We start from the raw sequence: 72,089 nt of genomic DNA on the forward strand, positions 1-72,089 counted from the left end.
CTTTCTAAACTCTAAGAAAGCAAGAAGTCTGAGAATTAGATTTAGGGTTAGGATTCTGGTTAGGGTTAAGGATGAAGTTTAGTGTTAGGGTGAGGGCTTAGGGTTAGGGCTTAGGGTTAGGGTTAAAGGTTACTCTTAGGTTTAACGGTTACACTTTGGTTTAGGGTTGAGGTTTACGGTTAGGGTTAAGATGAGGGGTTAGGGTTAGGTACAGGGTTAGGGTTAAGTGTTAGGTTTAGGGTTGAAGATTAGGATTAGGGTTAGGATTAAAGGTTAGTGTGAGACTTAACGCTTAGGGTTAAGGTTAAGAGTTATGGTTTAGGGTTAGGGTTAGGGTTAGTTTTAGGGTTAGAGTTATGTGCTATGGTTTGTGTTAGAGGTTAGGGTTAGGTTTACTGGTCACGGTGAGGGTTACGTTTAGGGGTTAGCATTAGGGTTAGGGTTTTTTTTTTTTTTTTCATATGTAAGGTGTCATTTATTTTTTTTTTTAATTTTTTTTTATTTAATTTTACAGAATCAAAGAGTCTAACAGTATAGCTTGTTAGATACAGTATGTCCTCATAATGTATACATTATTTCTTGTACAATGATATGAAATAATATGGGAAATATTCATGATAAGTTATTAAGTGAACAGTGCAAGTTAAAAACAATAGTTTCATATTTTTTCCCCACCCCCCCTTTCCCGAGTCAGCACCTTCAAGTGTTACCACTCCCCAAACGGTGCGCAATGCACTCATTGTGTAGGCATACCCCCATCCCCTCCCCCACCCCCCACCTCAGTCTGATGTCCAATTGGTGTCGTTCCCAGATTTGTATTTAGGTGATGATCAAGGAAACCAATTTTCTGGTGAGTACATGTGATGCTTGTTTTTCCATTCTTGGGATACTTCACTTAATATAATGGGTTCCAACTCTCTCCAGCAGAACCATAGAGATGTTGTATCTTCATCATTCCTTATAGCTGAGTAGTATTCCATGGTATACATATACCACAGTTTACTAATCCAATCATGTATTGATGGGCATTTGGGTTGTTTCCACATCTTTGCTATTGTGAATTGTGCTGCTATAAACATTTGGGTACACGTGCCTTTGTTACAGAATGACCTTTTTTCCTTTGGGTATATGCCCAGTAATGGGATTGCTGGGTCAAATGGCAGGTCTACTTGAATCTGTTTAAGATACCTCCATAATGCTTTCCACAGAGGTTGCACTAGTTTGCAGTCCCACCAGCAGTGTATTAGTGTTCCTGTCTCTCCACACCCACGCCAACATGTGTTGTTTTGGGTTTTTTTGATAAAGGCCATTCTCACTGGGGTTAATTGATATCTCATTGTGGTTTTGATTTGCATTTCCCTAATGATTAGAGATGTTGAACACTTTTTCATATGTTTGTTAGCCATTTTTATATCTTCTTTTGAAAAATTTCTATTCATGTCCTTTGCCCACTTTTTGATAGGGTTGCTTGATTTTTTCTTGCTGATTTTCCTGAGTTCTAAATAGATTCTTGTTATCAGTCCTTTATCTGATGTGTAGTATGCAAAAATTTTTTCCCATTCTGTAGGTGGTCTGTTTATTCTCTGGACTGTTTCTTTGGCTGTGCAGAAGCTTTTTAATTTAATCATGTCCCATTCATTTATTTTTGTTGCTGCTGTGATTGCCTTGGGGGTCTTCTTCATAAATTCTTTGCCTAGGCCAATGTCTGTAAGAGTCTTTCCTACATTTTCTTCTAGAGTTCTGATTGTATCACGCCTAAGGTTTAATTCTGTTATCCACCGTGATTTGATTTTTGTGAGAGGTGAAAGCTGTGGGTCCTGTTTCAGTCTTCTACAAGTGGCTAACCAATTCTCCCAGCACCATTTGTTGAATAGGGATTCTTGTCCCCAGAGTATATTCTTTCCCGCTTTGTCGAAAATTAGGTGACTATATGAGGATGGTTCTATATTTGGATTTTCTGTTGTGTTCCACTGGTCTGTGTCCCTGCACTTGTGCCAATACCAGGCTGTTTTAAGAACCACGGCCTTGTAGTATAGTTTGAGGTCTGGCAAATTAATACCTCCCATTTTGTTTTTGTTGCTTAAAATTGCTTTTGCTATACGGGGTCTTCTTTGATTCCATACAAAGTGTATAATTATTTTCTCTATGTCTGTAAAGAATGATGTTGGTAATTTAATAGGGATTGCATTGAATCTGTAGATCACTTTGGGTAGTATAGAAATTTTAACAATGTTGATTCTTCCGATCCACGAGCATGGTATATTTTTCCATCTATTTGCAAGTTCTGCTATTTCTTTTCTCAGTGTTTCATAGTTTTCCTTATAGAGGTCCTTTACCTCTTTAGTTAGATATATACCTAGATATTTTATTTTCTTTGTTGCTATTTTGAAGGGTATTGAGTCTTTAATTTGGTTTTCCGATTGACTGTTATTGGCATATATAAATGCCTCTGATTTGTGTATATTAATTTTGTAGCCTGAGACTTTGCTGTATTCGTTAATCAATTCCAGGAGTCTCTTGGTTGAATCCTGGGGGTTTTCCAGATATAACATCATATCATCAGCAAAAAGTGAGAGTTTGATCTCTTCCTTCCCTATTTGGACTCCCTTGATTCTGCTCTCTTGCCTGATAGCTCTCGCAAGGACTTCCAATACTATGTTGAAAAGTAATGGAGACAATGGGCAGCCCTGTCTGGTTCCAGTTCTAAGTGGGAGTGCTTTCAGTTTTTCCCCATTCAGTATGATGTTGGCTGTGGGTTTGTCATATATGGCTTGTATCATTTTTAGGTAGGTTCCATCAATGCCTATTTTGTTAAGCGTTTTTATCATAAAAGGGTGTTGAATTTTGTCAAATGCTTTTTCTGCATCTAATGAGAGTATCATATGGTTTTTGTTTTTGCTTCTATTTATGTGGTGAATTACATTTATAGATTTACGTATGTTGAACCACCCCTGCATCTCGGGGATGAAGCCCACTTGGTCGTGGTGGATTACTTTTTTGATAAGTACTTGGATTCGATTTGCTAGTATTTTATTGAAAATTTTTGCGTCTATATTCATGAGGGAAATTGGTCTGTAGTTCTCTATTTTTGTTGTGTCCTTTCCAGGTTTTGGTATTAATGTTATATTGGCTTGGTAGAACGTGTTGGGGAGAATTCCATCCTTCTCAATATTGGAGAATAGTTTATGTAGGATGGGCACCAGTTCTTCTTTGTATGTATGGTAAAATTCAGGTGTGAACCCATCTGGACCAGGGCTTTTCTTTTTGGGAAGGTTTTTTATTGCTGTTTCGATTTCAGTTCTTGATATTGGTCTGTTCAGGTACTCTATTTCTTCCTGGTTGAGCCTGGGAAGACTATGTGTTTCTAAAAATTTGTCCATTTCCTCCACGTTCTCCAGTTTGTGTGCATAAAGATTTTTGTAGAATTCATAGATGATATCTTGTATCTCTGTAGCATCGGTTGTGATTTCTCCTTTCATGTTCCTAATGGAGGTTATTAGAGATTTTACTTTTGTGCTCTTGGTTAGTCTAGCCAGAGGTGTGTCTATTTTGTTTATCTTTTCAAAGAACCAACTTTTTGTTTTATTAATTTCCCTTATAGTTTCTTTGTTGTCCTTTTCATTTAGTTCTGATTTGATCTTAGTAATTTCTAGCCTTCTGCTGGGTTTGGGATCGTTCTGTTCTTCTTTCTCCAGTTCTTTGAGTCTATTCGTTAGGTTGTCTATTTGCATGTTTTCTGTCTTTTTGATATAGGCATTTATGGATATGAATTTTCCTCTCAGGACTGCTTTAGCTGCATCCCATAGATTTTGATAAGTTGTATCTCCATTGTCATTTAATTCAAAGAAATTTTTGATTTCCATCTTGATTTCTTCTTTTATAGAATAATTATTCAGGAGAAGGTTATTTAGCTTCCATGACTTTGAGTAAGAGTGAGGGTTTCTGTTTGTGATCATTGTTACTTTTATTCCGCTGTGATCTGAGAAGATGCATGGTATAATTTCTATTTTTTTGAATTTTTGAAGACATGATTTATGTCCTAGGACATGGTCAATCTTAGAGAATGTCCCGTGAACTGATGAGAAGAATGTATATTCTGTGGACTTTGGGTAGAATGTCCTATAGATGTCAGCCATGCCCATTTGTTCTAGCATTCTATTGAGGTCCATTATGTCTTTGTTTATTTTCTGTTTAGAGGATCTGTCCTGTACTGTCAGTGGGGTGTTAAAGTCTCCAGCTATTACAGTATTGTTATCTATCGTTTGGTTGAGATCTAGTAGGGTTTGCTTTATGAATCTAGGTGCACCTAGGTTGGGTGCATATATATTGAGTATAGTCATGGCTTCTTGATGAATTGTGCCTTTAATCAGTATGTAGTAGCCATCTTTGTCTTTTATTATTTTTGTTGGTTTGAAAGCTAAGTTATTGGAAATTAAGATTGCCACACCAGCTTTCTTTTGGTTACCATTTGCTTGAAATATCGATTTCCATCCTTTTATTTTCAGTCTAAATGCATCTTTGCAGGTTAGGTGAGTTTCTTGAAGACAGCAGATACTTGGATTGTATTTTTTTTATCCATTGGGCCAGTCTATGTCTCTTGAGCGGGGAGTTCAAGCCATTCACATTTATTGAGAAAACTGATAAGTGAGACAGTTTTTTGTTCAGCTTGTTGGGTAGAACTTCATTGTGATGTTTTCTCTCCTGGGCCATTGTGGTATCTGGAATTTGATCTTTAGCTCTTGAGTAGTTTTACATTCGTGGATCTTTCTTGTGCTGATCCATGTATAATTCTCTTTTGAGTACTTCTTGGAGGGCTGGTCTTGTCTTGGTGAATTCCCTCAACCTTTGTTTATCTGAGAATGTCTTGATTTCTCCTTCGTATAGAAAACTTAGCTTAGCTGGGTACAAGATTCTAGGCTGGGCATTATTCTGTTTCAGAAGCGTGAAAATGGGGCCCCAACCTCTTCTTGCTTGTAAGGTTTCAGCTGAGAAATCTGGCGTAATTCTGATGGGTTTTCCTTTGTAAGTTACTTGTTTCTTTCTCCTTACAGCTCGGAGAAGGGACTCTTTAGTGGATATTTTGGTCAGCCTGATGACTACGTGGCGTGGTGTTTTCCTATTTGCTATGAATCTCCCAGGGGTCCTTTGAGCTTCTTGAATCTGTATGTCTAGAGTATTGGCAAGGCCTGGAAAATTTTCCTCGATTATGTCTTCAAATAGCTTGTCCAACCCTTGCTTGTTATCTTCTTCACCCTCAGGAATGCCAATAACTCTCAAGTTAGGTTTCTTCACATAATCCCACATTTCTTGAAGACTCAGATCATTTCTCTTACTTTTTCGATCTATCTCTGTGACTGACTTATTTAGTTGGAAGGAGTTATCTTCAATTTCTGAGATTCTTTCCTCTGTTTGATCTACCCTGCTCTTGAGACTTTCCACAGTATTTTGTAGCTCTCTGAGTGAATTCTTCACTTCTAGGAGTTCAGTTTGGTTTTTCTTCAATATTTCAATTTCTTTAGTGAATTTTTCCTCCAAATCCTGTATTTTTTGTGTGTTTTCCTTGTGTTGTTTATCCATTGATTCTTGTATATTATTCAGCTTGTTTATAATCCATAATTGGAATTCTTCCTGTGACATGTTGGTGTTTTGAGTCTGGTTTGTGTCAAATGGTTGGGAGCTGGTATTTCTCTTTGGGGATGAGCTTTCCATTTGATTCTTTTTGCTCTCCGTGTTTTTTCGCTGGGCCCTTCCCATCTAGATTTGTCGTTGGATCTTTACTTATAGGTTTAGTCTGGTTAACAGGACTCTTCGTGCTCTATTCTTAGGCTGTGAAACAGTCTAGGTATGTTGCTTCTTTTGGCAAGAGGGGGAGACTGTTGTGTATTGTTCAGAGATTTTTCTGTTTCCGTTGGGGGACTGCTTCCGATGGGTCCAATCCTAGAGGATTGGAGTGATCCAGGACCGCTTTGGTGAGTTAGGACACTGTGTTGTGGTCTTTCGGAAGGCAGGCAGGGTCCACACTAATAGTAGACCGAAATTCTCTTTGTTTGTTTGTTTGTTTGTTTCCCTTTGGTTCTTCCTCTATAGGGGAGGTTTCTGACTCTATCTGCCGGCAAGATACTAGCTATGGGGAGAGGACCGTGACTTTGCTTGCTCAGCGCCCCAGTTGCTGTAGCTCCCATGGGCAAAAGTCTGTCTTGGCCCAGTGTCCCCAGGGATCAGGTTCCACACTCTCGCTTCTGGAGAAGTATTCAGTGTTTACACTTGGGCAGGGATCCTATATAAGGTCCGTGGACCAGGGGAGAGGGCCGTCCAGGGAGCCTCTTGGTACCCTATTGCTCCGCAGTGACTTGGCTGTGGGCCCTAGAGTGGCAATTGTGTGCCCGCAGATCTCCGGCCCTGGGGGTGACTGCTCAGGATCCGGTATGTACCAGAGCCAGGGACCTGGCCCGTTCCGAAGCTCACCGTGGGTCCCCAGTTAGAAGGCGAAAAGAGAGGAGAAAGTGAAGAGGGAAAAGAAAAAAAAAAAGAAAAAAGAAAAGGAAAGAAAGAAAAGAAAGAGGAGAAAACGAAAGAGAAAAGAAAAAAAAGAAGAAAAAGAAAGAAAGAAAAAAAAAAGAAAAGAAACGCAAAAAGCCAAACCAAAAAACACCAAAAACGCCAACAAAAATGAACAAAAACAAACTACATAGCACTTCACCACACCGCAAGGCAGAAAGATACACAAATCTGAAGTATATAATTCAGCGACTCAATGTTTTTTTGTTTGTTTGTTTGTTTTACGCCTTAGCACAGCTCCGCCCCTTCACTTCCGCTCGGCTGGGTCCGGAGCGGCCATTAGATGTTTTTGTTTTTACGCCTTAGCACAGCTCTGCCCCTTCACGCCCGCCCGGCTGGGTCCCGGGCGGTTTCGCAGTGGATTTCAAGATGACGTCTGTGCGCCCGCACAGCTCCGAGGGTGGTGGGGATCCAACCTCTGCGCTCAAAAAGGCGCGGCAGCCAGAGGCCCAGAGGGCAAAGGTGCCCGCCGAGGCTGTCCACCGCCGGAAAAAAAAAGAAAAAGAAAAGAAAAGGAAAGAAAAAAAAAGAAAAAACCCAAAAAAAACCAAAAACAAACACAAACACAAACAAACAAAACCCAGAAGAAATTTACCAAGAATAAAATATACAGTTCGGCGAGCCTATTCTTCTTGTTCGTGTGGTGTTTTTTTTTTTTTTTTTTTTTTTTTTTTGCCTTAGCGCAGCTCTGCCCCTTCACCCCGAGTGCGGCCCCGGCATATCCCGCACTCCTGGCGTTGGTTCAGAGACCAGCGGAGGGCGCCGGGCAGAGAGAGCTGCTCGGCACTTTATGGCTCCCGAGCGGTTTCGCCCTCACTTTCAAGATGGCGCCTGCAGAGCTCCGGGGGTGGAGGAGACTGGCTCCTCGGCAGGCAGAGACCACCACTGCCCGGGGGCTGGCGAGCAAGGACGCGCACCAGGGGGTCACCGGCTGGAGAACCGCCGAAAAAGGCAGCACGGGCAGAAAGAGCCGCTGGGCACTTCCCGGCTCCCGAGCGGTTTTGCCTTCGCTTTCAAGATGGCGCCTGCCGAGCTCCGGGGCTGGAGGGGACCGGCTCCCCGGCAGGCAGAGACCGCCACTGCCCAGGGGCCGGCCAGCAAGGACACGCACCGGGGGTGACCGGCCGGAGAACTGCCGAAAAAGGCAGCATGGGCAGAAAGAGCCGCTGGGCACTTTTTGGCTCCCGAGCCGTTTCGCTCTCGCTTTCAAGATGGCGCCTGCCAAGCTCCGGGGCTGGAGGGGACCGGCTCCCCGGCAGGCAGAGACCGCCACTGCCCAGGGGCTGGCCAGCAAGGACACGCACCGGGGGTGACCGGCTGGAGAACTGCTGAAAAAGGCAGCACAGGGTACAACGCTATTTGCTGTCCGGGAGTCTTTTGTGTTTTTCTGCCCTGGGGCAGATCCGTCCCTCCTCGCCAAGCGCTGTCTCAGCTGAGATCCCCCAGGTTCTAAGGTAATTTCTCAAAAAAGCCTCCTGTCTCCAATGCGCCACGTATCCCTCAGTGGTTCTGCGCTGGCCTGGGTCAGGGCTCTATTCAATTGGGAGCGGAGGGCTAGCCGCTTTCCCGAGAGGCTGCACCCGCCCCGGCTGGGGGCGGGTGTATCCGACCCGCACTCCGCTGGCTAGTGTCTGTCCCGCGTTCCCAATTTTCGTTCACCTCAGACCTCACTCGCTCTGTTTGTCCCACGCTGATTCTCCGTGGATTCACACTGCTGTTCCTGTGTGGGAGCGGTCTTCTAGCGTTGTGGCAGGTCCGGATCGATGCCTTCCTTCCCGGGAGTGCAGATTCAGGCCGTCACCACCACTCCGCCATCTTTGATCGCTCTTTTATTTTTTTTTTTATTTATTTATTTTTTTTTGAGACAGAGTTTCACTCTGTTGCCCAGTCTAGAGTGAGTGTCGTGGCGTTATCCTAGCTCACAGCAACCTCAAACTCCTCAGGTCAAGCGATCCTCCTGTCTCAGCCTCCCGAGTAGCTGGGACTACAGGCATGCACCACCATGCCCGGCTAATTTTTTCTATATATATATTTTTAGCTGTCCATATAATTTCTTTCTATTTTTAGTAGAGATGGGGTCTCGCTCATGCTCAGGCTGGTCTCGAACTCCTGAGCTCAAACGATCCGCCCACCTCGGCCTCCCAGAGTGCTAGGATTACAGGCGTGAGCCACCGCGCCCGGCCGAGGGTTAGGGTTAAGGGATAGGATTAGGGTTAAGTGTTGGGCTTAGGGTTAGGGTTTAGTGTTAGGGTTATCATTAAGGATTAGGGGTAGGGTCAGGGTTAAATGCTTGGGTGCGGGTAATGGTTAGCGTCAGGGTTAAGGTTCACGGATAGGGTTAGTGTTAAGGGTTACGGGTAGGTTTAGGGTTCAGGGTTAGAGTTAGCATTAGGGCTTAAGGTTAGGATTAGGCGGTAGGTTAGATTTAGGGTTAGATCTAGGCATTAGGGTAAGGGCTAGCGTTAGGGTTAAGAGATAGGGTTAGGTTTAATGCTTAGGATTAGGGTTAGGGTTTGGGGTTAAATAAGTGTTAGGGGTTAGGTTTAAGGATCAAAGGTTAGGGTTATTTGTAGCTGTAGTGTTAGGGTTAGGGATAAGGGATCCCATTAGCATTAAGGGTCTTCCTTACTGTAGGGTTAAGGGTAAGGCTTAGAGTTAAAGGTGAAGGTTAGGGTCAGTGTTAAGATTTAGGGTGAGGGTTAACGGTTAGGGTAAAGGTTAAGCGTTAGGGTTAGGGATTAGTGATTAGGGTTTTTGGTTAGTGTCAGGGTTAGCGGTTAGGAGTTAGGGTTTTATGAAGGGGTATGGTTAGAATTAGGATTGGGGTTAGAGTTAGGGTGAGCTATAGGGTTCAGGTTTAGGGGTTAGTTTTAGGGTAAAAGGATAGGATTAGGGTTACGGGTTGGGCTTAGGTTTAGAGTTAAAGTTTACTGCTAGGGTTAGGGTTAGGGTTCAGGGTTAGCTTTAGGGGTTCTGGTTAGGGTTAGGTGTTAGGTTAGTGTCAGGTTTAGGTCTAGTCGTGAGGGTAAGGTTTAGGGTTAGGTTTAAGAGCTAGGGTTAGGTTTAATGGTTAGGATTAGGATTAGGGTTAAGGGTTAGGGTAAGGCTTAGGGGTTAGGGTGAAGGGTTAGGTTTTTCGTTAGGTATAGCGTTGGGGTTAGAAGTAAGGGTTACTGTCAGTGTTAGGGTTGTAGGTAGGGTTACGGTTAGGGTTAGCGGTTTAGAATTAGGGTTAGGGATTAGGTGTCACAGTGATGACTAGGAGATAGGGTTAGAATTATGGGATAGGGGTAGTTCTCAGGAAATGGGTTATGCATTAACGTTAGGATAAGAGGTTAAAGTTAGGCGCACGGTGAGGTTTACGTGTTAAGGGGAGAAATAGGAACAGGGTTGGGTGTTATGTTCAGGGTTAGGGTTATCTGTTAAAGGTATTGTTTATGCTTAGCGCACGGGCCCTGTCTGCATTAGGCGGGCGGGGGGAGTTTAGGGGGCTGGGATTGTACCCGGGAACCCACTCTATCATACTCTGGGTATGGGCCCGTGGGTTTCATGCAGGACACAGTGGTACAGCCTCCTTTCACGCATGGCATGGGAGGATTGCAGGCTTTCTAAACTCTAAGAAAGCAAGAAGTCTGAGAATTAGACTTAGGGTTAGGATTATGGTTAGGGTTAAGGATGAAGTTTAGTGTTAGGGTGAGGGCTTAGGGTTAGGGCTTAGGGTTAGGGTTAATGGTTACTCTTAGGTTTAACGGTTACACATTGGTTCAGGGTTGAGGTTTACGGTTAGGGTTAAGATGAGGGGTTAGGGTTAGGTACAGGGTTAGGGTTAAGTGTTAGGTTTAGGGTTGAAGATTAGGATTAGGGTTAGGATTAAAGGTTAGCGTGAGAGTTAACGCTTAGGGTTAAGGTTAAGAGTCAGGGTTTAGGGTTAGGGTTAGGGTTAGGGTTAGTTTTAGGGTTAGAGTTATGTGCTATGGTTTTTGTTAGAGGTTAGGGTTAGGTTTACTGGTGACGGTTAGGGTTACGTTTAGGGGTTAGCATTAGGGTTAGGGTTAAGGGATATGATTAGGGTTAAGTGTTGGGCTTAGGGTTAGGGATTAGTGTTAGGGTTATCATTAAGGATTAGGGGTAGGGTCAGGGTTAAAAGCTTTGGTGCGGGTAATGGTTAGGGTCAGGGTTAAGGTTGACGGATAGGGTTAGTGTTAAGGGTTACGGGTAGGTTTAGGGTTCAGGGTTAGAGTTAGCATTAGGGCTTAAGGTTAGGATTAGGCGGTAGGTTAGATTTAGGGTTAGATCTGGGCGTTAGGGTAAGGGCTAGCGTTAGGGTTAAGAGATAGGGTTAGGTTTAATGCTTAGGATTAGGGTTAGGGTTTAGGGTTAAAGTAAGTGTTAGGGGTTAGGTTTAAGGATCAAAGGTTAGGGTTATTTTTTGCTGTAGTGTTAGGGTTAGGGATAAGGGATCCCATTAGCATTAAGGGTCTTCCTTACTGTAGGGTTAAGGGTTAGGCTTAGAGTTAAAGGTTAAGGTTAGGGTCAGTGTTAAGATTTAGGGTGAGGGTTAACGGTTAGGGTAAAGGTTAAGCGTTAGGGTTAGGGATTAGTGATTAGGGTTTTTGGTTAGTGTTGGGGTTAGCGGTTAGGAGTTAGTGTTTTATGAAGGGGTATGGTTAGAATTAGGATTGGGGTTAGAGTTAGGGTGAGGTATAGGGGTTAGGTTTAGGGGTTAGTTTTAGGGTAAAAGGATAGGATTAGGGTTACGGGTTGGGCTTAGGTTTAGGGTTAAAGTTTACTGCTAGGGTTAGGGATAGGGTTCAGGGTTAGCTTTAGGGGTTCTGGTTAGGGTTAGGTGTTAGGATAGTGTCAGGGTTAGGTCTAGTCGTGAGGGTAAGGTTTAGGGTTAGCTTTAAGAGCTAGGGTTAGGTTTAATGGTTAGGATTAGGATTAGGGTTAAGGGTTAGGGTAAGGCTTAGGGGTTAGGGTGAAGGTTTAGGGTTTTTGATAGGCATAGCGTTGGGGTTAGAAGTAAGGGTTACTGTCAGTGTTAGGGTTGTAGGTAGGGTTACGGTTAGGGTTAGTGGTTTAGAATTAGGGTTAGGGATTAGGTGTCACAGTGATGACAAGGAGATAGGGTTAGAATTATGGGATAGGGGTTGTTCTCAGGAAATGGGTTATGCATTAACGTTAGGATAAGAGGTTAAAGTTAGGCGCACGGTGAGGTTTACGTGTTAAGGGGAGAAATAGGAACAGGGTTGGGTGTTATGTTCAGGGTTAGGGTTATCTGTTAAAGGTATTGTTTATGCTTAGGGCACGGGCCCTGTCTGCATTAGGCGGGCGGGGGGAGTTTAGGGGGCTGGGATTGTACCCGGGAACCCACTCTATCATACTCTGGGTATGGGCCCGTGGGTTTCATGCAGGACACAGTGGTAGAGCCTCCTTTCACGCATGGCATGGGAGGATTGCAGGCTTTCTAAACTCTAAGAAAGCAAGAAGTCTGAGAATTAGATTTAGGGTTAGGATTCTGGTTAGGGTTAAGGATGAAGTTTAGTGTTAGGGTGAGGGCTTAGGGTTAGGGATTAGGGTTAGGGTTAAAGGTTACTCTTAGGTTTAACGGTTACACTTTGGTTTAGGGTTGAGGTTTACGGTTAGGGTTAAGATGAGGGTTTAGGGTTAGGTACAGGGTTAGGGTTAAGTGTTAGGTTTAGGGTTGAAGATTAGGATTAGGGTTAGGATTAAAGGTTAGCGTGAGAGTTAACGCTTAGGGTTAAGGTTAAGAGTTAGGGTTTAGGATTAGGGTTAGGGTTAGTTTTAGGGTTAGAGTTATGTGCTATGGTTTGTGTTAGAGGTTAGGGTTAGGTTTACTGGTCACGGTGAGGGTTACGTTTAGGGGTTAGCATTAGGGTAAGGGTTAGGGTTAAGGGATAGGATTAGGGTTAAGTGTTGGGCTTAGGGTTAGGGTTTAGTGTTAGGGTTATCATTACGGATTAGGTTAGGGTCAGGGTAAAATGCTTGGGTGCGGGTAATGGTTAGGGTCAGGGTTAAGGTTCACGGATAGGGTTAGTGTTAAGGGTTACGGGTAGGTTTAGGGTTCAGGGTTAGAGTTAGCATCAGGGCTTAAGGTTAGGATTAGGCGGTAGGTTAGATTTAGGGTTAGATCTAGGCATTAGGGTAAGGGCTAGCGTTAGGGTTAAGAGATAGGGTTAGGTTTAATGCTTAGGATTAGGGTTAGGGTTTGGGGTTAAAGTAAGTGTTAGGGGTTAGTTTTAAGGATCCAAGGTTAGGGTTATTTTTAGCTGTAGTGTTAGGGTTAGGGATAAAGGATCCCATTAGCATTAAGGGTCTTCCTTACTGTAGGGTTAAGGGTTAGGCTTAGAGTTAACGGTGAAGGTTAGGGTCAGTGTTAAGATTTAGGGTGAGGGTTAACGGTTAGGGTAAAGGTTAAGCGTTAGGGTTAGGGATTAGTGATTAGGGTTTCTGGTTAGTGTTAGGGTTAGCGGTTAGGAGTTAGTGTTTTATGAAGGGGTATGGTTAGAATTAGGATTGGGGTTAGAGTTAGGGTGAGGTATAGGGGTTAGGTTTAGGGGCTAGTTTTAGGGTAAAAGGATAGGATTAGGGTTACGGGTTGGGCTTAGGTTTAGGGTTAAAGTTTACTGCTAGGTTTAGGGATAGGGTTCAGGGTTAGCTTTAGGGGTTCTGGTTAGGGTTATGTGTTAGGTTAATGTCAGGGTTAGGTCTAGTCGTGAGGGTAAGGTTTAGGGTTAGCTTTAAGAGCTAGGGTTAGGTTTAATGATTAGGATTAGAATTAGGGTTAAGGGTTAGGGTAAGGCTTAGGGGTTAGGGTGAAGGGTTAGGGTAAAGGGTTAGGGTTTTTGTTAGGCATAGCGTTGCGTTTAAAAGTAAGGGTTACTGTCAGTGTTAGGGTTGTAGGTAGGGTTACGGTTAGGGTTAGCGGTTTAGAATTAGGGTTAGGGATTAGGTGTCACAGTGATGACTAGGAGATAGGGTTAGAATTATGGGATAGGGGTTGTTCTCAGGAAATGGGTTATGCATTAACGTTAGGATAAGCGGTTAAAGTTAGGCACACGGTGAGGTTTACGTGTTAAGGGGAGAAATAGGAACAGGGTTGGGTGTTATGTTCAGGGTTCGGGTTATCTGTTAAAGGTATTGTTTATGCTTAGCACACGGGCCCTGTCTGCATTAGGCGGGCGGGGGGAGTTTAGGGGTCTGGGATTGTACCCGGGAACCCACTCTATCATACTCTGGGTATGGGCCCGTGAGTTTCATGCAGGACACACTGGTAGAGCCTCCTTTCACGCATGGCATGGGAGGATTGCAGGCTTTCTACACTCTAAGAAAGCAAGAAGTCTGAGAATTAGATTTAGGGTTAGGATTATGGTTAGGGTTAAGGATGAAGTTTAGTGTTAGGGTGAGGGCTTAGGGTTAGGGCTTAGGGTTAGGGTTAAAAGTTACTCTCAGGTTTAACGGTTACACTTTGGTTTAGGGTTGAGGTTTACGGTTAGGGTTAAGATGAGGGGTTAGGGTTAGGTGCAGGGTTAGGGTTAAGTGTTAGGTTTAGGGTTGAAGATTAGGATTAGGGTTAGGATTAAAGGTTAGCGTGAGAGTTAACGCGTAGTGTTAAGGTTTAGAGTTAAGGTTTAGGGTTAGGGTTAGGGTTAGTTTTAGGGTTAGAGTTATGTGCTATGGTTTGTGTTAGAGGTTAGGGTTAGGTCTACTGGTGACGGTTAGGGTTACGTTTAGGGTTTAGTATTAGGGTTAGGGTTAGGGTTAGGGTTAAGGGATAGGATTAGGATTAAGTGTTGGGCTTAGGGTTAGGGTTTAGTGTTAGGGTTATCATTAATGATTAGGGGTAGGGTCAGGGTTAAATGCTTTGGTGCGGGTAATGGTTAGGGTCAGGGTTAAGGTTGACGGATAGGGTTAGTGTTAAGGGTTACGGGTAGGTTTAGGGTTCAGGGTTAGAGTTAGCATTAGGGCTTAAAGTTAGGATTAGGCGGTAGGTTAGATTTAGGGTTAGATCTGGGCGTTAGGGTAAGGGCTAGCGTTAGGGTTAAGAGATAGGGTTAGGTTTAATGCTTAGGATTAGGGTTAGGGTTTGGGGTTAAAGTAAGTGTTCGGGGTTAGGTTTAAGGATCCAAGGTTAGGGTTATTTTTAGCTGTAGTGTTAGGGTTAGAGATAAGGGATCCCATTAGCATTAAGGGTCTTCCTTACTGTAGGGTTAAGGGTTAGGCTTAGAGTTAAAGCTTAAGGTTAGGGTCAGTGTTAAGATTTAGGGTGAGCGTTAACGGTTAGGGTAAAGGTTAAGCGTTAGGGTTAGGGATTAGTGATTAGGGTTTTTGGTTAGTGTTAGGGTTAGCGGTTAGGAGTTAGTGTTTTATGAAGGGGTATGGTTAGAATTAGGATTGGGGTTAGAGTTAGGGTGAGGTATAGTGGTTAGGTTTAGCGGTTAGTTTTAGGGTAAACGAATAGGATTAGGGTTACGGGTTGGGCTTAGGTTTAGGGTTAAAGTTTACTGCTAGGGTTAGGGATAGGGTTCAGGGTTAGCTTTAGGGGTTCTGGTGAGGGCTAGGTGTTAGGTTAGTGTCAGGGTTAGGTCTAGTCGTGAGGGTAAGGTTTAGGGTTAGCTTTAAGAGCTAGGGGCCGGGCGCGGTGGCTCACACCTGTAATCCTAGCACTCTGGGAGGCCGAGTTGGGTGGATCGCTCGAGGTCAGGAGTTCGAGACCAGCCTCAGCAAGAGTGAGACCCCGTCTCTACTAAAAATAGAAAGAAATTATATGGACTACTAAAATATATATATACAAAAAATTAGCCGGGCATGGTGGCGCATGCCTGTAGCCCAGCTACTAGGAAGGCTGAGGCAGTAGGATCGCTTAAGCCCAGGAGTTTGAGGTTGCTGTGAGCTAGGCTGACGCCACAGCACTCACTCTCGCCCGGGCAACAGAGTGAGACTCTGTCTCAAAAAAAAAAAAAAAGAGCTAGGGTTAGGTTTAATGGTTAGGATTAGGATTAGGGTTAAGGTATAGGGTAAGGCTTAGGGGTTAGGGTGAAGGGTTAGGGTCAAGGGTTCGGGTTTTTGTTAGGCATAGCGTTGGGGTTAGAAGTAAGGGTTACTGTCAGTGTTAGGGTTGTAGGTAGGGTTACGGTTAGGGTTAGCGGTTTAGAATTAGGGTTAGGGATTAGGTGTCTCAGTGATTACAAGGATATAGGGTTAGAATTATGGGATAGGGGTTGTTCTCAGGAAATGGGTTATGCATTAACGTTAGGATAAGAGGTTAAAGTTAGGCGCACGGTGAGGTTTACGTGTTAAGGGGAGAAATAGGAACAGGGTTGGGTGTTATGTTCAGGGTTAGGGTTATCTGTTAAAGGTATTGTTTATGCTTAGCGCACGGGCCCTGTCTGCATTAGGCGGGCGGGGGGAGTTTAGGGGGCTGGGATTGTACCCGGGAATCCAGTCTGTCATACTCTGGGTATGGGCCCGTGGGTTTCATGCAGGACACAGTGGTAGAGCCTCCTTTCACGCATGGCATGGGAGGATTGCAGGCTTTCTAAACTCTAAGAAAGCAAGAAGTCTGAGAATGAGATTTAGGGTTAGGATTATGGTTAGGGTTAAGGATGAAGTTTAGTGTTAGGGTGAGGGCTTAGGGTTAGGGATTAGGGTTAGGGTTAAAGGTTACTCTTAGGTTTAACGGTTACACTTTGGTTTAGGGTTGAGGTTTACGGTTAGGGTTAAGATGAGGGGTTAGGGTTTGGTACAGGGTTAGGGTTAAGTGTTAGATTTAGGGTTGAAGATTACGATTAGGGTTAGGATTAAAGGTTAGCGTAAGAGTTAACGCTTAGGGTTAAGGTTAAGAGTTAGGGTTTAGGGTTAGGGTTAGTTTTAGGGTTAGAGTTATGTGCTATGGTTTGTGTTAGAGGTTAGGGTTAGGTTTACTGGTCACGGTGAGGGTTACGTTTAGGGATTAGCATTAGGGTTAGGGTTAAGGGATAGGATTAGGGATAAGTGTTGGGCTTAGGGTCAGGGTTTAGTGTTAGGGTTATCATTAAGGATTAGGGTTAGGGTCAGGGTTAAATGCTTGGGTGCGGGTAATTGTTAGGATCAGGGTTAAGGTTCATGGATAGGGTTAGTGTTAAGGGTTACGGGTAGGTTTAGGGTTCAGGGTTAGAGTTAGCATTAGGGCTTAAGGTTAGGATTAGGCGGTAGGTTAGATTTAGGGTTAGATCTAGGCGTTAGGGTAAGGGCTATCGTTAGGGTTAAGAGATAGGGTTAGGTTTAATGCTTAGGATTAGGGTTAGGGTTTGGGGTTAAAGTAAGTGTTAGGGGTTAGGTTTAAGGTTCAAAGGTTAGGGTTATTTTTAGCTGTAGTGTTAGGGTTAGGGATAAGGGATCCCATTAGCATTAAGGGTCTTCCTTACTGTAGGGTTAAGGGTAAGGCTTAGAGTTAAAGGTTAAGGTTAGGGTCAGTGTTAAGATTTAGGGTGATGGTTAACGGTTAGGGTAAAGGTTAAGCGTTAGGGTTAGAGATTAGTGATTAGGGTTTTTGGTTAGTGTTAGGGTTAGCGGTTAGGAGTTAGTGTTTTATGAAGGGGTATGGTTAGAATTAGGATTGGGGTTAGAGTTAGGGTGAGGTATAGGGGTTAGGTTTAGGGGTTAGTTTTAGGGTAAAAGGATAGGATTAGGGTTACGGGTTGGGCTTAGGTTTAGGGTTAAAGTTTACTGCTAGGGTTAGGGATAGGGTTCAGGGTTAGCTTTAGGGGTTCTGGTTAGGGTTAGGTGTTAGGTTAGTGTCAGGGTTAGGTCTAGTCGTGAGGGTAAGGTTTAGGGTTAGCTTTAAGAGCTAGGGTTAGGTTTAATGGTTAGGATTAGGATTAGGGTTAAGGGTTAGGGTAAGGCTTAGGGGTTAGGGTGAAAGTTTAGGGTTTTTGATAGGCATAGCGTTGGGGTTAGAAGTGAGGGTTACTGTCAGTGTTAGGGTTGTAGGTAGGGTTACGGTTAGGGTTAGCGGTTTAGAATTAGGGTTAGGGATTAGGTGTCACAGTGATGACTAGGAGACAGGGTTAGAATTATGGGATAGGGGTTGTTCTCAGGAAATGGGTTATGCATTAACGTTAGGATAAGAGGTTAAAGTTAGGCGCACGGTGAGGTTTACGTGTTAAGGGGAGAAATAGGAACAGGGTTGGGTGTTATGTTCAGGGTTAGGGTTATCTGTTAAAGGTATTGTTTATGCTTAGCCCACGGGCCCTGTCTGCATTAGGCGGGCGGGGGGAGTTTAGGGGGCTGGGATTGTACCCGGGAACCCACTCTATCATACTCTGGGTATGGGCCCGTGGGTTTCTTGCAGGACACAGTGGTAGAGCCTCCTTTCACGCATGGCATGGGAGGATTGCAGGCTTTCTAAACTCTAAGAAAGCAAGAAGTCTGAGAATTAGATTTAGGGTTAGGATTATGGTTAGGGTTAAGGATGAAGTTTAGTGTTAGGGTGAGGGCTTAGGGTTAGGGATTAGGGTTAGGGTTAAAGGTTACTCTTAGGTTTAACGGTTACACTTTGGTTTCGGGTTGAGGTTTATGGTTAGGGTTAAGATGAGGGGTTAGGGTTAGGTACAGGGTTAGGTACAGGTTTAGGGTTAAGTGTTAGGTTTAGGGTTGAAGATTAGGATTAGGGTTAGGATTAAAGGTTAGCGTGAGAGTTAACGCTTAGGTTAATGTTAAGAGTTAGGGTTTAGGGTAAGGGTTAGGGTTAGGGTTAGTTTTAGGGTTAGAGTTATGTGCTATGGTTTGTGTTAGAGGTTACGGTTAGGTTTACTGGTCACGGTGAGGGTTACGTTTAGGGGTTAGCATTAGGGTTAGGGTTAAGGAATAGGTTAGGGTTAAGTGTTGGGCTTAGGGTCAGGGTTTAGTGTTAGGGTTATCATTAAGGATTAGGGGTAGGGTCAGGGTTAAATGCTTGGGTGCGGGTAATGGTTAGGGTCAGGGTTAAGGTTCACAGATAGGGTTAGTGTTAAGGGTTACGGGTAGGTTTAGGGTTCAGGGTTAGAGTTAGCATTACGGCTTAAGGTTAGGATTAGGCGGTAGGTTAGATTTAGGGTTAGATCTAGGCGTTAGGGTAAGGGCTAGCATTAGGGTTAAGAGATACGTTTAGGTTTAATGCTTAGGATTAGGGCTAGGGTTTGGGGTTAAAGTAAGTGTTAGGGGTTAGGTTTAAGGATAAAAGGTTAGGGTTATTTTTAGCTGTAGTGTTAGGGTTAGGGATAAGGGATCCCATTAGCATTAAGGCTCTTCCTTACTGTAGGGTTAAGGGTTAGGCTTAGAGTTAAAGGTTAAGGTTAGGGTCAGTGTTAAGATTTAGGGTGAGTGTTAACGGTTAGGGTAAAGGTTAAGTGTTAGGGTTAGGGATTAGTGATTAGGGTTTTTGGTTAGTGTTAGGGGTAGCGGTTAGGAGTTAGTGTTTTATGAAGCGGTATTGTTAGAATTAGGATTGGGGTTAGAGTTAGGGTGAGGTATAGGGGTTAGGTTTAGGGGTTAGTTTAGGGTAAAAGGATAGGATTAGGGTTACGGGTTGGGCTTAGGTTTAGGGTTAAGGTTTACTGTTAGGGTTACGGATAGCGTTCAGGGTTAGCTTTAGGGGTTCTGTTTAAGGTTAGGTGTTAAGTTAGTGTCAGGGTTAGGACTAGTCGTGAGGGTAAGGTTTAGGGTTAGCTTTAAGAGCTAGGGTTAGGTTTAATGGTTAGGATTAGTATTAGGGTTAAGGGTTAGCGTAAAGCTTAGGGGTTAGGGTGAAGGGTTAGGGTCAAGGGTTAGGGTTTTTGTTAGGCATAGCGTTGGGGTTAGAAGTAAGGGTTACTGTCAGTGTTAGGGTTGTAGGTAGGATTACGGTTAGGGTTAGCGGTTTAGAATTAGGGTTAGGGATTAGGTGTCACAGTGATGACTAGTAGATAGGGTTAGAATTATGGGATAGGGGTTGTTCTCAGGAAATGGGTTATGCATTAACGTTAGGATAAGAGGTTAAAGTTAGGCGCACGGTGAGGTTTACCTGTTAAGGGGAGAAATAGGAACAGGGTTGGGTGTTATGTTGAGGGTTAGGGTTATCTGTTAAAGGTATTGTTTATGCTTAGCGTACGGGCCCTGTCTGCATTAGGCGGGCGGGGGGAGTTTAGGGGGCTGGGATAGTACCTGGGAACCCACTCTATCATACTCTGGGTATGGGCCCGTGGGTTTCATGCAGGACACAGTGGTAGAGCCTCCTTTAACGCATGGCATGGGTTGATTGCAGGCTTTCTAAACTCTAAGAAAGCAAGAAGTCTGAGAATTAGATTTAGGGTTAGGATTATGGTTAGGTCTAAGGATGAAGTTTAGTGTTAGGGTGAGGGCTTAGGGTTAGGGATTAGGGTTAAGGTTAAAGGTTACTCTTAGGTTTAGCGGTTACACTTTGGTTTCGGGTTGAGGTTTACGGTTAGGGTTAAGATTTGGGGTTAGGGTTAGGTACATGGTTAGGGTTAAGCGTTAGGTTTAGGGTTGAAGATTAGGATTAGGGTTAGGATTAAAGGTTAGCGTGAGAGTTAACGCTTAGGGTTAAGGTTAAGAGTTAGGGTTTAGGGCTAGGGTTAGGGTTAGGGTTCGTTTTAGGGTTAGAGTTATGTGCTATGGTTTGTGTTAGAGGTTAGGGTTAGGTTTACTGGTCACGGTTAGGGTTACGTTTAGGGGTTAGCATTAGGGTTAGGGTTAGGGTTAGGGTTAAGGGATAGGATTAGGGTTAAGTGTTGGGCTTATTGTTAGGGTTAAGTGTTAGGGTTATCATTAAGGATTAGTGGAAGGGTCAGGGTTAAATGCTTGGGTGCGAGTAATGGTTAGGGTCAGGGTTAAGGTTCACGGATAGGGTAGTGTTAAGGGTTACCGGTAGGTTTAGGGTTCAGGGTTAGAGTTAGCATTAGGGCTTAAGGTTAGGATTAGGCGGTAGGTTAGATTTAGGGTTAGATCTAGGCGTTAGGGTAAGGGCTTTCGTTAGGGTTAAGAGATAGGGTTAGGTTTAATGCTTAGGATTAGGGTTAGGGTTTGGGGTTAAAGTAAGTGTTAGGGGTTAGGTTTAAGGATCAAAGGTTAGGGTTATTTTTAGCTGTAGTGTTAGGGTTAGGGATAAGGGATCCCATTAGCATCAAGGGTCTTCCTTACTGTAGGGTTAAGGGTTAGGCTTAGAGTTAAAGGTGAAGGTTAGGGTCAGTGTTAAGATTTAGGGTGAGAGTTAACGGTTAGGGTAAAGGTTAAGCGTTAGGGTTAGGGATTAGTGATTAGGGTTTTTGGTTAGTGTTAGGGTTAGCGGTTAGGAGTTAGTGTTTTATGAAGGGGTATGGTTAGAATTAGGATTGGGGTTAGAGTTAGGGTGAGGTATAGGGGTTAGGTTTAGGGGTTAGTTTTAGGGTAAAAGGATAGGATTAGGGTTACGGGTTGGGCTTAGGTTTAGGGTTAAAGTTTACTGCTAGGGTTAGGGATAGGGTTCAGGGTTAGCTTTAGGGGTTCTGGTTAGGGTTAGGTGTTAGGTTAGTGTCAGGGTTAGGTCTAGTCGTGAGGGTAAGGTTTAGGGTTAGCTTTAAGAGCTAGGGTTAGGTTTAATGGTTAGGATTAGGATTAGGGTTAAGGGTTAGGGTAAGGCTTAGGGGTTAGGGTGAAAGTTTAGGGTTTTTGATAGGCATAGCGTTGGGGTTAGAAGTGAGGGTTACTGTCAGTGTTAGGGTTGTAGGTAGGGTTACGGTTAGGGTTAGCGGGTTAGAATTAGGGTTAGGGATTAGGTGTCACAGTGATGACTAGGAGACAGGGTTAGAATTATGGGATAGGGGTTGTTCTCAGGAAATGGGTTATGCATTAACGTTAGGATAAGAGGTTAAAGTTAGGCGCACGGTGAGGTTTACGTGTTAAGTGGAGAAATAGGAACAGGGTTGGGTGTTATGTTCAGGGTTAGGGTTATCTGTTAAAGGTATTGTTTATGCTTAGCGCACGGGCCCTGTCTGCATTAGGCGGGCGGGGGGAGTTTAGGGGGCTGGGATTGTACCCGGGAACCCACTCTATCATACTCTGGGTATGGGCCCGTGGGTTTCATGCAGGACACAGTGGTAGAGCCTCCTTTCACGCATGGCATGGGAGGATTGCAGGCTTTCTAAACTCTAAGAAAGCAAGAAGTCTGAGAATTAGATTTAGGGTTAGGATTATGGTTAGGGTTAAGGATGAAGTTTACTGTTATGGTGAGGGCTTAAGGTTAGGGATTAGGGTTAGGGTTAAAGGTTACTCTTAGGTTTAACGGTTACACTTTGGTTTCGGGTTGAGGTTTATGGTTAGGGTTAAGATGAGGGGTTAGGGTTAGGTACAGGGTTAGGTACAGGTTTAGGGTTAAGTGTTAGGTTTAGGGTTGAAGATTAGGATTAGGGTTAGGATTAAAGGTTAGCGTGAGAGTTAACGCTTAGGTTAATGTTAAGAGTTAGGGTTTAGGGTAAGGGTTAGGGTTAGGGTTAGTTTTAGGGTTAGAGTTATGTGCTATGGTTTGTGTTAGAGGTTACGGTTAGGTTTACTGGTCACGGTGAGGGTTACGTTTAGGGGTCAGCATTAGGGTTAGGGTTAAGGAATAGGTTAGGGTTAAGTGTTGGGCTTAGGGTCAGGGTTTAGTGTTAGGGTTATCATTAAGGATTAGGGGTAGGGTCAGGGTTAAATGCTTGGGTGCGGGTAATGGTTAGGGTCAGGGTTAAGGTTCACAGATAGGGTTAGTGTTAAGGGTTACGGGTAGGTTTAGGGTTCAGGGTTAGAGTTAGCATTACGGCTTAAGGTTAGGATTAGGCGGTAGGTTAGATTTAGGGTTAGATCTAGGCGTTAGGGTAAGGGCTAGCATTAGGGTTAAGAGATACGTTTAGGTTTAATGCTTAGGATTAGCGCTAGGGTTTGGGGTTAAAGTAAGTGTTAGGGGTTAGGTTTAAGGATAAAAGGTTAGGGTTATTTTTAGCTGTAGTATTAGGGTTAGGGATAAGGGATCCCATTAGCATTAAGGCTCTTCCTTACTGTAGGGTTAAGGGTTAGGCTTAGAGTTAAAGGTTAAGGTTAGGGTCAGTGTTAAGATTTAGGGTGAGTGTTAACGGTTAGGGTAAAGGTTAAGTGTTAGGGTTAGGGATTAGTGATTAGGGTTTTTGGTTAGTGTTAGGGGTAGCGGTTAGGAGTTAGTGTTTTATGAAGCGGTATTGTTAGAATTAGGATTGGGGTTAGAGTTAGGGTGAGGTATAGGGGTTAGGTTTAGGGGTTAGTTTTAGGGTAAAAGGATAGGATTAGGGTTACGGGTTGGGCTTAGGTTTAGGGTTAAGGTTTACTGTTAGGGTTACGGATAGGGTTCAGGGTTAGCTTTAGGGGTTCTGTTTAGGGTTAGGTGTTAAGTTAGTGTCAGGGTTAGGACTAGTCGTGAGGGTAAGGTTTAGGGTTAGCTTTAAGAGCTAGGGTTAGGTTTAATGGTTAGGATTAGTATTAGGGTTAAGGGTTAGCGTAAAGCTTAGGGGTTAGGGTGAAGGGTTAGGGTCAAGGGTTAGGGTTTTTGTTAGGCATAGCGTTGGGGTTAGAAGTAAGGGTTACTGACAGTGTTAGGGTTGTAGGTAGGATTACGGTTAGGGTTAGCGGTTTAGAATTAGGGTTACCGATTAGGTGTCACAGTGATGACTAGGAGATAGGGTTAGAATTATGGGATAGGGGTTGTTCTCAGGAAATGGGTTATGCATTAACGTTAGGATAAGAGGTTAAAGTTAGGCGCACGGTGAGGTTTACGTGTTAAGGGGAGAAATAGGAACAGGGTTGGGTGTTATGTTGAGGGTTAGGGTTATCTGTTAAAGGTATTGTTTATGCTTAGCGCACGGGCCCTGTCTGCATTAGGCGGGCGGGGGGAGTTTAGGGGGCTGGGATAGTACCTGGGAACCCACTCTATCATACTCTGGGTATGGGCCCGTGGGTTTCAGGCAGGACACAGTGGTAGAGCCTCCTTTAACGCATGGCATGGGTTGATTGCAGGCTTTCTAAACTCTAAGAAAGCAAGAAGTCTGAGAATTAGATTTAGGGTTAGGATTATTGTTAGGGTTAAGGATGAAGTTTAGTGTTAGGGTGAGGGCTTAGGGTTAGGGATTAGGGTTAGGGTTAAAGGTTACTCTTAGGTTTAATGGTTACACTTTGGTTTAGGGTTGAGGTTTACGGTTAGGGTTAAGATTTGGGGTTAGGGTTAGGTACATGGTTAGGGTTAAGTGTTAGGTTTAGGGTTGAAGATTAGGATTAGGGTTAGGATTAAAGGTTAGCGTGAGAGTTAACGCTTAGGGTTAAGGTTAAGAGTTAGGGTTTAGGGCTAGGGTTAGGGTTACGGTTCGTTTTAGGGTTAGAGTTATGTGCTATGGTTTGTGTTAGAGGTTAGGGTTAGGTTTACTGGTCACGGTTAGGGTTACGTTTAGGGGTTAGCATTAGGGTTAGGGTTAGGGTTAGGGTTAAGGGATAGGATTAGGGTTAAGTGTTGGGCTTATTGTTAGGGTTTAGTGTTAGGGTTATCATTAAGGATTAGGGGAAGGGTCAGGGTTAAATGCTTGGGTGCGAGTAATGGTTAGGTTCAGGGTTAAGGTTCACGGATAGGGTAGTGTTAAGGGTTACCGGTAGGTTTAGGGTTCAGGGTTAGAGTTAGCATTAGGGCTTAAGGTTAGGATTAGGCGGTAGGTTAGATTTAGGGTTAGATCTAGGCGTTAGGGTAAGGGCTTTCGTTAGGGTTAAGAGATAGGGTTAGGTTTAATGCTTAGGATTAGGGTTAGGGTTTGGGGTTAAAGTAAGTGTTAGGGGTTAGGTTTAAGGATCAAAGGTTAGGGTTATTTTTAGCTGTAGTGTTAGGGTTAGGGATAAGGGATCCCATTAGCATCAAGGGTCTTCCTTACTGTAGGGTTAAGGGTTAGGCTTAGAGTTAAAGGTGAGGGTTAGGGTCAGTGTTAAGATTTAGGGTGAGGGTTAACGGTTAGGGTAAAGGTTAAGCGTTAGGGTTAGGGATTAGTGATTAGGGTTTTTGGTTAGTGTTAGGGTTAGCGGTTAGGAGTTAGTGTTTTATGAAGGGGTATGGTTAGAATTAGGATTGGGGTTAGAGTTAGGGTGAGGTATAGGGGTTAGGTTTAGGGGTTAGTTTTAGGGTAAAAGGATAGGATTAGGGTTACGGGTTGGGCTTAGGTTTAGGGTTAAAGTTTACTGCTAGGGTTAGGGATAGGGTTCAGGGTTAGCTTTAGGGGTTCTGGTTAGGGTTAGGTGTTAGGTTAGTGTCAGGGTTAGGTCTAGTCGTGCGGGTAAGGTTTAGGGTTAGCTTTAAGAGCTAGGGTTAGGTTTAATGGTTAGGATTAGGATTAGGGTTAAGGGTTAGGGTAAGGCTTAGGGGTTAGGGTGAAGGGTTAGGGTCAAGGGTTAGGGTTTTTGTTAGGCATAGCGTTGGGGTTAGAAGTAAGGGTTACTGTCAGTGTTAGGGTTTTAGGTAGGGTTACGATTAGGGTTAGCGGTTTAGAATTAGGGTTAGGGATTAGGTGTCACAGTGATGACTAGGAGATAGCGTTAGACTTATGGGATAGGGGTTGTTCTCAGGAAATGGGTTATGCATTAACGTTAGGATAAGAGGTTAAAGTTAGGCGCACGGTGAGGTTTACGTGTTAAGGGGAGAAATAGGAACAGGGTTGGGTGTTATGTTCAGGGTTAGGGTTATCTGTTAAAGGTATTGTTTATGCTTAGCGCACAGGCCCTGTCTGCATTAGGCGGGCGGGGGGAGTTTAAGGGGCCGGGATTGTACCCGGGAACCCACTCTATCATACTCTGGGTATGGGCCCGTGGGTTTCATGCAGGACACAGTGGTAGAGCCTCCTTTCACGCATGGCATGGGAGGATTGCAGGCTTTCTAAACTCTAAGAAAGAAAGAAGTCTGAGAATTAGATTTAGGGTTAGGATTATGGTTAGGGTTAAGGATGAAGTTTAGTGTTAGGGTGAGGGCTTAGTGTTAGGGATTAGGGTTAGGGTTAAAGGTTACTCTTAGGTTTAACGGTGACACTTTGGTTTCGGGTTGAGGTTTACGGTTAGGGATAAGATGAGGGGTTAGGGTTTGGTACAGGGTTAGGGTTAAGTGTTAGGTTTAGGGTTGAAGATTAGGATTAGGGTTAGGATTAAGGTTAGCGTGAGAGTTAACGCTTAGGGTTAAGGTTAAGAGTTAGGGTTTAGGGTTAGGGTTAGGGTTAGGGTTAGTTTCAGGGTTAGAGTTATGTGCTATGATTTGTGTTAGAGGTTAGGTTTAGGTTTACTGGTCACGGTTAGGGTTAAGTTAAGGGTTAGCATTAGGGTTAGGGTTAAGGGATAGGATTAGGGTTAAGTGTTGGGCTTAGGGTTAGGGTTTAGTGTTAGTGTTATCATTAAGGATTAGGGGTAGGGTCAGGGTTAAATGCTTGGGTGCGGGTAATGGTTAGGGTCAGGGTTAAGGTTCACGGATAGGGTTAGTGTTAAGGGTTACGGGTAGGTTTAGGGTTCAGGGTTAGAGTTAGCATTAGGGCTTAAGGTTAGGATTAGGCGGTAGTTTAGATTTAGGGTTAGATCTAGGCGTTAGGGTAAGGGCTAGCGTTAGGGTTAAGAGATAGAGTTAGGTTTAGTGCTTAGGATTAGGATTAGGGTTTGGGGTTAAAGTAAGTGTTAGGGGTTAGGTTTAAGGATCAAAGGTTAGGGTTATTTTTAGCTGTAGTGTTAGGGTTAGGGGTAAGGGATCCCATTAGCATTAAGGGTCTTCCTAACTGTAGGGTTAAGGGTAAGGCTTAGAGTTAAAGGTTAAGGTTAGGGTCAGTGTTAAGATTTAGGGTGAGGGTTAATGGTGAGGGTAAAGGTTAAGCGTTAGGGTTAGGGATTAGTGATTAGGGTTTTTGGTTAGTGTCAGGGTTAGCGGTTAGGAGTTAGTGTTTTATGAAGGGGTATGGTTAGAATTAGGATTGGGGTTCGAGTTAGGGTGAGGTATAGGGGTTAGGTTTAGGGGTTAGTTTTAGGGTAGAAGGATAGGATTAGGGTTACGGGTTGGGCTTAGGTTTAGGGTTAAAGTTTACTGCTAGGGTTAGGGATAGGGTTCAGGGTTAGCTTTAGGGGTTCTGGTTAGGGTTAGGTGTAAGGTTAGTGTCAGGGTTAGGTCTAGGCGTTAGCGTAAGGATTAGGGTTAGCTTTAAGAGCTAGGGTTAGGTTTAATGGTTAGGATTAGGATTAGGGTTAAGGGTTAGGGTAAGGCTTAGGGGTTAGTGTGAAGGGTTAGGGTCAAGGGTTAGGGTTTTTGTTAGGCATAGCGTTGGGGTTAGAAGTAAGGGTTACTGTCAGTGTTAGGGTTGTAGGTAGGGTTACGGTTAGGGTTAGCGGTTTAGAATTAGGGTTAGGGATTAGGTGTCACAGTGATGACTAGGAGATAGGGTTAGAATTATGGGATAGGGGTTGTTCTCAGGAAATGGGTTATGCATTAACGTTAGGATAAGAGGTTAAATTTAGGCACACGGTGACATTTACGTGTTAAGGGGAGAAATCAGAACAGGGTTGGGTGTTATGTTCAGTGTTAGGGTTATCTGTTAAAGGTATTGTTTATGCTTAGCGCACGGGCCCTGTCTGCATTAGGCGGGCGGGGGGAGTTTAGGGGGCTGGGATAGTACCTGGGAACCCACTCTATCATACTCTGGATATGGGCCCGTGGGTTTCATGCAGGACACAGTGGTAGAGCCTCCTTTCACGCATGGCATGGGTTGATTGCAGGCTTTCTAAACTCTAAGAAAGCAAGAAGTCTGAGAATTACATTTAGGGTTAGGATTCTGGTTAGGGTTAAGGATGAAGTTTAGTGTTAGGGTGAGGGCTTAGGGTTAGGGATTAGGGTTAGGGTTAAAGGTTACTCTTAGGTTTAACGGTTACAGTTCGGTTTCGGGTTGAGGTTTACGGTTAGGGTTAAGATGAGGGGTTAGGGTTTGGTACAGGGTTAGGGTTAAGTGTTATGTTTAGGGTTGAAGATTAGGATTAGGGTTAGGTTTAAAGGTTAGCGTGAGAGTTAACGCTTAGGGTTAAGGTTAAGAGTTAGGGTTTAGGGTTAGGGTTAGGGTTAGTTTTAGGGTTAAATTTATGTGCTATGGTTTGTGTTAGAGGTTAGGGTTAGGTTTACTGGTGACGGTTAGGGTTACGTTTAGGGGTTAGCATTAGGGTTAGGGTTAGCGTTACGGGATAGGATTAGGGTTAAGTGTTGGGCTTAGGGTTAGGGTTTAGTGTTAGGGTTATCATTAAGGATTAGGGGTAGAGTTAAATGCTTGGGTGCGGGTAATGGTTAGGGTCAGGGTTAAGGTTCACGGATAGGGTTAGTGTTAAGGGTTACGGGTAGGTTTAGGGTTCAGGGTTAGAGTTAGCATTAGGGCTTAAGGTTAGGATTAGGCCGTAGGTTAGATTTAGGGTTAGATAGGCGTTAGGGTAAGGGCTAGCGTTAGGGTTAAGAAATAGTGTTAGGTTTAATGCTTAGGATTAGGGTTAGGGTTTGGGGTTAAAGAAAGTGTTAGGGGTTAGGTTTAAGGATCCAAGGTTAGGGTTATTTTTAGCTGTAGTGTTAGGGTTAGGGATAAGGGATCCCATCAGCATTAAGGGTCTTCCTTACTGTAGGGTTAAGGGTTAGGCTTAGAGTTAAAGGTTATGGTTAGGGTCAGTGTTAAGATTTAGGGTGAGGGTTAATGGTTAGGATAAAGGTTAAGCGTTAGGGTTAGGGATTAGTGATTAGGGTTTTTGGTTAGTGTTAGTGTTAGCGGTTAGGAGTTAGTGTTTTATGAAGGGGTATGGTTAGAATTAGGATTGGGGTTAGAGTTAGGGTGAGGTATAGGGGTTAGGTTTAGGGGTTAGTTTTAGGGTAAAAGGATAGGATTAGGGTTACGGGTTGGGCTTAGGTTTAGGGTTAAAGTTTACTGCTAGGGTTAGGGATAGCGTTCAGGGTTAGCTTTAGGGGTTCTGGTTAGGGTTAGGTGTTAGGTTAGTGTCAGGGTTAGGTCCAGTCGTGAGGGTAAGGTTTAGGGTTAGCTTTAAGAGCTAGGGTTAGGTTTAATGGTTAGGATTAGGATTAGGGTTAAGGGTTAGGGTAAGGCTTAGGGGTTAGGGTGAAGGTTTAGGGTCAAGGGTTAGGGTTTTTGTTAGGCATAGCGTTGGGGTTAGAAGTAAGGGTTACTGTCAGTGTTAGGGTTGTAGGTAGGGTTCCGGTTAGGGTTAGTGGTTTAGAATTAGGGTTAGGGATTAGGTGTTCCAGTGATGACTAGGAGATAGGGTAAGAATTATGGGATAGGGTTTGTTCTCAGGAAATGGGTTATGCATTAACGTTAGGATAATAGGTTAATGTTAGGCTCGTTGTGAGGTTTACGTGTTAAGGGGAGAAATAGGAACAGGGTTGGGTGTTATGTTCAGGGTTAGGGTTATCTGTTAAAGGTATTGTTTATGCTTAGCGCACGGGCCCTGTCTGCATTAGGCGGGCGGGGGGAGTTTAGGGGGCTGGGATTGTACCCGGGAACCCACTCTATCATACTCTGGGTATGGGCCCGTGGGTTTCATGCAGGACACAGTGGTAGAGCCTCCTTTCACGCATGGCATGGCAGGATTGCAGGCTTTCTAAACTCTAAGAAAGCAAGAAGTCTGAGAATTAGATTTAGGGTTAGGATTATGGTTAAGGTTAAGGATAAAGTTTAGTGTTAGGGTGAGGGCTTAATGTTAGTTATTAGGGTTAGGGTTAAAGGTTACTCTTAGGTTTAACGGTTACAGTTCGGTTTAGTGTTGAGGTTTACGGTTATGGTTAAGATGAGGGGTTAGGGTTTCGTAGACGTTTAGGGTTAAGAGTTAGGTTTAGGGTTGAAGATTAGGATTAGGGTTAGGATTAAAGGTTAGCGTGAGAGTAAACGCTTAGGGTTAAGGTTAAGAGTTAGGGTTTACGGTTAGGCTTAGGGTTAGATTTAGGGTTAGAGTTATGTGCTATGGTTTGTGTTAGGGGTTAGGGTTAGGTTTACTGTTCATGGTTAGGGTTGGGTTTAGGGGTTAGCATTAGGGTTAGGGATTAGGTTTAGGGTAAGGGTCTAGAGTTAATGTTGGACTTTATTCTCGGGGCTTAGTTTCAGGGTCAGGGGTTAGCGTTGGTGGTAGGGCTTAGCTTTAGCGGTCAGTTTAAGGGCACAGGACCTGGTTAATCTACGGTGAGAGGGGTGCGGTCTGAGTCACCACGAAAGCACAACATCATTCCCTGGGCCTTGGGACAGGACCTCCATGCAGGACTCAGGCGGAGCCTCATCTCACACATGGCATGGCTGTATTGTAGGCTTGCTTCACTCTGGGAATGGAAGTAGTGTGAGAATTAGGGTTGGGGTTGGGGTTAGGGTTTTTCGTGTTAGGGGTTAGGTTTCGAGTCAGGGTTAGGTGCTAGGGATTAGTGGTTAGGGTTAGAGTTAGTGTTAGGGGTAAGGTGTTAAGTCTGGGTTAGGGGGCCAGGGTAAGGTTTTGGGTTGGAGTTAGCGTTAGGGTTAGGGGTTAGGGTTAAGGGATAGGGTTAGGATTCAGGGTGAGGGTTAGAGGGTTAACAGTTGGGGTTAGGCTTAGGGGCTAGGGATAGTGTTAGGGTTAAGGGTTAGGAGCTTGGTTCAGGTTTAAGGTTAGCATTAGGGGTTGGGGTTAGTGTTAACTGTAGGTCAGTGTTGGGGTTAGATCTCTAGGCATTAGGGTAAAGGTTAGGGTTAGGGTTAAGAGTTAGGGTTCTGTTTAATGGTTAGGATTGGGAATAGGTTAAGGGTTAGGGTTAAGGTTAGGGGTTATGACGAAGGATCAACGGTTAGGGTTACTTTTAGGCGTAGGGTTAGGGTAAGGGGTTAGGGTTAGTGTTAGTGTTGTTGGTCGGGTTAAGGTTAGGGTTGGCGTTTCAGAAGTAGGGATTAGGTGTTACGGTTATAGCTAGGAGGTAGGGTTATAATGACGGTATAGGGCTTGTTCTCAGGGTGTCATGCATTAACGTTAAGATATGGGGTTAAAGTTAGGGTTATGGTGAGGTTTACCTGTTAAGGTGAGCAGTAGGATCAGGGTTAGGTGTTATGTTGTGGGTTAGGCTTATGGGTGAGGGGTAGGGTTTATGCTTAGGGCACGGGCCCTGTATGCTCTAGGAGGCAAAGTTAGGTGTCTGTGATGGTCGCTGGGAACCCACTCTACCGCACGCAGTGTATGGGCCTCTGGGTTTCATGCAGGACACTGTGGCAGAGCCTCCTTTCACGCATGGCGTGGGAGGATTGCAGGCTTTCTAAACTCTAAGAAAGCAAGAAGTCTGAGAATTAGATTTAGGGTTAGGGTTATGGTTAGGGTTAAGGATGAAGTTTAGTGTTAGGGTGAGGGCTTAGGGTTAGGGATTAGGGTTAGGGTTAAAGGTTACTCTTAGATTTAACGGTTACACTTTGGTTTAGGGTTGAGGTTTAAGGTTAGGGTTAAGATGAGGGGTTAGGGTTTGGTACAGGGTTAGGGGTAAGTGTTAGGTTTAGGGTTGAAGATTAGGATTAGGGTTAGGATTAAAGGTTAGCGTTAGAGTTAACGCTTAGGGTTAAGGTTAAGAGTTAGGGTTTAGGGTTAGGGTTAGGGTTAGGGTTAGTTTTAGGGTTAGAGTTATGTGCTATGGTTTGTGTTAGAGGTTAGGGTTAGGTTTACTGGTCACGGTTAGGGTTACGTTTAGGGGTTAGCATTAGGGTTAGGGTTAGGGTTAGGGTTAAGGGATAGGATTAGGGTTAAGTGTTGGGCTTAGGGTTAGGGTTTAGTGTCAGGGTTATCATTAAGGATTAGGGTTAGGGTCAGGATTAAATACTGGGGTGCGGGTTATGGTTAGGGTCAGGGTTAAGGTTCATGGATAGGGTTAGTGTTAAGGGTTAAGGGTAGGTTTAGGGTTCAGGGTTAGTGTTAGCATTAGGGCTTAAGGTTAGGATTAGGCGGTAGGTTAGATTTAGGGATAGATCTAGGCGTTAGGGTAAGGGCTAGCGTTAGGGTTAAGAGATAGGGTTAGGTTTAATGCTTAGGATTAGGGTTAGGGTTTGGGGTTAAAGTAAGTGTTAGGGGTTAGGTTTAAGGATCAAAGGTTAGGGTTATTTTTAGCTGTAGTGTTAGGGTTAAGGATAAGGGATCCCATTAGCATTAAGGGTCTTCTTTACTGTAGGGTTAAGGGTTAGGCTTAGAGTTAAAGGTTAAGGTTAGGGTCAGTGTTAAGATTTAGGGTGAGGGTTAATGGTTAGGGTAAAGGTTAAGCGTTAGGGTTAGGGATTAGTGATTAGGGTTTTTGGTTAGTGTTATTGTTAGCCGTTAGGAGTTAGTGTTTTATGAAGGGGTATGGTTAGAATTAGGATTGGGGTTAGAGTTAGGGTGAGGTATAGGGGTTAGGTTTAGGGGTTAGTTTTAGGGTAAAAGGATAGGATTAGGGTTACGGGTTGGGCTTAGGTTTAGGGTTAAAGTTTACTGCTGGGGTCAGGGATAGGGTTCAGGGTTAGCTTTAGGGGTTCTGGTTAGGGTTAGGTGTTAGGTTAGTGTCAGGGTTAGGTCTAGTCGTGAGGGTAAGGTTTATGGTTAGCTTTAAGAGCTAGGGTTAGGTTTAATGGTTAGGATTAGGATTAGGGTTAAGGGTTAGGGTAAGGCTTAGGGGTTAGGGTGAAGGGTTAGGGTCAAGGGTTAGGGTTTTTGTTAGGCATAGCGTTGGGGTTAGAAGTAAGGGTTACTGTCACTGTTAGGGTTGTAGGTAGGGTTACGGTTAGGGTTAGCGGTTTAGAATTAGGGTTAGGGATTAGGTGTCACAGTGATGATTAGGAGATAGGGTTAGAATTATGGGATAGGGGTTGTTCTCAGGAAATGGGTTATGCCTTAACGTTATGATAAGAGGTTAAAGTTAGGCGCACGGTGAGGTTTATGTGTTAAGGGGAGAAATAGGAACAGGGTTGTGTGTTATGTTCAGAGTTAGGGTTATCTGTTAAAGGTATTGTTTATGCTTAGCGCACGGGCCCTATCTGCATTAGGCGGGCGGGGGGAGTTTAGGGGGCTGGGATTGTACCCGGGAACCCACTCTATCATACTCTGGGTATGGGCCCGTGGGTTTCATGCAGGACACAGTGGTAGAGCCTCCTTTCACGCATGGCATGGGAGGATTGCAGGCTTTCTAAACTCTAAGAAAGCAAGAAGTCTGAGAATTACATTTAGGGTTAGGATTCTGGTTAGGTTTAAGGATGAAGTTTAGTGTTAGGGTGAGGGCTTAGGGTTAGGGATTAGGGTTAGGGTTAAAGGTTACTCTTAGGTTTAACGGTGACTCTTTGGTTTAGGGTTGAGGTTTAAGTTTAGGGTTAAGATGAGGGGTTAGGGTTTGGTACAGGGTTAGGGTTAAGTGTTAGGTTTAGGGTTGAAGATTAGGATTAGGGTTAGGATTAAAAGTTAGCGTGAGAGTTATCGCTTAGTGTTCAAGTTAAGAGTTAGGGTTTAGGGTTAGGTTTAGGGTTAGGGTTAGTTGTAGGGTTAGAGTTATGTGCTATGGTTTGTGTTAGAGGTTAGGGTTAGGTTTACTGGTCACGGTTAGGGTTACGTTTAGGGGGTAGCATTAGGGTTGGGGTTAGGGTTAAGGGATAGGATTAGGGATAAATGTTCGGCTTAGGGTTAGGGTTTAGTGTTAGGGTTAGCATTAAGGATAAGGGTTAGGGTCAGGGTTAAATGCTTGGGTGCGGGTAATGGTTAGGGTCAGGGTTAAGGTTCACGGATAGGGTTAGTGTTAAGGGTTACGGGTAGGTTTATGGTTCAGGGTTAGTGTTAGCATTAGGGCTTAAAGTTAGGATTAGGCGGTAGGTTAGATTTAGGGTTAGATCTAGGCGTTAGGGTAAGGGCTAGCGTTAGGGTTAAGAGATAGGGTTAGGTTTAATGCTTAGGATTAGGGTTAGGGTTTGGGGTTAAAGTAAGTGTTAGGGGTTAGGTTTAAGGTTCAAAGGTTACGGTTATTTTTAGCTGTAGTGTTAGGGTTAGGGATAAGGGATCCCATTAGCATTAAGGGTATTCCTTACTGTAGGCTTAAGGGTTAGGCTTAGAGTTAAAGGTTGAGGTTAGGGTCAGTGTTAAGATTTAGGGTGAGCGTTAACGGTTAGGGTAAAGGTTAAGCGTTAGGGTTAGGGAGTAGTGATTAGGGTTTTTGGTTAGTGTTAGGGTTAGCGGTTAGGAGTTAGTGTTTTAGGAAGGGGTATGGTTAGAATTAGGATTGGGGTTAGAGTTAGGGTGAGGTATAGGGGTTAGGTTTAGGGGTTAGTTTTAGGGTAAAAGGATAGGATTAGGGTTACGGGTTGGGCTTAGGTTTAGGGTTAAAGTTTACTGCTGGGGTTAGGGATGGGGTTCAGGGTTCTCTTTAGGGGTTCTGGTTAGCGTTAAACGCTGAACACCTGCAAATAATTTTCAACGTAGTGGTTAATTGAAAAGCTCTGCGGCATACTTCTTGGAACAAGCCAGTTACCTGTTCCCACGCAAAGGGGAGTATATAGAACAATGGTGGATTTCCAGCTCATGAAGTAAAGGATTATTAAAGGAACGGGATGACCATGGGGATCATCGTTAATTCTCTGAAACAGAATCCGATCTTTTCACCTGCCAAACACATGCCCACTTCTCCTCTCTGGGGATAATAAAAACTAACCAGCGAACTGACAGAGGGCCTCACCCCCCCATCCACATCGACCACATACACAAAAAAAAAACGGTACCCTCCAGCTACTAATTATAATGCTAACTTGCAATATTTCCCTGCATTTTATAACAATGGAAAAATGGTGGTGGGATGATACTTAGAAGAATGGCTTCTTGAAAGTCTCCACTATCAAAAATAGGCAACACCATGTCAGCTACTCCTCAGCATAGTTATGTCCGTCGCAGCCTTCTTGGGTTTCAGGAGGCACAAACAAACGTTATCACAATTATGGTGAAACGCTGAACACCTGCAAATAATTTTCAACGTAGTGGTTAATTGAAAAGCTCTGCGGCATATTCTTGGAACAAGCCAGTTACCTGTTCCCACGCAAAGAGGAGTATATAGAACCATGGTGGATTTCCAGGTGATGAAGTAAAGGATTATTAAAGGAACGGGATGACCATGGGAATCATCGTCAATTCTCTGAAACAGAATCCGCCCTTTTCACCTGCCAAACACATGCCCACTTCTCCTCTCTGGGGATAATAAAAACTAACCAGCGAACTGACAGAGGGCCTCACACCCCCATCCACATCGACCACACACAAAAAAAAACCGTACCCTCCAGCTACTAATTATAATGCTAACTTGCAAAATTTCCCTGCATTTTAAAACAATGGAAAAATGGTGGTGGGATGATACTTAGAAGAATGGCTTCTTGTCTGTCTCCACTAACAAAAATAGGCAACACCAAGTCAGCTACTCCTCAGCATAGTTATGTCCGTCGCAGCCTTCTTGGGTTTCAGGAGGCACATACAAACGTTAGCAAAATTATGGTGAAACGCTGAAAACCTGCAAATAATTTTCAACGTACTGGTTAATTTGAAAACTCTCCAGCATACTTCTTGGAACAAGCAAGGTACCTGTGCCCACCCATAGAGGAGTATATAGAAACATGGTGGAATCCCAGCTGATGAAGCAAAGGATTCTTAAAGGAATAAGATGACCATGCGGATCCTGTTTAATTCTCTGAAACAGAATCCGCACTTTTCACCTGCCAAACACATGCCCACTTCTCCGCTCTGGGGATAATAAAAACAAACCAGTGAATAGACAGATGGCCTGACCAACCCATCCACACTGACCCCACAAAAAAAAAAAAGTACCCTCCAGCTACTAAGTATAATGATAACTTTCAAAATTTCCCTTCATTTTTAAACAATGGAAAAATTATGGTGGGATGATACTTAGAAGAATGGCTTCTTGTCAGTCTCCACTAACAAAAATAGGCAACACGAAGGCAGCTACGCCTCAGCATACTTATGTCCGTGGCAGCCTTCTTGGGTTTCAGGAGCCACAAACAAACGTTATCACAATTATGGTGAAACGCTGAACACCTGCAAATAATTTTCAACGTAGTGGTTAATTTGAACACTCTCCAGCATACTTCTTGGAACAAGCCAGGTACCTGTGCCCACGCATAGAGGAGTATACAGAAACATGGTGGAATCCCAGCTGATGAAGCAAAGGATTCTTAAAGGAATGAGATGACCATGCGGATTCTGTTTAATTCTGTGAAACAGAATCCGCACTTTTCACCTGCCAAACACATGCCCACTACTCTTCTCTGGGGATAATAAAAACAAACCAGCGGTCTGACAGAGGGCCTGAACAACCATCCTGACCGACCCCACAAAAAAAAAATTACCCTCCAGCTACTAATTATAATGCCAATTTGCAAAATTTCCCTGCATTTTTAAACAATGGAGAAATGATGGTGGGATGATACTTAGAAGAATGGCTTCTTGTCAGTCTCCACTGACAAAAATAGGCAACACCAAGTCAGCTACGCCTCGGCATAGTTATGTTCATAGCAGCCATATTTGGTTTCAGTAGGCACATACACACGTTATCACAATTATGGTGAAACGCTGAAAACCTGCAAAGGATTTTCAACATACTGGTTAATTGAAAAGCTCTGAGGCATACTTCTTGGAACAAGCCAGTTTCCTGTGCCCACGCATAGAGAAGTATATAGAACCATGGTGGATTCCTAGCTCATGAAGCAAAGGAGTCTTAAAGGAACGGGATTACCATGCGGATCCTGTTTAATTCTCTGAAACAGATCCGCAGTTTTCACCTGCCATACTAATACCCACTTCTCCACTCTGGGGATAATAAAAAAAAAACCAGCGAACTGACAGAGGGCCTGACCAACACATCCACATCGACACCACAGGAAAAAAAATAAAAACACCGTAGCCTCCAGCTACTAATTATAATGCTATCTTGCAAAATTTCCCTGCCTTTTAAAACAATGGAAAAATGGTGGTGGGATGATACTTAAAAGAAGGGCTTCTTGTCAGTCTCCACTAACAAAAATAGGCAACACCAAGTGAGCTATTCCTCAGCATAGTTATGTCCGTCGCAGCCTTCTTGGGTTTCAGGAGGCACATACAAACGTTATCAAAATTATGGTGAAACGCTGAAAACCTGCAAAGGATTTTCAACATACTGGTTAATTGAAAAGCTCTGCGGCATACTTCTTGGAACAAGCCAGTTACCTGTTCCCACGCAAAGAGGAGTATATAGAACCATGGTGGATTTCCAGATGATGAAGTAAAGCACTATTAAAGGAACGGGATGACCATGGGGATCATCGTTAATTCTCTGAAACAGAATCCGCCCTTTTCCCCTACCAAACACATGCCCACTTCTCATCTCTGGGGATAATAAAAACTAACCAGCGAACTGACAGAGGGCCTGACCACCCCATCCACATCGACCACACGAAAAAAAAAACCGTACCCTCCAGCTACTAATTATAATGCTAACTTGCAAAATTTCCCTGCATTTTAAAACAATGGAGAAATGATGGTGGGATGATACTTAGAAGAATGGCTTCTTGTCAGTCTCCACTAACAAAAATAGGCAAAACCAAGTCAGCTACGCCTCAGCATAGTTATGTCCGTCGCAGCCTTCTCGGGTTTCAGAAGGCACAAACAAACGTTATCACAATTATGGTGAAACGCTGAACACCTGCAAATAATTTTCAACGTACTGGTTAATTTGAAAACTCTCCAGCATACTTCTTTGAACAAGCCAGGTACCTGTGCCCACACATAGAGGAGTATATAGAAACATGGGGGAATCCCAGCTGATGAAGCAAAGTATTATTAAAGGAATGAGATGACCATGCGGATCCTCTTTAATTCTCTGAAACAGAATCCGCCCTTTTCACCTGCCAAACACATGCCCACTACTCTTCTCTGGGGATAAAAAAAACAAACCAGCGATCTGACAGAGGGCCTGAACACCCATCCTGACCAACCCCACAAATAAAAAAAGTACCCTGCAGCTACTAATTATAATGGCAATTTGCAAAATTTCCCTGCATTTTTAAACAATGGAGAAATGATGGTGGGATGATACTTAGAAGAATGGCTTCTTGTCAGTCTCCACTGACAAAAATGGGCAACACCAAGTCAGCTTCGCCTCAGCATAGTTATGTCTGTAGCAGCCATATTTGGTTTCAGTAGGCACATACACACGTTATCTCAATTATGATGAAACGCTGAAAACCTGCAAAGGATTTTCAACATACTGGATAATTGAAAAGCTCTGAGGCATACTTCTTGGAACAAGCCAGTTTCCTGTGCCCATGCATAGAGAAGTATATAGAACCATGGTGGATTCCCAGCTCATGAAGCAAAGGAGTCTTAAAGGAACGGGATTACCATGCGGATCCTTTTTAATTCTCTGTAACAGATCCGCAGTTTTCACCTGCCATACTAATACCCACTTCTCCTCTCTGGGGATAATAAAAACAAACCAGCGAACTGACAGAGGGCCTGACCAACACATCCACACCGACCCCACAGGAAAAAAAAAAAAAAAACACCGTAGCCTCCAGCTACTAATTATAATGCTAACTTGCAAAATTATCCTGCATTTTTAAACAATGGAAAAATGATGGTGAGATGATGCTTAGAAGAATGGATTCTTGTCAGTCTCCACTAACAAAAATAGGCTAAACCAAGACAGCTACGTCTCAGCATAGTTAATTTTGTGGCAGCCATCTTGGGTTTCAGGAGGTACAAACAAACGTTATCACAATTATGGTCAAACGCTGAACACCTGCAAATAATTTTCAACGTAGTGTTTAATTGAAAAGCTCTGCAGCATACTTCTTGGAACAAGCCAGTTACCTGTTCCCACGCAAAGAGGAGTATATAGAACCATGGTGGATTTCCAGCTGATCAAGTAAAGGATTATTAAAGGAACGGGATAACCATGGGGATCATCGTTAGTTCTCTGAAACAGAATCCGCCCTTTTCACCTGCCAAACACATGCCCACTTCACCTCTCAGGGGATAATAAAAACTAACCAGCGAACTGATAGAGGGCCTGACCCCCTCCATCCACATCAACCACACACACACACACAAAAATAACGTACCCTCCAGCTACTAATTATAATGCTATCATGCAAAATTTCCCTGCATTTTAAAACAATGGAAAAATGGTGGTGGGATGATACTTAGAAGAATGGCTTCTTGTCTGTCTCCACTAACAAAAATAGGCAACACCAAGTCAGCTACTCCTCAGCATAGTTATGTCCGTCCCAGCCTTCTTGGGTTTCAGGAGGCACAAACAAACGTTATTACAATTATGGTGAAACGCTGAACACCTGCAAATAATTTTCAACGTAGTGGTTAATTGAAAAGCTCTGCGGCATACATCTTGGAACAAGCCAGTTACCTGTTGCCACGCAAAGAGGAGTATATAGAACCATGGTGGATTTCCAGGTGATGAAGTAAAGGAATATTAAAGGAACGGGATGACCATGGGGATCATCGTTAATTCTCTGAAACAGAATCCGCCCTTTTCACCTGCCAAACACATGCCCACTTCTCCTCTCTGGGGATAATAAAAACTAACCAGCGAACTGACAGAGGGCCTGACCCCCCCATCCACATCGACCACACACACAAAAAAAAACCGTACCCTCCAGCTACTAATTATAATGCTAACTTGCAAAATTTCCCTGCCTTTTAAAACAATGGAAGAATGATGGTGGGATGATACTTAGAAGAATGGCTTCTTGTCTGTCTCCACTAACAAAAATAGGCAACACCAAGTCAGCTACTCCTCAGCATAGTTATGTCCGTTGCAGCCTTCTTGGGTTTCAGGAGGCACATACAAACTTTATCAAAATTATGGTGAAACACTGAAAACCTACAAATAATTTTCAACGTACTGGTTAATTTGAAAACTCTCCAGCATACTTCTTGGAACAAGCCAGGTACCTGTGCCCATGCATAGAGGAGTATATAGAAACATGGTGGAATCCCAGCTGATGAAGCAAAGGATTCTTAAAGGAATGAGATGACCATGTGGATCCTCTTTAATTCTCTGAAACAGAATCCGCACTTTTCACCGGCAAAACACATGCCCACTTCTCCTCTCTGGGGATAATAAAAACAAACCAGTCAATTGACACATGGCCTGACCAACCCATCCACACTGACCCCACAAAAAAAAAAAAAAAGTACCCTCCAGCTACTAATTATAATGATAACTTGCAAAATTTCCCTGCATTTTTAAACAATAGAAAAATGATGCTGAGATGATACTTAGATGAATGGCTTCTTGTCAGTCTCCACTAACAAAAATAGGCAACACGAAGTCAGCTACGCCTCAGCATACTTATGTCCGTGGCAGCCATATTGGGTTTCAGGAGACACATAAAAACGTTATAAGAATTATGGTGAAACACTGAAAACCTGCAAATAATTTTCAACGTACTGCTTAATTGAAAAGCTCTGCAGCATACTTCTTGGAACAAGCCAGTTACCTGTTCCCACGCAAAGAGGAGTATATAGAACCATGGTGGATTTCCAGCTGATGAAGTAAAGGATTATTAAAGGAACGGGATGACCATGGGGATCATCTTTAATTCTCTGAAACAGAATCCGCCCTTTTCACCTGCCAAACACATGCCCACTTCTCCTCTCTGGGGATAATAAAAACTAACCAGCGTACTGACAGAGGGCCTGACCCCCCCATCCACATCGACCACACACAAAAAAAACCCGTACCCTCCAGCTACTAATTATAATGCTAACTTGCAAAATTTCCCTGCATTTTTAAACAACGGAAAAATGATGGTGAGATGATACTTAGAAGAATGGATTCTTGTCAGTCTCCACTAACAAAAATAGGCAAAACCAAGTGAGCTACGCCTCAGCATAGTTATGTTCGTGGCAGCCATCTTGGGTTTCAGGAGGCAGAAACAAACTTTATCACAATTATGGTGAAACGCTGAACAGCTGCAAATAATTTTCAACGTACTGGTTAATTGAAAAGCTCTGCGGCATACTTCTTGGAACATGCCAGTTACCTGTGCCCACACATAGAGGAGTATATAGAACCATGGTGGATTCCCAGCTGATGAAGCAAAAGTTTCCTAAAGGAACGGGATGAGCATGCGGATCCTGTTTCATTCTCTGAAACAGAATCCGAACTTTTCACCTGCCAAACACATGCCCACTTCTCCTCTCTGGGGATAATAAAAACAAACCAGCGAACTGACAGAGGGCCTGACCCCCCCATCCACATCGACCACACACAAAAAAAAACCGTACCCTCCAGCTACTAATTATAATGCTAACTTGCAAAATTTCCCTCCCTTTTAAAACAATGGAAAAATGGTGGTGGGATGATACTTAGAAGAATGGCTTCTTGTCTGTCTCCACTAACAAAAATAGGCAACACCAAGTCAGCTACTCCTCAGCATAGTTATGTCCGTCGCAGCATTCTTGGGTTTCAGGAGGCACATAGAAACCTTATCAAAATTATGGTGAAATGCTGAAAACCTGCAAATAATTTTCAACGTACTGGTTAATTTGAAAACTCTCCAGCATACTTCTTGGAACAAGCCAGGTACCTGTGCCCACGCATAGAGGAGTATATAGAAACATGGTGGAATCCCAGCTGATGAAGCAAAGGATTCTTAAAGGAATGAGATGACCATGCGGATCCTGTATAATTCTCTGAAACAGAATCCGCACTTTTCACCTGCCAAACACATGCCCACTACTCTTCTCTGGGGATAATAAAAACAAACCAGCGATCTGACAGAGGGCCTGAACACCCATCCTGACCGACCCCACAAAAAAAAAAGTACCCTCCAGGTACTAATTATAATGATAACTTGCAAAATTTCCCTGCATTTTTAAACAATGGAGAAATGATGGTGAGAGATACTTAGAACAATGGCTTCTTGTCAGTCTCCACTGACAAAAATAGGCAACACCAAGTCAGCTACGCCTCAGCATAGTTATATCCGTAGCAGCCATATTTGGTTTCAGTAGGCACATACACACGTTATCACAATTATGGTGAAAGGTTGAAAACCTGCAAAGGATTTTCAATATACTGGTTAATTGAAAAGCTCCGAGGCATACTTCTTGGAACAAGCCAGTTTCCTGTGCCCACGCATAGAGAAGTATATAGAACCATGGTGGATTCCCAGCTCATGAAGCAAAGGATTCTTAAAGGAACGGGATGACCATGCGGATCCTGTTTAATTCTCTGAAACAGATCCGCAGTTTTCACCTGCCATACTAAAACGCACTTCTCCTCTCTGGGGATAGTAAAAACAAACCAGCGAACTGACAGAGGGCCTGACCAACACATCCACACCGACCCCACAGGAAAAAAAAAAAAAAAAACCGTAGCCTCCAGCTACAAATTATAATGCTAACTTAAAAAATTTTCCTGTATTTTTAAACAATGGAAAAGTGATGGTGAGAAGATACTTAGAAGAACGGATTCTTGTCAGTCTCCACTAACAAAAATAGGCAAAACCAAGTCAGCTACGCCTCAGCATAGTTATGTTCGTGGCAGCCATCTTGGGTTTCAGGAGGCACAAACAAACGTTATCACAATTATGGTGAAACGCTGAACACCTGCAAATAATTTTCAACGTAGTGGTTAATTGAAAAGCTCTGCGTCATACTTCTTGGAACAAGCCAGTTACCTGTTCCCACGCAAAGAGGAGTATATAGAGCCATGGTGGATTTCCAGCTGATGAAGTAAAGGATTATTAAAGGAACGGGATGACCATGGAGATCATCGTTAATTCTCTGAAACAGAATCCGCCCTTTTCACCTGCCAAACACATGCCCACTTCTCCTCTCTGGGGATAATAAAAACTAACCAGCGAACTGACAGAGGTCCTGACTCCCTCATCCACATCGACCACACACACAAAAAAAACCGTACCCTCCACCTACTAATTATAATGTTAACTTGCAAAATTTCCCTGACTTTTAAAACAATGGAAAAATGGTGGTGGGATGATATTTAGAAGAATGGCTTCTTGTCTGTCTCCACTAACAAAAATAGGCAACACCAAGTCAGCTACTCCTCAGCATAATTATGTCCGTCGCAGCCTTCTTGGGTTTCAGGAGGCACATACAAACCTTATCAAAATTATGGTGAAACGCTGAAAACCTGCAAATAATTTTCAACGTACTGGTTAATTTGAAAAATCTCCAGCATACTTCTTGGAACATGCCAGGTACCTGTGCCCACGCATAGAGGAGTATATAGAAACATGGTGGAATCCCAGCTGATGAAGCAAAGGATTCTTAAAGGAAGGAGATGACCATGCGGATCCTGTTTAATTCTCTGAAACAGAATCCGCACTTTTCACCTGCCAAACACATGCCCACTACTCTTCTCTGGGGATAATAAAAACAAACCAGCGATCTGACAGAGGGCCTGAACACCCATCCTGACCGACCCCACAAAAAAAAAGTACCCTCCAGCTACTAATTATAATGCCAATTTGCAAAATTTCCCTGCATTTTAAAACAATGGAGAAATGATGGTGGGATGATACTTAGAAGAATGGCTTCTTGTCAGTCTCCACTGACAAAAATAGGCAACACCAAGTCAGCTACGCCTCAGCATAGTTATTTCCATAGCAGCCATATTTGGTTTCAGTAGGCACATACACACGTTATCACAATTATGGTGAAACGTTGAAAATCTGCAAAGGATTTTCAACATTCTGGTTAAATGAAAATCTCTGAGGCATACTTCTTGGAACAAGTCAGTTTCCTGTACCCACAAATAGAGAAGTATATAGAACCATGGTGGATTCCCAGCTCATGAAGCAAAGGATTCTTAAAGGAACGGGATGACCATGCGGATCCTGTTTAATTCTCTGAAACAGATCCGCAGTTTTCACCTGCCATACTAAAACGCACTTCTCCTCTCTGGGGATAATAAAAACAAACCAGCGAACTGACAGAGGACCTGACCAACACATCCACACCGATCCCAAAGGAAAAAAAAAAAAAAAACACCGTAGCCTCCAGCTACTAATTACAATGCTACCTTGCAAAATTTTCCTGCATTTTTAAACAACGGAAAAATGATAGTGAGATGATACTTAGAAGAATGGATTCTTGTCAGTCTCCACTAACAAAAATAGGCAAAACCAAGTCAGCTACGCCTAAGCATAGTTATGTTCGTGGCAGCCATCTTGGGTTTCAGGAGGCACAAACAAACGTTATCACAATTATGGTGAAACGCTGAACACCTGCAAATAATTTTCAACGTACTGGTTAATTGAAAAGCTCTGCGGCATACTTCTTGGAAGAAGCCAGTTACCTGTTCCCACGCAAAGTGGAGTATATAGAACCGTGGTGGATTTCCAGCTGATGAAGTAAAGGATTATTAAAGGAAAGGGATGACCATGGGGATCATCGTTAATTCTCTGAAAGAGAATCCGCCCTTTTCACCTGCCAAACACATGCCCATTCTCCTCTGTGGGGATAATAAAAACTAACCAGTGAACTGACAGAGGGCCTGACCCCCCCATCCACATCGACCACACACACAAAAAAAAAACCGTACCCCCCAGCTACTAATTATAATGCTAACTTGCAATATTTCCCTGCATTTTAAAACAATGGAAAAATGGTGGTGGGATGATACTTAGAAGAATGGCTTCTTGTCAGTCTCCACTAACAAAAATAGGCAACACCAAGTCAGCTACTCCTCGGCATAGTTATGTCCGTCGCAGCCTTCTTGGGTTTCAGGAGGCACAAACAAACTTTATCACAATTATGGTGAAACACTGAACACCTGCAAATAATTTTCAACGTAGTGGTTAATTGAAAAGCTCTGCAGCATACTTCTTGGAACAAGCCAGTTACCTGTTCCCACGCAAAGAGGAGTATATAGAACCATGGTGGATTTCCAGCTGATGAATTAAAGGATTATTAAAGGAAAGGGATGACCATGGGGATCATCGTTAATTCTCTGAAACAGAATCCGCCCTTTTCACCTGCCAAACACATGCCCACTTCTCCTCTCTGGGGATAATAAAAACTAACCAGCGAACTGACAGAGTTCCTGACCCCCCCATCAACATCGACCACACACACACAAAAAAAAACGTACCCTCCAGCTACTAATTATAATGCTAACTTGCAAAATTTCCCTACATATTAAAACAATGGAAAAATGGTTGTGGGATGATACTTAGAAGAATGGCTTCTTGTCTGTCTCCACTAACAAAAATAGGCAACACCAAGTCATCTACTCCTCAGCATAGTTATGTCCATCGCAGCCTTCTTGGGTTTCAGGAGCCACAAACAAACGTTATCACAATTATGGTGAAACGCTGAACACCTGCAAATAATTTTGAACATAGTGGTTAATTTGAACACTCTCCAGCATACTTCTTGGAACAAGCCAGGTACCTGTGCCCACGCATAGAGGAGTATACAGAAACATGGTGGAATCCCAGCTGATGAAGCAAAGGATTCTTAAAGGAATGAGATGACCATGCGGATTCTGTTTAATTCTGTGAAACAGAATCCACACTTTTCACCTGCCAAACACATGCCCACTACTCTTCTCTGGGGATAATAAAAACAAACCAGCGGTCTGACAGAGGGCCTGAACACCCATCCTGACCGACCCCACAAAAAAAAAATTACCCTCCAGCTACTAATTATAATGCCAATTTGCAAAATTTCCCTGCATTTTTAAATAATGGAGAAATGATGGTGGGATGATACTTAGAAGAATGGCTTCTTGTCAGTCTCCACTGACAAAAATAAGCAACACCAAGTCAGCTACGCCTCGGCATAGTTATGTCCATAGCAGCCATATTTGGTTTCAGTAGGCACATACACACGTTATCACAATTATGGTGAAACGCTGAAAACCTGGAAAGGATTTTCAACATACTGGTTAATTGAAAAGCTCTGAGGCATACTTCTTGGAACAAGCCAGTTTCCTGTGCCCACGCATAGAGAAGTATATAGAACCATGGTGGATTCCCAGCTCATAAAGCAAAGGAGTCTTAAAGGAACGGGATTACCATGCGGATCCTGTTTAATTCTCTGAAACAGATCCGCAGTTTTCACCTGCCATACTAATACCCACTTCTCCACTCTGGGGATAATAAAAAAAAACCAGCGAACTGACAGAGGGCCTGACCAACACATCCACACCGACACCACAGGAAAAAAAAAAAAAAACACCGTAGCCTCCAGCTACTAATTATAATGCTATCTTGCAAAATTTCCCTGCCTTTTAAAACAATGGAAAAATGGTGGTGGGATGATACTTAGAAGAAGGGCTTCTTGTCAGTCTCCACTAACAAAAATAGGCAACACCAAGTGAGCTATTCCTCAGCATAGTTATGTCCGTCGCAGCCTTCTTGGGTTTCAGGAGGCACATACAAACGTTATCAAAATTATGGTGAAACGCTGAAAACCTGCAAATAATTTTCAACGTACTGGTTAATTTGAAAACTCTCCAGCATACTTCTTGGAACAAGCCAGGTACCTGTGCCCACGCATAGAGGAGTATATAGAAACATGGTGGAATCCCAGCTGATGAAGCAAAGGATTCTTAAAGGAATGAGATGACCATGTGGATCCTGTTTAATTCTCTGAAACAGAATCCGCACTTTTCACCTGCCAAACACATGCCCACTACTCTTCTCTGGGGATAATAAAAACTAACCAGCGATCTGACAGAGGGCCTCAACAACCTTCCTGACCGACCCCACCAAAAAAAAACTACCCTCCAGCTACTAATTATAATGTCAATTTGCAAAATTTCCCTGCATTTTTAAACAATGGAGAAATGATGGTGAGATGATACTTAGAAGAATGGCTTCTTGTCAGTCTCCACTAACAAAAATAGGCAAAACCAAGTCAGCTACGCCTCAGCATAATTATGTCCGTCGCAGCCTTCTTGGGTTTCAGGAGGCACAAACAAACGTTATCACAATTATGGTGAAACGCTGAAAACCTGCAAATAATTTTCAACGTAGTGGTTAATTGAAAAGCTCTGCGGCATACTTCTTGGAACAAGCCAGTTACCTGTTCCCACGCAAAGTGGAGTATATAGAACCATGGTGGATTTCCAGATGATGAAGTAAAGCACTATTAAAGGAACGGGATGACCATGGGGAATCATCGTTAATTCTCTGAAACAGAATCCGCCCTTTTCCCCTACCAAACACATGCCCACTTCTCCTCTGTGGGGATAATAAAAACTAACCAGTGAACTGACAGAGGGCCTGACCCCCCCATCCACATCGACCACACGAAAAAAAAAACCGTACCCTCCAGCTACTAATTATAATGCTAACTTGCAAAATTTCCCTGCATTTTAAAACAATGGAGAAATGATGGTGGGATGATACTTAGAAGAATGGCTTCTTGTCAGTCTCCACTAACAAAAATAGGCAACACCAAGTCAGCTACTCCTCAGCATAGTTATGTCCGTCGCAGCCTTCTTGGGTTTCAGGAGGCACAAACAAACGTTATCACAATTATGGTGAAACGCTGAACACCTGCAAATAATTTTCAACGTACTGGTTAATTTGAAAACTCTCCAGCATACTTCTTGGAACAAGCCAGGTACCTGTGCCCACACATAGAGGAGTATATAGAAACATGGGGGAATCCCAGCTGATGAAGCAAAGTATTCTTAAAGGAATGAGATGACCATGCGGATCCTCTTTAATTCTCTGAAACAGAATCTGCACTTTTCACCTGCCAAACACATGCCCACTACTCTTCTCTGGCGATAATAAAAACAAACCAGCGATCTGACAGAGGGCCTGAACACCCATCCTGAACAACCCCACAAAAAAAAAAAGTACCCTCCAGCTACTAATTATAATGCCAATTTGCAAAATTTCCCTGCATTTTTAAACAATGGAGAAATGATGGTGGGATGATACTTAGAAGAATGGCTTCTTGTCAGTCTCCACTGACAAAAATGGGCAACACCAAGTCAGCTTCGCCTCAGCATAGTTATGTCTCTAGCAGCCATATTTGGTTTCAGTAGGCACATACACACGTTATCTCAATTATGGTGAAACGCTGAAAACCTGCAAAGGATTTTCAACATACTGGTTAATTGAAAAGCTCTGAGGCATACTTCTTGGAACAAGCCAGTTTCCTGTGCCCACGCATAGAGAAGTATATAGAACCATGGTGGATTCCCAGCTCATGAAGCAAAGGATTCTTAAAGGAACGGGATGACCATGCGGATCCTGTTTAATTCTCTGAAACAGATCCGCAGTTTTCACCTGCCATACTAATACCCACTTCTCCTCTCTGGGGATAATAAAAACAAACCAGTGAATTGACAGATGGCCTGACCAACCCATCCACACTGAGCCCACAAAAAAAAAAAAGTACCCTCCAGCTACTAATTATAATGATAACTTGCAAAATTTCCCTGCATTTTTAAACAATGGAAAAATGATGGTCGTGTGATACTTAGAAGAATGGCTTCTGGTCAGTCTCCAGTAACAAAAATAGGAAACACGAAGTCAGCTACGCCTCAGCATACTTATGTCCGTGGCAGCCATATTGGGTTTCAGGAGACACATGCAAACGTTGTAAGAATTATCGTGAAACGCTGAAAACCTGCAAATAATTTTCAACGTACTGCTTAATTGAAAAGCTCTGCGGCATACTTCTTGGAACAAGCCAGTTACCTGTGCCCACACATAGAGGAGTATATAGAACCATGGTGGATTCCCAGCTGATGAAGCAAAAGTTTCCTAAAGGAACGGGATGACCCTGCGGATCCTGTTTAATTCTCTGAAACAGATCCGCAGTTTTCACCTGCCATACTAATACCCACTTCTCCACTCTGGGGATAATAAAAACAAACCAGCGAACTGACAGAGGGCGTGACCAACACATCCACACCGACCCCACAGGAAAAAAAAAAAAAAAAAACACCGTAGCCTCCAGCTACTAATTATAATGCTATCTTGCATAATTTTCCTGCATTTTTAAACAATGGAAAAATGATGGTGAGATGATACTTAGAAGAATGGATTCTTGTCAGTCTCCACTAACAAAAATAGGCAAAACCAAGTCAGCTACGCCTCGGCATAGTTATGTCCGTCGCAGCCTTCTTGGGTTTCAGGAGGCACAAACAAACGTTATCACAATTATGGTGAAATGCTGAACACCTGCAAATAATTTTCAACGTAGTGGTTAATTGAAAAGCTCTGCGGCATACTTCTTGGAACAAGCCAGTTACCTGTTCCCACGCAAAGAGGAGTACATAGAACCATGGTGGATTTCCAGCTGATGAAGTAAAGGATTATTAAAGGAACGGGATGACCATGGGGATCATCGTTAATTCTCTGAAACAGAATCCGCCCTTTTCACCTGCCAAACACATGCCCACTTCTCCTCTCTGGGGATAATAAAAACAAACCAGCGAACTGACAGAGGGCCTGACCCCCCCATCCACATCGACCACACACAAAAAAAAACCGTACCCTCCAGCTACTAATTATAATGCTAACTTGCAAAATTTCCCTCCCTTTTAAAACAATGGAAATATGGTGGTGGGATGATACTTAGAAGAATGGCTTCTTGTCTGTCTCCACTAACAAAAATAGGCAACACCAAGTCAGCTACTCCTCAGCATAGTTATGTCCGTCACAGCCTTCTTGGGTTTCAGGAGGCACATACAAACGTTATCAAAATTATGGTGAAACGCTGAAAACCTGCAAATAATTTTCAACGTACTGGTTAATTTGAACACTCTCCAGCATACTTCTTGGAAAAAACCAGGTACCTGTGCCCACGCATGGAGAAGTATATAAAACATGGTGGAATCCCAGCTGATGAAGCAAAGGATTCTTAACGGAATGAGATGACCATGCGGATCCTCTTTAATTCTCTGAAACAGAATCCGCACTTTTCACCTGCCAAACACATGCCCACTACTCTTCTCTGGGGATAATAAAAACAAACCAGCGATCTGACAGAGGGCCTGAACACCCATCCTTACCGACACCATAAAAAAAAAGGTACCCTCCAGCTACTAATTATAATGGCAATTTGCAAAATTTCCCTGCATTTTTAAACAATGGAGAAATGATGGTGGGATGATACTTAGAAGAATGGCTTCTTGTCAGTCTCCACTGACAAAAATAGGCAACACCAAGTCAGCTACGCCTCAGCATAGTTATGTCCGTAGCAGCCATATTTGGTTTCAGTAGGCACATACACACGTTATCACAATTATGGTGAAACGCTGAAAACCTGCAAAGGATTTTCAACATACTGGTTAATTGAAAAGCTCTGAGACATACTTCTTGAAACAAGCCAGTTTCCTGTGCCCACGCATAGAGAAGTATATAGAACCATGGTGGATTCCCAGCTCATGAAGCAAAGGATTCTTAAAGGAATGGGATTACCATGCGGATCCTGTTTAATTCTCTGAAACAGATCCACAGTATTCACCTTCCATACTAATACCCACTTCTCCTCTCTGGGGATAAGAAAAACAAACCAGCGAACTGACAGAGGGCCTGACCAACACATCCACACCGACCCCACACACAAAAAAAAAAAACAACGCACCGTAGCCTCCAGCTACTAATTATAATGCTAACTTGCAAAATTTTCCTGCATTTTTAAACAATGGAAAAATGATGGTGAGATGATACTTAGAAGAATGGATTCTTGTCAGTCTCCACTAACAAAAATAGGCAAAACCAACTCAGCTACGCCTCAGCATCGTTATGTTCGTGGCAGCCATCTTGGGTTTCAGGAGGCACAAACAAACGTTATCACAATTATGGTGAAACGCTGAACACGTGCAAATAATTTTCAACGTAGTGGTTAATTGAAAAGCTCTGCGGCATACTTCTTGGAACAAGCCAGTTACCTGTTCCCACACAAAGAGGAGTATATAGAACCATGGTGGATTTCCAGCTGATGAAGTAAAGGATTATTAAAGGAACGGGATGACCATGGGGATCATCGTTAATTCTCTTAAATAGAATCCGCCCTTTTCACCTGCTAAAAACATGCCCACTTCTCCTCTCTGGGGATAATAAACACTAACCAGCGAACTGACAGAGGGCCTGACCACCCCATCCACATCGACCACACACACAAAAAAAACTGTACCCTCCAGCTACTAATTATAATGCTAACTTGCAAAATTTCCCTGCATTTTAAAACAATGGAAAAATGGTGGTGGGATGATACTTAGAAGAATGGCTTCTTGTCAGTCTCCACTAACAAAAATAGGCAACACCAATTCAGCTACTCCTCAGCATAGTTATGTCCCTCGCAGCCTTCTTGGGTTTCAGGAGGCACAAACAAACGTTATGACAATTATGGTGAAACGCTGAACACCTGCAAATAATTTGCAACGTAGTGGATAATTGAAAAGCTCTGCGGCATACTTCTTGGAACAAGCCAGTTATCTGTTCCCACGCAAAGAGGAGTATATAGAACCATGGTGGAATCCCAGCTGATGAAGTAAAGGATTATTAAAGGAACGGGATTACCATGGGGATCATCGTTAATTCTCTGAAACAGAATACACCCTTTTCACCTGCCAAACACATGCCCACTTCTCCTCTCTGGGGATAATAAAAACAAACCAGTGAATTGACAGGTGGCCTGACCAACCCATCCACACTGACCCCACAAAAAAAAAAAAAAAGTACCCTCCAGCTACTAATTATAATGCTAACTTGCAAAATTTCCCTGCATTTTAAAACAATGGAAAAATGGTGGTGGGATGATACTTAGAAGAATGGCTTCTTGTCAGTCTCCACTAACAAAAATAGGCAACACCACGTCAGCTACTCCTAAGGATAGTTATGTCCGTCCCAGCCTTCTTGGGTTTCAGGAGGCACAAACAAACGATATCACAATTATCGTGAAACGCTGAACACCTGCAAATAATTTACAACGTAGTGGTTAATTGAAAAGCTCTGCGGCATACTTCTTGGAACAAGCCAGTTACCTGTTCCCACGCAAAGAGGAGTATATAGAACCATGGTGGATTTCCAGCTGATGAAGTAAAGGATTATTAAAGGAACGGGATGACCCTGGGGATCATCGTTAATTCTCTGAAACAGAATCCGCCCTTTTCACCTGCCAAACACATGCCCACTTCTCCTCTCTGGGGATAATAAAAACTAACCAGCGAACTGACAGAGGGCCTGACCCCCCCATCCACATCGCCCACACACACAAAAAAACCGTACCCTCCAGCTACTAATTATAATGCTAACTTGCAAAATTTCCCTGCATTTTAAAACAATGGAAAAATGTTGGTGGGATGATACTTAGAAGAATGGCTTCTGGTCAGTCTCCACTAACAAAAATAGGCAACACCAAGTCAGCTTCTCCTCAGCATAGTTATGTCCGTCGCAGCCTTCTTGGGTTTCAGGAGGCACACACAAACGTTATCAAAATTATGGTGAAACGCTGAAAACCTACACATAATTTCCAACGTACTGGTTAATTTGAAAACTCTCCAGCATACTTCTTGGAACAAGCCAGGTACCTGTGCCCACCCATAGAGGAGTATATGGAACATGGTGGAATCCCAGTTGATGAAGCAAAGGATTCTTAAAGGAATGAGATGACCATGCGGATCCTGCTTAATTCTCTGAAACAGAATCCGCACTTTTCACCTGCCAAACACATGCCCACTACTCCTCTCTGAGGATTATAAAAACAAACCAGCGATCTGACAGAGGGCCTGAACACCCATCCTGACCGACCCCATAAAAAAAAAGTACCCTCCAGCTACTAATTATAATGCCAATTTGCAAAATTTCCCTGCATTTTAAAACAGTGGAGAAATGATGGTGGGATGATACTTAGAAGAATGGCTTCTTGTCAGTCTCCACTGACAAAAATAGGCAACACCAAGTCAGCTACGCCTCAGCATAGTTATGTCCGTAGCAGCCATATTTGGTTTCAGTAGGCACATACACACGTTATCACAATTATGGTGAAACGCTGAAAACCTGCAAAGGATTTTCAACATACTGGTTAATTGAAAAGCTCTGAGGCATACTTCTTGGAACAAGCCAGTTTCCTGTGCCCACGCATAGAGAAGTATATAGAACCATGGTGGATTCCCAGCTCATGAAGCAAAGGAGTCTTAAAGAAACGGGATTACCATGCGGATCCTGTTTAATTCTCTGAAACAGATCCGCAGTTTTCACCTGCCATACTAATACCCATTTCTCCTCTCTGGGGATAATAAAAACAAACCAGCGAACTGACAGAAGGCCTGACCAACACATCCACACCGACACCACAGGAAAAAAAAAAAAAAACACCGTAGCCTCCAGCTACTAATAATAATGCTAAGTTGTAAAATTTTCCTGCATTTTTAAACAATGGAAAAATGATGGTGAGATGATACTTAGAAGAATGGATTCTTGTCAGTCTCCACTAACAAAAATAGGCAAAACCAAGTCAGCTACGCCTCAGCATAGTTATGTTGGTGGCAGCCATCTTGGGTTTCAGGAGGCACAAACAAACGTTATCACAATTATGGTGAAACGCTGAACACCTGCAAATAATTTTCAACGTACTGGTTAATTGAAATGCTCTGCGGCATACTTCTTGGAACAAGTCAGTTACCTGTTCCCACGCAAAGAGGAGTATATAGAACCATGGTGGATTTCCAGCTCATGAAGCAAACGATTATTAAAGGAATGGGATGACCATGGGGATCATCGTTAATTCTCTGAAACAGAATCCGCCCTTTTCACCTGCCAAACACATGCCCACTTCTCCTCTCTGGGGATAATAAAAACTAACCAGCGAACTGACAGAGGGCCTGACCCCCCCATCCACATCGACCGCACAAAATAAAAAACCGTACCCTTCAGTTACTAATTATAATGCGAACTTGCAAATTTCCCTGCATTTTAAAACAATGGAAAAATGATGGTGGGATGATACTTAGAAGAATGGCTTCTTGTCTGTCTCCACTAACAAAAATAGGCAACACCAAGTCAGCTACTCCTCAGCATAGTTATGTCCGTCGCAGCCTTCTTGGGTTTCAGGAGTCACATACAAACTTTATCAAAATTATGGTGAAACGCTGAAAACCTGCAAATAATTTTCAACGTACTGGTTAATTTGAAAACTCTCCAGCATACTTCTTGGAACAAGCCAGGTACCTGTGCCCACGCATAGAGGAGTATATAGAAACATGGTGGATTTCCAGCTGATGAAGCAAAGGATTCTTAAAGGAATGAGATGACCATGCGGATCCTCTTTAATTCTCTGAAACAGAATCCGCACTTTTCACCTGCCAAACACATGCTCACTACTCTTCTCTGGGGATAATAAAAACAAACCAGCGATCTGACAGAGGGCCTGAACACCCATCCTCACCGACCCCTAAAAAAAAAAAAAGTACCCTCCAGGTACTAATTATAATGCCAATTTGCAAAATTTCCCTGCATTTTTAAACAATGGAGAAATGATGGTGGGATGATACTTAGAAGAATGGCTTCTTGTCAGTCTCCACTTACAAAAATAGGCAACACCAAGTCAGCTACGCCTCAGCATAGTTATGTCCGTAGCAGCCATATATGGTTTCAGTAGGCACATACACACGTTATCACAATTATGGTGAAACGCTGAAAACCTGGAAAGGATTTTCAACATACTGGTTAATTGAAAAGCTCTGAAACATACTTCTTGGAACAAGCCAGTTTCCTGTGCCCACGCATAGAGAAGTATATACAACCATGGTGGATTCCGAACTCATGAAGCAAAGGATTCTTAAAGGAACGGGATTACCATGCGGATCCTGTTTAATTCTCTGAAACAGATCCGCAGTTTTCACCTGCCATACTAATACCCACTTCTCCTCTCTGGGGATAATAAAAACTAACCAGCGAACTGACAGAGGGCCTGACCAACACATCCACACCGACCCCACAGGAAAAAAAAAAAAAAAAAAAAAAAACACCGTAGCCTCCAGCTACTAATTAAAATGCTAACTTGCAAAATTTTCCTGCATTTTTAAACAATGGAAAAATGATGGTGAGGTGATACTTAGAAGAATGGATTCTTGTCTCTCCACTAACAAAAATAGGCAAAACCAAGTCAGCTACGCCTCAGCATAGTTATGTTCGTGGCAGCCATCTTTGGTTTCAGGAGGCACAAAGAAACGTTATTACAATTATGATGAAACGCTGAACACCTGCAAATAATTTTCAACGTAGTGGTTAATTGAAAAGCTCTGCGGCATACTTCTTGGAACAAGCCAGTTACCTGTTCCCCCGCAAAGAGGAGTATATAGAACCATGGTGGATTTCCAGCTGATGAAGTAAAGGATTATTAACGTCACGGGATGACCATGGGGATATTCGTTAATTCTCTGAAACAGAATCCACCCTTTCCACCTGCCAAACACATGCCCACCTCTCCTCTCTGGGGATAATAAAAACTAACCAGCGAACTGACAGAGGGCCTGACCAACACATCCACATCGACCACACACAACAAAAAAACCGTACACTCCAGCTACTAATTATAATGCTAACTTTCAAAATTTCCCTGCATTTTAAAACAATGGAAAAATGGTGGTGGGATGAGACTTAGAAGAATGGCATCTTGTCAGTCTCCACTAACAAAAATAGGCAACACCAAGTCAGCTACTCCTCAGCATAGTTATGTCCGTCGCAGCCTTCTTGGGTTTCAGGAGGCACAAACAAACGTTATCACAATTATGGTGAAACGCTGAAAACCTGCAAATAATTTTCAACGTAGTGGTTAATTGAAAAGCTCTGCGGCATACTTCTTGGAACAAGCCAGTTACCTGTTCCCACGCAAAGAGGAGTATATAGAACCATGGTGGATTTCCAGCTGATGAAGTAAAGGATTATTAAAGGAACGGGATGACCATGGGGATCATCGTTAATTCCCTGAAACAGAATCCGCCCTTTTCACCTGCCAAACACATGCCCACTTCTCCTCTCTGGGGATAATAAAAACTAACCAGCGAACTGACAGAGGGCCTGACGCCCCCATCAACATCGACCACACACACACAAAAGAAACGTACCCTCCAGCTACTAATTATAATGCTAACTTGCAAAATTTCCCTGCATTTAAAAACAATGGAAAAATGGTGGTGGGATGATACTTAGAAGAATGGCTTCTTGTCAGTCTCCACTAACAAAAATAGGCAACACCAAGTCAGCTACTCCTCAGCATAGTTATGTCCGTCGCAGCCTTCTTGGGTTTCAGGAAGCACAAACAAACGTTATCACAAATATGGTGAAATGCTGAACACCTGCAAATAATTTTCAACGTACTGGTTAATTGAAAAGCTCTGCGGCATACTTCTTGGAACAAGCCAGTTACCTGTTCCCACGCAAAGAGGAGTATATAGAACCATGGTGGATTTCCAGCTGATGAAGGAAAGTATTATTAACGTCACGGGATGACCATGGGGATCATCGTTAATTCTCTGAAACAGAATCCTCCCTTTTCACCTGCCAAACACATGCCCACTTCTCCTCTGTGGGGAAAATAAAAACTAACCAGCGAACTGACAGAGGGCCCGACCCCCCCATCCACATCGACCACACACAAAAAAAAACCGTACCCTCCAGCTACTAATTATAATGCTAACTTGCAAAATTTCCTTGCCTTTTAAAACAATGGAAAAATGGTGGTGGGATGATACTTAGAAGAATGGCTTCTTGTCTGTCTCCACTAACAAAAATAGGCAACACCAAGTCAGCTACTCCTCAGCATAGTTATGTCCGTCGCAGCCTTCTTGGGTTTCAGGAGGCACATACAAACCTTATCAAAATTATGGTGAAACGCTGAAAACCTACACATAATTTTGAACGTACTGGTTAATTTGAAAACTCTCCAGCATACTTCTTGGAACAAGCCAGGTACCTGTGCCCACCCATAGAGGAGTATACGGAAACATGTTGGAATCCCAGCTGATGAAGCAAAGGATTCTTAAAGGAATGAGATGACCATGCGGATCTTGTTTAATTCTCTGAAACAGAATCCGCACTTTTCACCTGCCAAACACATGCCCACTACTCTTCTCTGGGGATAATAAAAACAAACCAGCGATCTGACAGAGGGCCTGAACACCCATCCTGACCGACCCCACAAAAAAAAAAGTACCCTCCAGCTACTAATTATAATGCCAATTTGCAAAATTTCCCTGCATTTTTAAACAATGGAGATATGATGGTGGGATGATACTTATAAGAATGGCTCTTGTCAGTCTCCACTGACAAAAATAGGCAACACCAAGTCAGCTACGCCTGAGCATAGTTATGTCTGTAGCAGCCATATTTGGTTTCAGTAGGCACATACACACGTTATGACAATTATGGTGAAACGCTGAAAACCTGCAAAGGATTTTCAACATACTGGTTAATTGAAAAGCTCTGAGGCATACTTCTTGGAACAAGCCAGTTTCCTGTGCCCTCGCAAAAAGAAGTATATAGAACCATGGTGGATTCCCAGCTCATGAAGCAAAGGATTCTTAAAGGAACGGGATTACCATGCGGATCCTGTTTAATTCTCTGAAACAGAATTTGCCCTTTTCACCTGCCAAACACATGCCCACTTCTCCTCTCTGGGGATAATAAAAACTAACCAGCGAACTGACAGAGGGCCTGACCCCCCCATCCACACCGACCCCACATGAAAAAAAAAAAATAAACACCGTAGCCTCCAACTACTAATTATAATGCTAACTTGCAAAATTTCCCTGCATTTTAAAACAAAGGAAAAATGGTGGTGGGATGATACTTAGAAGAATGGCTTCTTGTCAGTCTCCACTATCAAAAATAGGCAACACCAAGTCAGCTACTCCTGAGCATAGTTATGTCCGTCGCAGCCTTCTTGGGTTTCAGGAGGCAGAAACAAACGTTATCACAATTATGGTGAAATGCTGAACACCTGCAAATAATTTTCAACGTAGTGGTTAATTGAAAAGCTCTGCGGCATACTTCTTGGAACAAGCCAGTTACCTGTGCCCAAACATAGAGGAGTATATAGAACCATGGTGGATTCCCAGCTGATGAAGCAAAAGTTTCCTAAAGGAACGGGATGAGCATGAGGATCCTGTTTCATTCTCTGAAACAGAATCCGAACTTTTCACCTGCCAAACACATGCCCACTTCTCCTCTCTGGTTATAATAAAAACTAACCAGCGAACTGACAGAGGGCCTGACCCCCCCATCCACATCGACCACACACACAAAAAACACCGTACCCTCCAGCTACTAATTATAATGCTAACTTGCAAAATTTCCCTGCATTTTAAAACAATGCAAAAATGGTGGTGGGATGATACTTAGAAGAATGGCTTCTTGTCTGTCTCCACTAACAAAAATAGGCAACACCAAGTCAGCTGCTCCTCAGCATAGTTATGTCCGTCGCAGCCTTCTTGGGTTTCAGGAGGCACATACAAACGTTATCAAAATTATGGTGAAACGCTGAACACCTGCAAATAATTTTCAACGTACTGGTTAATTTGAAAACTCTCCAGCATACTTCTTGGAACAAGCCAGGTACCTGTGCCCACGCATAGAGGAGTATATAGAAACATGGTGGAATCCCAGCTGATGAAGCAAAGGATTCTTAAAGGAATGAGATGACCATGCGGATCCTGTTTAATTCTCTGAAACAGAATCCGCAATTTTCACCTGCCAAACACATGCCCACTACTCTTCTCTAGGGATAATAAAAACAAACCAGCGATCTGACAGAGGGCCGGAACACCCATCCTGACCGACCCCACAAAAAAGAAGTACCCTCCAGCTACTAATTATAATGCCAATTTGCAAAATTTCCCTGCATTTTTAAACAATGCAGAAATGATGGTGGGATGATACTTAGAAGAATGGCTTCTTGTCAGTCTCCACTAACAAAAATAGGCAACAGGAAGTCAGCTACGCCTCAGCATAATTATGTTCGTGGCAGCCATATTGGGTTTCAGGAGACAAATACAAACGTTATAAGAATTATGGTGAAACGCTGAAAACCTGCAAATAATTTTCAGCGTACTGCTTAATTGAAAAGCTCTGCGGCATACTTCTTGGAACAAGCCAGTTACCTGTGCCCAAACATAGAGGAGTATATAGAACCATGGTGGATTCTCAGCTGATGAAGCAAATGTTTCCTAAAGGAACGGGATGAGCATGGGGATCATCGTTAATTCTCTGAAACAGAATCCGCCCTTTTCACCTGCCAAACACATGCCCACTTCTCCTCTCTGGGGATAATAAAAACTAACCAGCGAACTGACAGAGGGCCTGATCCCCCCATCCACATCGACCACACACACAAAAAAAAAAACCGTACCCTCCAGCTACTAATTATAATGCTAACTTACAAAATTTTCCTGCATTTTAAAACAATGGAAAAACGGTGGTGGGATGATACTTAGAAGAATGGTTTCTTGTCAGTCTCCACTAACAAAAATAGGCAACACCAAGTCAGCTACTCCTCAGCATAGTTATGTCCCTCGCAGCCTTCTTGGGTTTCAGGAGGCACAAACAAACGTTATCACAATTATGGTGAAACGCTGAACACCTGCAAATAATTTTCAACGCACTGCTTAATTGAAAAGCTCTGCGGCATACTTCTTGGAACAAGCCAGTTACCTGTTCCCACGCAAAGAGGAGTATATAGAACCATGGTGGATTTCCAGCTGATGAAGTTAAGGATTATTAAAGGAACGGGATGACCATGGAGATCATCGTTAATTCTATGAAACAGAATCCGCCCTTTTCACCTGCCAAACACATGCCCACTTCTCCTCTCTGGGGATAATAAAAACTAACCAGCGAACTGACAGAGGGCCTGATCAACACATCCACATCGACCACACACACACAAAAAAACCGTAACCTCCAGCTACTAATTATAATGCCAACTTGCAAAATTTCCCTGCATTTTAAAACAATGGAAAAATGGTGGTGGGATGATACTTAGAAGAATGGCTTCTTGTCAGTCTCCACTAACAAAAATAGGCAACACCAAGTCAGCTACTCCTCAGCATAGTTATGTCCGTCGCAGCCTTCTTGGGTTTCAGGAGGCACAAACAAACGTTATCACAATTATGGTGAAACGCTGAACACCTGCAAATAATTTTCAACGTACTGGCTAATTGAAAAGATCTGCGGCATACTTCTTGGAACAAGCCAGTTACCTGTTCCCACGCAAAGAGGAGTATATAGAACCATGGTGGATTTCCAGTTGATGAAGTTAAGGATTATTAAAGGAATGGGATGACCATGGGGATCATTTTTAATTCTCTGAAACAGAATCCGCCCTTATCACCTGCCAAACACATGCCCACTTCTCCTCTCTGGGGATAATAAAAACTAACCAGAGAACTGACAGAGGGCCTGACCCCCCCATCCACATCGACCACACACAAAAAAAAAAAAAAAACCGTACCCTCCAGCTACTAATTATAATGCTAACTTGCAAAATTTCCCTGCATTTTAAAACAATGGAAAAATGGTGGTGGGATGATACTTAGAAGAATGGATTCTTGTCAGTCTCCACTAACAAAAATAGGCAACACCAAGTCAGCTACTCCTCAGCATAGTTATCTCCGTCGCAGCCTTCTTGGGTTTCAGGAGGCACATACAAACGTTATCAAAATTATGGTGAAACGCTGAAAACCTGCAAATAATTTTCAACGTACTGGTTAATTGAAAAGCTCTGCGGCATACTTCTTGGAACAAGCCAGGTACCTGTGCCCACGCATAGAGGAGTATATAGAAACATGGTGGAATACCAGCTGATGAAGGAAAGGATTCTTAAAGGAATGAGATGACCATGCGGTTCCTGTTTAATTCTCTGACACAGAATCCGCACTTTTCACCTGCCAAACACATGCCCACTTCTTCTCTCTGGGGATAATAAAAACAAACCAGTGAATTGACAGAAGGCCTGACCAACCCATCCACACTGACCCCACAAAAAATAAAAATGTACCCTCCAGCTACTAATTATAATGCTAACTTGCAAAATTTCCCTGCATTTTTAAACAATGGAGAAATTATGGTGGGATGATACTTACAAGAATGGCTTCATGTCAGTCTCCACTAACAAAAATAGGCAACACGAAGTCAGCTATGCCGCCGCATACTTATGTCCTTGGCAGCCATATTGGGTTTCAGGAGACACATACACACGTTATCACAATTATGGTGAAATGCTGAAAACCTGCAAAGGATTTTCAACATACTGGTTAATTGAAAAGCTCTGAGGCATACTTCTTGGAACAAGCCAGTTTCCTGTGCCCACGCATAGAGAAGTATATAGAACCATGGTGAATTCCCAGCCCATGAAGCAAAGGATTCTTAAAGGAACGGGATTATCATGCGGATCCTGTTTAATTCTCTGAAACAGATCCGCAGTTTTCGCCTGCCATACTAATACCCACTTCTCCTCTCTGGGGATAATAAAAACAAACCAGCGAACTGACAGAGGGCCTGACCAACACATCCACACCGACCCCACAGGAAAAAAAAAAAAAAAAAACACCGTAGCCTCCAGCTACTAATTATAATGCCAGCTTGCAAAATTATCCTGCATTTTTAAACAATGGAAAAATGATGGTGATATGATACTTAGAAGAATGGTTTCTTGTCAGTCTCCATAAACAAAAATAGGAAAAACGAAGTCCGCTACGCCCCCGCATAGTTATGTTCGTGGCAGCCATCTTGGGTTTCAGGAGGCAAAAACAAACGTTATCACAATTATGGTGAAACGCTGAACACCTGCAAATAATTTTCAACGTACTGCTTAATTGAAAAGCACTACGGCATACTTCTTGGAACAAGCCAGTTACCTGTTCCAACGCAAAGAGGAGTATATAGAACCATGGTGGATTTCCGGCTGATGAAATAAAGGATTATTAAAGGAACGGGATGACCATGGGGATCATCGTTAATTCTCTGAAACAGAATCCGCCCTTTTCACCTGCCAAACACATGACCACTTCTCCTCTCTGGTGATAATAAAAACTAACCAGCGAATTGACAGAGGGCCTGACCAACACATCCACATCGACCACACACACAAAAAAAACCGTACCCTCCAGCTACTAATTATAATGCTAACTTGCAAAATTTCCCTGCATTTTAAAACAATGGAAAAATGGTGGTGGGATGAGACTTAGAAGAATGGCATCTTGTCAGTCTCCACTAACAAAAATAGGCAACACCAAGTCAGCTACTCCTCAGCATAGTTATGTGCGTCGCAGCCTTCTTGGGTTTCAGGAGGCACAAACAAACGTTATCACAATTATGGTGAAACGCTGAACACCTGCAAATAATTTTCAACGTACTGGTTAATTGAAAAGCTCTGCGGCATACTTCTTGGAACAAGCCAGTTACCTGTTCCCACGGAAAGAGGAGTATATAGAACCATGGTGGATTTCCAGCTGATGAAGTAAAGGATTATTAAAGGAATGGGTGACCATGGGGATCATCGTTAATTCTCTGAAACAGAATCCGCCCTTTTCACCTGCCAAACACATGCCCACTTCTCCTCTCTGGGGATAATAAAAACTAACCAGCGAACTGACAGAGGGCCTGAACCCCCATCCACATCGACCACACACACACAAAAGAAACGTACCCTCCAGCTACTAATTATAATGCTAACTTGCAAAATTTCCCTGCATTTAAAAACAATGGAAAAATGGTGATGGGATGATACTTAGAAGAATGGCTTCTTGTCAGTCTCCACTAACAAAAATAGGCAACACCAAGTCAGCTACTCCTCAGCATAGTTATGTCCGTCGCAGCCTTCTTGGGTTTCAGGAAGCACAAACAAACGTTATCACAATTATGGTGAAACGCTGAACACCTGCAAATAATTTTCAACGTACTGGTTAATTGAAAAGCTCTGCGGCATACTTCTTGGAACAAGCCAGTTACCTGTTCCCACGGAAAGAGGAGTATATAGAACCATGGTGGATTTCCAGCTGATGAAGGAAAGGATTATTAACGTCACGGGATGACCATGGGGATCATCGTTAATTCTCTGAAACAGAATCCTCCCTTTTCTCCTGCCAAACACATGCCCACTTCTCCTCTCTGGTTATAATAAAAACTAACCACCGAACTGACAGAGGGCCTGACCCCCCCCATCCACATCGACCACACACAAAAAAAAACCGTACCCTCCAGCTACTAATTATAATGCTAACTTGCAAAATTTCCCTGCATTTTAAAACAATGGAAAAATGGTGGTGGGATGATATTTAGAAGAATGGCTTCTTGTCTGTCTCCACTAACAAAAATAGGCAACACCATGTCAGCTACTCCTCAGCATAGTTATGTCCATCGCAGCATTCTTGGGTTTCAGGAGTCACATACAAACTTTATCAAAATTATGGTGAAACGCTGAAAACCTGCAAATAATTTTCAACGTACTGGTTAATTTGAAAACTCTCCAGCATACTTCTTGGAACAAGCCAGGTACCTGTGCCCACGCATAGAGGAGTATATAGAAACATGGTGGATTCCCAGCTGATGAAGCAAAGGATTCTTAAAGGAATGAGATGACCATGCGGATCCTCTTTAATTCTCTGAAACAGAATCCGCACTTTTCACCTGCCAAACACGTGCCCACTACTCTTCTCTGGGGATAATAAAAACAAACCAGCGATCTGACAGAGGGCCTGAACACCCATCCTGACTGACCCCACAAAAAAAAAAAGTACCCTCCAGCTACTAATTATAATGCCAATTTGCAAAATTTCCCTGCATTTTTAAACAACGGAGAAATGATGGTGGGATGATACTTAGAAGAATGGCTCCCTGTCAGTCTCCACTGACAAAAATAGGCAACACCAAGTCAGCTACGCCTCAGCATAGTTATGTCCGTAGCAGCCATATTTGGTTTCAGTAGGCACATACACACGTTATCACAATTATGGTGAAACGCTGAAAACCTGCAAAGGATTTTCAACATACTGGTTAATTGAAAAGCTCTGAGACATACTCCTTGGAACAAGCCAGTTTCCTGTGCCCACGCATAGAGAAGTATATAGAACCATGGTGGATTCCCAGCTCATGAAGCAAAGGATTCTTAAAGGAACGGGATTACCATGCGGATCCTGTTTAATTCTCTGAAACAGATCCGCAGTTTTCACCTGCCATACTAATACCCACTTCTCCTCTCTGGGGATAATAAAAACAAACCAGCGAAGTGACAGAAATCTTGACCAACACATCCACACCCACCCCACAGGAAAAAAAAAAAAAAACTCCGTAGCCTCCAGCTACTAATTATAATGCTAACTTGCAAAATTTTCCTGCATTTTTAAACAATGGAAAAATGATGGTGAGGTGATTCTTAGAAGAATGGATTCTTGTCAGTGTCCACTAACAAAAATAGGCAAAACCAAGTCAGCTACGCCTCAGCATAGTTATGTTCGTGGCAGCCATCTTGGGTTTCAGGAGGCACAAACAAACGTTATCACAATTATGGTGAAACTCTGAACACCTGCAAATAATTTTCAACGTAGTGGTTAATTGAAAAGCTCTGCGGCATACTTCTTGGAACAAGCCAGTTACCTGTTCCCACGCAAAGAGGAGTAAATAGAACCATGGTGGATTTCCAGCTCATGAAGGAAAGGATTATTAACGTCACGGGATGACCATGGGGATCATCGTTAATTCTCTGAAACAGAATCCGCCCTTTCCACCTGCCAAACACATGCCCACTTCTCCTCTCTGGGGATAATAAAAACTAACCAGCGAACTGACAGAGGGCCTGATCAACACATCCACATCGACCACACACACAAAAAAAAACCGTAACCTCCAGCTACTAATTATAATGCCAACTTGCAAAATTTCCCTGCATTTTAAAACAATGGAAAAATGGTGGTGGGATGATACTTAGAAGAATGGCTTCTTGTCAGTCTCCACTAACAAAAATAGGCAACACCAAGTCAGCTACTCCTCAGCATAGTTATGTCCGTCGCAGCCTTCTTGGGTTTCAGGAGGCACAAACAAACGTTATCACAATTATGGTGAAACGCTGAACACCTGCAAATAATTTTCAACGTACTGGCTAATTGAAAAGCTCTGCGGCATACTTCTTGGAACAAGCCAGTTACCTGTTCCCACGCAAAGCGGAGTATATAGAACCATGGTGGATTTCCAGCTGATGAAGTTAAGGATTATTAAAGGAATGGGATGACCATGGGGATCAATTTTAATTCTCTGAAACAGAATCCGCCCTTATCACCTGCCAAACACATGCCCACTTCTCCTCTCTGGGGATAATAAAAACTAACCAGAGAACTGACAGAGGGCCTGACCCCCCCATCCACATCGACCACACACACACAAAAAAAAAAACCGTACCCTCCAGCTACTAATTATAATGCTAACTTGCAAAATTTCCCTGCATTTTAAAACAATGGAAAAATCGTGGTGGGATGATACTTAGAAGAATGGATTCTTGTCAGTCTCCACTAACAAAAATAGGCAACACCAAGTCAGCTACTCCTCAGCATAGTTATGTCCGTCGTAGCCCTCTTGGGTTTCAGGACACACAAACAAACGTTATCACAATTATGGTGAAACGCTGAACACCTGCAAATAATTTTCAACGTACTGGTTAATTGAAAAGCTCTGCGGCATACTTCTTGGAACAAGCCAGTTACCTGTTCCCACGCAAAGAGGAGTAAATAGAACCATGGTGGATTTCCAGCTGATGAAGGAAAGGATTATTAACGTCACGGGATGACCATGGGGATCATCGTTAATTCTCTGAAACAGAATCCGCCCTTTCCACCTGCCAAACACATGCCCACTTCTCCTCTCTGGGGATAATAAAAACTAACCAGCGAACTGACAGACGGTCTGACCCCCCCATCCACATCGCCCACACACAAAAAAAAACCGTACCCTCCAGCTACTAATTATAATGCTAACTTGCAATATTTCCCTGCATTTTAAATCAATGCAAAATGGTGGTGGGATGATACTTAGAAGAATGGCTTCTTGTCAGTCTCCACTAACAAAAATAGGCAACACCAAGTCAGCTACTCCTCAGCATAATTATCTCCGTCGCAGCCTTCTTGGGTTTCAGGAGGCACATACAAACGTTATCAAAATTATGGTGAAACGCTGAAAACCTGCAAATAATTTTCAACGTAGTGGTTAATTGAAAAGCTCTGCGGCATACTTCTTGGAACAAGCCAGGTACCTGTGCCCACGCATAGAGGAGTATATAGAAACATGGTGGAATACCAGCTGATGAAGGAAAGGATTCTTAAAGGAATGAGATGACCATGCGGTTCCTGTTTAATTCTCTGACACAGAATCCGCACTTTTCACCTGCCAAACACATGCCCACTTCTTCTCTCTGGGGATAATAAAAACAAACCAGTGAATTGACAGAAGGCCTGACCAACCCATCCACACTGACCCCACAAAAAATAAAAATGTACCCTCCAGCTACTAATTATAATGCTAACTTGCAAAATTTCCCTGCATTTTTAAACAATGGAGAAATTATGGTGGGATGATACTTACAAGAATGGCTTCATGTCAGTCTCCACTAACAAAAATAGGCAACACGAAGTCAGCTATGCCGCCGCATACTTATGTCCTTGGCAGCCATATTGGGTTTCAGGAGACACATACACACGTTATCACAATTATGGTGAAATGCTGAAAACCTGCAAAGGATTTTCAACATACTGGTTAATTGAAAAGCTCTGAGGCATACTTCTTGGAACAAGCCAGTTTCCTGTGCCCACGCATAGAGAAGTATATAGAACCATGGTGGATTCCCAGCTCATGAAGCAAAGGATTCTTAAAGGAACGGGATTATCATGCGGATCCTGTTTAATTCTGTGAAACAGATCCGCAGTTTTCGCCTGCCATACTAATACCCACTTCTCCTCTCTGGGGATAATAAAAACAAATCAGCGAACTGACAGAGGGCCTGACCAACACATCCACACCGACCCCACAGGAAAAAAAAAAAAAAAAAAAACACCGTAGCCTCCAGCTACTAATTATAATGCCAGCTTGCAAAATTATCCTGCATTTTTAAACAATGGAAAAATGATGGTGATATGATACTTAGAAGAATGGTTTCTTGTCAGTCTCCACAAACAAAAATAGGAAAAACGAAGTCCGCTACGCCCCAGCATAGTTATGTTCGTGGCAGCCATCTTGGGTTTCAGGAGGCACAAACAAACGTTATCACAATTATGGTGAAACGCTGAACACCTGCAAATAATTTTCAACGTACTGCTTAATTGAAAAGCACTACGGCATACTTCTTGGAACAAGCCAGTTACCTGTTCCAACGCAAAGAGGAGTATATAGAACCATGGTGGATTTCCGGCTGATGAAATAAAGGATTATTAAAGGAACGGGATGACCATGGGGATCATCGTTAATTCTCTGAAACAGAATCCGCCCTTTTCACCTGCCAAACACATGACCACTTCTCCTCTCTGGTGATAATAAAAACTAACCAGCGAATTGACAGAGGGCCTGACCAACACATCCACATCGACCACACACACAAAAAAAACCGTACCCTCCAGCTACTAATTATAATGCTAACTTTCAAAATTTCCCTGCATTTTAAAACAATGGAAAAATGGTGGTGGGATGAGACTTAGAAGAATGGCATCTTGTCAGTCTCCACTAACAAAAATAGGCAACACCAAGTCAGCTACTCCTCAGCATAGTTATGTCCGTCGCAGCCTTCTTGGGTTTCAGGAGGCACAAACAAACGTTATCACAATTATGGTGAAACGCTGAACACCTGCAAATAATTTTCAACGTACTGTTTAATTGAAAAGCTCTGCGGCATACTTCTTGAAACAAGCCAGTTACCTGTTCCCACGGAAAGAGGAGTATATAGAACCATGGTGGATTTCCAGCTGATGAAGTAAAGGATTATTAAAGGAATGGGATGACCATGGGGATCATCGTTAATTCTCTGAAACAGAATCCGCCCTTTTCACCTGCCAAACACATGCCCACTTCTCCTCTCTGGGGATAATAAAAACTACCCAGCGAACTGACAGAGGGCCTGAACCCCCATCCACATCGACCACACACACACAAAAGAAACGTACCCTCCAGCTACTAATTATAATGCTAACTTGCAAAATTTCCCTGCATTTAAAAACAATGGAAAAATGGTGATGGGATGATACTTAGAAGAATGGCTTCTTGTCAGTCTCCACTAACAAAAATAGGCAACACCAAGTCAGCTACTCCTCAGCATAGTTATGTCCGTCGCAGCCTTCTTGGGTTTCAGGAAGCACAAACAAACGTTATCACAATTATGGTGAAACGCTGAACACCTGCAAATAATTTTCAACGTACTGGTTAATTGAAAAGCTCTGCGGCATACTTCTTGGAACAAGCCAGTTACCTGTTCCCACGGAAAGAGGAGTATATAGAACCATGGTGGATTTCCAGCTGATGAAGGAAAGGATTATTAACGTCACGGGATGACCATGGGGATCATCGTTAATTCTCTGAAACAGAATCCTCCCTTTTCTCCTGCCAAACACATGCCCACTTCTCCTCTCTGGTTATAATAAAAACTAACCACCGAACTGACAGAGGGCCTCACCCCCCCCATCCACATCGACCACACACAAAGAAAAACCGTACCCTCCAGCTACTAATTATAATGCTAACTTGCAAAATTTCCCTGCATTTTAAAACAATGGAAAAATGGTGGTGGGATGATATTTAGAAGAATGGCTTCTTGTCTGTCTCCACTAACAAAAATAGGCAACACCATGTCAGCTACTCCTCAGCATAGTTATGTCCATCGCAGCATTCTTGGGTTTCAGGAGTCACATACAAACTTTATCAAAATTATGGTGAAACGCTGAAAACCTGCAAATAATTTTCAACGTACTGGTTAATTTAAAATCTCTCCAGCATACTTCTTGGAACAAGCCAGGTACCTGTGCCCACGCATAGAGGATTATATAGAAACATGGTGGATTCCCAGCTGATGAAGCAAAGGATTCTTAAAGGAATGAGATGACCATGCGGATCCTGTTTAATTCTCTGAAACAGAATCCGCACTTTTCACCTGCCAAACACGTGCCCACTACCCTTCTCTGGGGATAATAAAAACAAACCAGCGATCTGACAGAGGGCCTGAACACCCATCCTGACTGACCCCACAAAAAAAAAAAAGTACCCTCCAGCTACTAATTATAATGCCAATTTGCAAAATTTCCCTGCATTTTTAAACAACGGAGAAATGATGGTGGGATGATACTTAGAAGAATGGCTCCTTGTCAGTCTCCACTGACAAAAATAGGCAACACCAAGTCAGCTACGCCTCAGCATAGTTATGTCCGTAGCAGCCATATTTGGTTTCAGGAGGCACATACAAACGTTATTACAATTAGGGTGAAATGCTGAAAACCTGCAAATAATTTTCAACGTACTGGTTAATTGAAAAGCTCTGCGGCATACTTCTTGGAACAAGCCAGTTACCTGTGCCAACGCATAGAGGAGTATATAGAACCATGGTGGATTCCCAGCTGATGAAGCAAAGGATTCTTAAAGGAATGGGATGACCATGTGGATCCTGTTTAATTCTCTGAAATAGAATCCACACTTTTCATCTGCCAAACACATGCCCACTTGTCCTCTCTGGGGATAATAAAAGAAAACCAGCGAACTCACAGAGGGCCTGAAACGCCCATCCACTCCTACCCCACAAAAAAAGAAAAAAAAATACGTACCCTACATCTAATTATAATACTAACTTGCAAAATTTCCCTCCATTTTTACGCAATGGAAAAATGATGGTGGGATGATACTTAGAAGAATGTCTTCTTGTCAGTCTCCACTAACAAAAATAGGCATCAACAAGTCAGCTATGCCTCAGCATATTTATATCCGTGGCAGCCATCTTGGGTTTAAGGAGGCACATTCAAACGTTATCACAATTACGGTTAAACATGCTAAAAACCTGACATTTCTAAAAGTACTGGTTAATTCAAAAGCTCTGTCGCATACTTCTTGGAACAAGCCAGTTACCTGTGCCCATGCAAAGAGAGGTCTAGAGAACCATGGTGGATTCCCAGGTGATGAATCAAAGGATTCGTAAAGGAACAGGCTCAAAAGTGCAGATCCTGTTTCAGTCTAAGTGTGAAACAGGATCCGCACATTTTGCCTGCAACACACATTCGCCCTTCTCATCTCTAGGGATAACAAAAACAGCCCATCGGATTTCCAGATGCCCTGCCCCCGGCCCCCACCACCCCACACAAAATAGTCTGCTCCAGTGACTCGTCCTTATGCTATCTGGTGAAAGGTCATAAGCCTTTTAAAAAACTGGAGATAGGATGGTAGAATTATACCTAAAAGACTGGCTTATTGCCAGATTCCCATACCAAGTATTGGCAACAGCAAGTGACGTAGGCCTCAGCATAGGTTTGTCCATGGCAGCCATCTTGGGTTTAAGGAGACACAGATGAACCTTATAACAATTATAATAAAAGGTGCTGCGAAAGCTGTTAAATAATTCTCATGGTAGTGGTTATTTCAAAAGCTCTGCGGCATACTTCTTTGAACTAGCCAGTTAACTGGGCCCACGCATAGTGCGGTGTAGAGAACTATGGTGGATTCCCAGCTGATGAAGCAAAGGATTCTTAAAGGAACAGGATGAACATGTGGATCCTGTTTCATACTCTGAAACAGGATCTGCACTTTTCACCTGCCAAACACATGCCCACTTCTCCTCTCTGGGGATAATAAAAAGAAACCACAGAACTGGCGGAGGGCTTGCCGCACCAGCCCCCAGACCCCACATAAAAACTTCCCGTCCAGCGACTCCTTGTTATTCTAACTGCCAAAAGGTGCTCTGACTTTTAAAATAGTGGAGAAGGATGGTGAAATGATACTTAAAAGAATGTATTCTTTCCAGTCTCCAGTACCAAGGATCGGCCACACAAAGTGAGCTCGGCCTCAGCATAGTTTTGTCCATGGCAGCCATCTCGAGACGAACCTTATGACAATTATGATGAAAGGTGCTGCAAAACCTGCAAATAATTCTCAACGTAGTGGTTTTTTCAAAAGCTCTGTGGAATACTTCTTGGAACCCGGCAGTTTTCTGGGCCCACGCATAGAGGGGTCTAGAGAACCATGATGGATTCCCAGGTGATGAATCAAAGGATTCTTAAAGGAACAGGCTGAAAAGTGCGGATCCTGTTTCAGTCTGAGACTGAAACACTATATGCACTTTTTGCCTGCAACACACATGCCCACTTCTCCTCTCTAGGGATAATAAAAACAATCAATTGGATTGACAGATGTCCTCCCCCGCCCCCCAACACTATACACAAAAAGGTCCCCTCCAGCGACTCATCCTTATGCTATCTGGCGAAAGGTCCTCTGCGTTTTAAAATAATGAAGATAGGATGGTGGAATTATACTTAAAATACTGGCCTTTTGCCAGACTCCCATACCAATTATTGGCAACAGGAAGTGACCTAGGTGTCAGCATAGGTTTGTCCGTGGCTGCCATCTAGGGTTTTAGGAAGCACAGATGAACCTTATCAAAATTATGGTAAAAGTGCTGGAAAAGCTGGCAAATAATTTCCATAGTAGTGGTTATTTCAAAAGCTCTGAGGAAAACTTCTTGGAACCAGGCAGTTTTCTGTGTGCACTAAAAGAGGGGTCTAGAGAACCATGGTGGATTCCCAGCTGATGAAGCAAAGGATTCTTAATGGAACGGGGTGAAAAGTGCAGATCCTGTGTCTGTCTAAGACTGAAACAGGACGCACACTTTTCACCTGCCACACACATGCCCACTTTTCCTCTCTGGGGATAATAAAAACAAACCAGCGAACTGACAAAGGGCCTGCCCCCCTTCCACCCACGCAGATCCCCCCAAAAAAAATTCCCCTCCAGCTACTAATTATTATGCTAACTTGCAAAATTTCCCTGCATTTTTAAACAATGGAGAAAGGACGGTGGAGTGATACTTAGAAGAATGGCTTCTTGTCAGTCTCCACTAACAAAAATAGGCAACACCAAGTCAGCTACGCCTCAGCATAGTTATGCCCGTGGCAGCCATGTTGGGTTTAAGGGGGCACATACAAACTTTATCATAATTATGGTGAAACGTGCTGAAAACCCGGCAAATAATTCTCAACGTACTGTTTAATTCAAAAGCTCTGTGGCATACTTCTTGGAAGAAGCCAGTTACCTGGGCCCACGCATAGAGGGGTCTAGAGAACCATGGTGGATTCCAAGGTGATGAATCTAAGGATTCTTAAAGGAACAGGCTGAAAAGTGCAGATCCTGACTGAAACAGGATTCTGACTTTTTGCCTGCAACACACATGCCCACTTCTCCTCTCTAGGGATAACAAAAACAACCCATCGGATTGACAGATGGCCTGCCCCCGCCCCCCACCACCCC

The sequence above is a fragment of the Eulemur rufifrons genome, chromosome 25 (assembly GCF_041146395.1).
Source record: "Eulemur rufifrons isolate Redbay chromosome 25, OSU_ERuf_1, whole genome shotgun sequence".
Lineage (NCBI taxonomy): Eukaryota > Metazoa > Chordata > Mammalia > Primates > Lemuridae > Eulemur > Eulemur rufifrons.